Source organism: Polyergus mexicanus, unplaced genomic scaffold, assembly GCF_030449975.1.
Source record: "Polyergus mexicanus isolate NDT 795.1 unplaced genomic scaffold, iyPolMexi1.0 SCAF_12, whole genome shotgun sequence".
Lineage (NCBI taxonomy): Eukaryota > Metazoa > Arthropoda > Insecta > Hymenoptera > Formicidae > Polyergus > Polyergus mexicanus.
The window spans coordinates 3,646,259-3,709,189 of NW_027223332.1; the positions used below are offsets into that span (position 1 = coordinate 3,646,259).

The 62,931-nt window shown below is 37.6% G+C and overlaps 2 protein-coding genes and 2 pseudogenes across 2 annotated transcripts; 2 read left to right on the top strand and 2 right to left on the bottom strand.

Moving 5' to 3' along the window:
- Window positions 1–16,973: 16,973 nt before the first annotated feature.
- On the top strand, window positions 16,974–20,209 carry LOC138938358 (uncharacterized). The gene is made up of 2 exons (XM_070305275.1): window positions 16,974–17,226; window positions 18,187–20,209. Exons 1-2 carry the CDS (start codon window positions 16,974–16,976, stop codon window positions 20,157–20,159), a joined length of 2,226 nt encoding a protein of 741 aa, XP_070161376.1. The 3' UTR covers window positions 20,160–20,209.
- A 9-nt stretch (window positions 20,210–20,218) lies between these two features.
- LOC138938165 (uncharacterized) lies at window positions 20,219–23,147 on the top strand (annotated as a pseudogene).
- Window positions 23,148–36,641: 13,494 nt separating this feature from the next.
- LOC138938359 (uncharacterized) lies at window positions 36,642–37,160 on the bottom strand. Its single transcript, XM_070305276.1, has one exon. It carries the CDS (start codon window positions 37,158–37,160, stop codon window positions 36,642–36,644), a length of 519 nt encoding a protein of 172 aa, XP_070161377.1.
- A 16,582-nt stretch (window positions 37,161–53,742) lies between these two features.
- Window positions 53,743–55,467, bottom strand: LOC138938360 (uncharacterized; annotated as a pseudogene).
- Window positions 55,468–62,931: the final 7,464 nt, after the last annotated feature.

A 62,931-nucleotide genomic window follows, 5' to 3' on the forward strand; every position in this document is an offset into this window, starting at 1 on the left:
AAGCAGTGGTATCAACGCAGAGTACTTTATCAAATCTCATGAGTATATTATATTATTATATTATATTATAGTATACGTACGTACAGTTTATTAAATAGCAGATTACCCTAAGGCTATGAAAACAGGAACTTGTATTGTAAATGACTTCTTTCACAACACTGATGGAGATATCGATATTTTGATAACATTTCACAAGATTCTAATAGCGGAGAAAATTTTAATAAACTCTCGCTTAAAAGAATCTCGTATTTTGTTAATGAATTCTTTTTTAGTGCTCGATGACAGATCTGCTGTGCAAATTACTATGGATGTATAGCATACATGGCTCTTAGTTCTCTTATATCTGAAATAAGTGTTAAAAAATGTTAATAAATAGCATAATATATTAGACTTTCATACACAGAATTCTTTCACGGAACTGATGGAGATATTGCACAAAATACCATGATATGCTTATCTATAACAAAGATATGATTCATCACTGAAAATAAGAAAGATCTATTACTTCTTGGACTATTGCTAGGAATATCATTAAACTGCATTCTTGTCTTATTTCGAAGTATTTGAATACACAATACTTACTGAAATTGTGATGTATCTAATTGAAGCTCAAAGAAGAATTTATCTCAGATGAAAATTACAATTAATTTAATTTTATATTTAACTGATATGTTTTCTTACTTCCTAATTACATTACGTTGTGTCTGTTACGTGTGCAATGACACCGACCGGAAAATGAGATTTGGAGAATTTACAGTCAAGTTTGACTCTTTAAAAATAAAAAATTAATTATTACGCTGTGTCATTACGAGAGGTTAGGAAATCTGTCATAATAACTATGTCCAAGGCAGATACAAAATGGTATAATAAAATTATTAATTATTATTTATGGACAGCACGTACCATATAAAAAGTAGAAATATGTTTATAATTATAAGCTTTTTCATCTTCTTTTTCTAATTATAAGCGATTACAGCAAATCTGACAGCAAGAAATCACAGTTGTAACAGCCTTTTCTTAAATATATCAACAGTCAGAATGTATGAATATTCAGATGCGACACGCTTGATCGAAATGTGCGCAAAAGAAATGTGCGCGAAAGAAATGTACGCGAAGAAATGTGCGCGAAAGAACTGCGCTCGAAAGAAATGTGCGCGAAAGAAATGTACGCGAAAGAAATGTGCGCGAAAGAAATGTGCGCGAAAGAAATGTGCGCGAAAGAACTGTGCGCGAAAGAACTGTGCGCGAAAGAAATGTGCGCGAAAGAAATGTGCGCGAAAGAACTGTGCATAAAAGAACTGTGCGCAAAAGAAATGTGCGCAAAAGAACTGTGCGCGAAAGAAATGTGCGCAAAAGAAATGTGTGCAAAAGAACTGTGCGCAAAAGAACTGTGTGCAAACGAACTGTGTGTAAACGAACAGTAACAAACGTTTATTTACCAAATGAAATTAATAATAAATATCAAAAAATTTCAAAATTATACATGCATACATGCGTGTGTATGTATTCTAAATTATACAAAAATATGTGTTGTGTCCAAAAGCAACGTGTCCAATTGAACGGTGCGCAACTTTATGTGTCTAATATCACAGTGTGCGATTGCAACGTGTCTAATTGTACTGTGCGCAAGTGAGCCTCTCCCGTATGATAATTATCAAAATTTGTTAGACCGAGTTCGTAGTCACCGTCGTTTAAATCTACGGCTGGATGGTAATGTACCGCGAGGATCAGGTCAGCGTGAATGTGAATCATAGATATGTCAGCAAAACTGTTTAACGAATACTGAGTCTTAACGGTGCATCGTCAGGCTTTTAAGTCACATCGATCGTTATCGACCGTTCGGAGAAACTATAGGCACAGTTGTCCACAGATGCTCTGATCGTAAGTTTGAAAGGACGTGCAATTATACTCGATCTTCGTCACGTTCCTTCCAAAATATTGGACCAATTCATTCGATGGTCGAAGATTATCAAAACCGTCGAAATATTATTATATATAGCGCGATTTCCCCTCTTTGTGTACGCTATCCAATGAGTACCGTGACCCGCTGGATCGTCCAGATTTATGATACCGCTCTCGTTTCGATATATATTGTACCACCGATCGGTAACGAATCACGCATGAAAACACCTCTAAAGTACGGTATACGCATACGTTTTGTCAGTTGTTCTAATTGTATGTTCGTTGTCACACTCATGGTTATATTTAACACCTCTTTGACGTTTTTTTTTTCTTCATTGTCACTCCCTGTCCACGTTTGTACGGGCCGAGATACAGTCCCTGTCCGTATTTATACGGAGCGAGATAAAGTCCGCGACCTTCCATCGCGCGATCGTGACGTAGCAGCTCCTCCAGCTGGCGGCGCGCGGCTTTGCTGTCGTTCACCGCCTTGGCCACGCCAGCCCAGCCGCTCCACCGATCAAGGATCCGAGCGCGCCCAACATCGGTAAAATCGGCAATACACCGCCTCGTTTTGCTGTCGGAAGTATCCGTTTTTTCGTTGGCCTTTTCCGCGTAGTCCTCGTCTTCACATTCGTCTTCGTCGTCGTCTTTGTCTTTATACCCATACCGATTTTTGTTTTGGCTTTCATCGCTGCCCAGACAGTGCTGCGGCTGTGGCTGCGGCTCTCTCACCGAGAGTCGAATCTTTCGCAACGATGCGTCTTCGCGCTCTCTTGGCGAGTATCTTGTCAGCCGCGTGTCTCTCGGTGAGATCGTTGCTCCGAGAGTATGCTATATTGTGCTTGCAGCACGCCGCGTCCAATGGATTTATATCCCGATCACCCCTCGCCAATCGTTTTTCCAAATGAGTGCCCGGACCGCAAAACTGATAGCCGGGGATATGTAACTCGAAAGGAAGTGCGTTTATCGCATGATTTAAGAAACCACCACTTATAATTTTTGCTGGCATTTGCCGCAATTTTTTATTAACAATATTGGACCGTCAAAATGTGTTTGCTGCCACGGCAAATTATAATGTTGCATGCATCGACAATATTGTTGAACCTCTGAGTCAGCTTTTATACGTTCGGGAAGTTTGTCTCACACGTAGTGAACGTGATTGTCGCACATTTGCAGCAGAACGACTTTCGGCACAAATTGTAACTGTTCGGCGCTCAAATTGCAAATATCGGAAGGTCTCGACAGCAGGACAAACATTTTTGTTACTGAGCGATTTGCGGTTCCGCGCATCTATAAATAGGCGTTCGATCTAGCATTCCTCAGTCGACAGCGTGAAAATGAGATTCGTGCGACAACCTTTGGCGATACGCGTGACGAATTGCGACGACAGATTACGATCGATGGGGGACAACGCGGAGATGCGCAAGCATGGTACGATGCTACCGACTACTATACGCGCGATTGTTTGTGGCCCCTCGAATTGCGGTAAAACCAACGTTCTAATAAGCCTGCTGGAAAGTCCGCACGGTGTACGTTTCGAAAACATGTACGTGTACTTGAAATCGTTGCAACAACCGAAATATCGATATCTGGAGAATTTGTTGACATCGATCGACGAAATCGGCTACTTCACATTCTCCAACAACAGTGACGTCATTCCGCCGAGCGAGGCGCGTCCAAACTCGATCTTCGTGTTCGATGACGTGGCATGCGATAAGCAAAATGCGGTGAGAGAATACTTTTCAATTGGTCGGCACTCGAGCGTCGACTGCTTTTATCTCTGTCAGACGTACGCGAGAATACCTAAATATTTGATACGCGACAACGCAAACCTGCTGATCCTGTTCAAACAGGATGGTACCAACCTGAAACACGTGTACAACGATCACGTGAATACCGACATGCCGTACAATAAATTTTGCGCGTTGTGTCGCGATTGTTGTCAGCGCAAGTACGGATTCATTGTGATAGACAAGGACAGCTCAACGATGGTCGATACAGAAAAGGATTTAACGTATTCGCGATACCGCAAAACGATTAGTAGTTGTCGATGAAACGTAAGAGAGAGAGATTGACATTTTTGCTTTTCCGCGATGACTGCGATCGATAAGAGCGAGGATATTCGCGAGCGCGAGAAGATTGCGAGGGCAATTGTGAAAACTAGCGAATCGATTCGCAAGAAACATCACGCTTTGAAGACCGGTAAGATCGAGGAGGATATCGTGTTGGACACGTGCTTTAAACCTCTCATCGAGCCGCTACAAAAGATCGTCGACAACTCTAGCTCGATCGCGGTGAAGAACAAGCCTGGGAGTAACATCGACGCGGAGATTGAAGCGTTGTCCATCCCGAAGCGCGAGAAGGATGATGCGACACCGCAAAAGAGATCCAACGTCAGGTCGAATCGCTCACCGACACCGCATAAATCGAAACGATCAGACTCTCCACTGGATGTACCGCCGATATCCTCTACACGTCCGCGTCAATGAGAACTATACAACCTACGATGCCCGAATTATTCACGAGCCAGGATATTTTTGAAACCACGGACGACTCGCTCGTGACATCCGTTCGAAAGCAGTTGCATACGCCGGAAGGTCAAGAAACATTGCGAGATCAATTAGGTCCACTGGGTCAAAGGTACATCTGGCTTATCTTGAGCGGCGATCAAGAGAGCGGTATAGACAACGTGTACGGTGTTTATCTCGGCAAGAATGGAATGATGTTCGGTAATAAACGTTTTGACGTGGATAACGCGGATAGCATAATTATCGACGGCATACGATACGTCGTCACACCTGGTCTTTAGTTGATCTTCAAGTTTCCCGATGACATCATCTATACGGAGGATGATAAGCAAACGTGCAAGGGCATGCTGTTGACGACGAGCGCGCATAAACGCAATCACGATGCGCACGGTCGATTACTGAAAACTTGTGAGTAACAGGGGATACAAGTACAAATAATTAATCGCAAAGTTGATACCGATCGAACCCAAGAGAAAAAAATCTGGAAAAGGATTATTCGTGCCTCGCGAAATGACGCTAACCGACAACAAGATTGACTACGTGCACTGGGACGATCCCAACCAACTGGTGGATCGTCTACGATTGCTCGATGCTTTGCACCAAGCGGATCACAAAGATCACGACTATCTTGTCGATCATCGAAGAACTTTCCCAAGCCGGCATTATTATAAATTAAACGGTTTTTCGACAAAACTAATCAATCGATCAACCGACATTGCTCGCATCGATGATGCATATCAACAAATTTGGGATATCCGAGCAGAGCAGAGACGTGACGAACGTCATTTTGTATCGTTGATGGAGTGGGTTAATGAAAAATTTCGTGCGCGATAACGCTCTGTGTCGCACCATTACGGACTTTGATGCGAGGTCGTGCAAGATTCGTCGTGTAGCGCAACCTGAGGCTGATACCGACGCCGTCAACAAACTATACGTGGATCAGTGCGTTAAAACGTTGAGGAATCAACAAAAAAAGTCAGACGAGAAGCTTGCTTCGTTCGAGAAAGACGTGCAAGCGTCACAGACTCTGATAAACAAGCTTCGGCGTGCGAATATCGCTAGATTAGAAACGTATAACAAAACGCCTACGAACGACAACGAAACATCAACGAACAACAATGGACAGCAACAAACTGGTCAAGAACGGCTACGAACGGCTGACGAACAACAATGAACGACAACGAACGGTTCAAGAACGGTTATCGAACAGCTCAGGAACGGGGTCAGGCGTTATTACATTTTTAATCATAAATATTAATTTTTGTTTATGCGACCTTTGTAAAGAGAAAATTAGTCTTCAAATGTATATCAATAGTATATATATATATATATATATATATATATATATATATATATATATATATATCAGATATATAGATCAGATCATATTCATCAGATATATATATATATATATATATACAATATATATAAAGACTGCGTGCTTCGTTACGAGTCAATGAGTCAGCATCAGTAAGAGAGGGAGCAAATGGGTTATATGCCCTCTGTTACACAATCTTCAGTGTGACGAAGAGAACATCTCTCTTGAACATCACCTCTGCCTCCTCTCTTGCTGATGCTGTCGCGCTGACTTGCGTACGGAAGCGCGCAGTCTATTATATGCTGTGTTCAATATATATATTATCCAGTATATGTGCGTATATCACATATAATGTATGCATGTCCAATGTACATTTGTAATAAATGTAGAATAAATTATTATAAATGTAACAACATTATAATAAATGTAACTTTTTGTCAATTATATTTATAGAATTTTATTTATTTTCTAATCCTAATCTAATCCTGATCTAATTTTAACCTAAATGTCCCAAAAATATTATCGTAAAATGAACTCATAGACCGCAATAAATACAAACATATATTGTTGTCATTTTCTAAACTTCATATAACGTACAATATGCAGTATCAGTTTGAACATCATTTATGTATTCATTGTGTCATTCTTATGTTAAATTTTATAGATATCATAACATGTTTGCGTTCTGAGCAGCATATGAGCCCGCATCTGTGTCTATTTTTGTCATCATGTTTGTAAGAAATATGAGTACAATATGAACTCAGAATGCATATATTTTGCTATCTGGGAACATATTGTAACCAATCTTTGTCTCGATACTAAACACAACAAAATTATAAATAATGTCAGTTTTAATACTAAATTTTATTTGCCAAATATATATACCAAATAGCATTCTGACAGATAGAAAAATACTATGTAACAGATCTATTATATTCATTAACGATATTAAAACATGTTTCATCTATTTTAAGCGATGCATTGAAACAAGAATTGATTACAATATGTTGGTTTGCAATAAACATGTTGCTACAGGCTTTGTCAAAATTTTATCAACAGCTTGGAAAATTCTTCTAGTTCCACTAAAAAATAAATGTATATTTATAAATTATTTAAAAAAATAAATAGAAATTTAACTTTACAGACTGCGTTTCGCCAATCATTCATACTTGTCTGTATGTATATGATGCATGACAAATAACGATATGACAAATTATATGACATTCCATTGACAAATGTACTCAAATATATATTCTTGATATACAGGGTGGTCCTCGTAACGGTCGCCACGATTTTTAAGGCACTTACAATAATCTGACATAAAAAAGTTTCAAACAAAAGTTATGTGGCTTCAAGGGGGCCATAAGATGGTGACAATTATTTGACCTTGGAAAATCATTTGAAGGTCATGTGAAGGTCAACTTTAAAATTTTAAATGAAAACCCCCATTTTTTATTTAGTATTCTTGTAGCTTGCCTCGAGAGCTTTCCAAAACACTATAACAAAGTATTTTTTTATTAAGTACTTTTTGAGTTATTTTATATTTTAATCTGACATTTTGATATAAAAAATTAAATATCTCGTAAAATATTTAGTTTTTGATAATCTTACCGTAATACTTCTATGTACAGAATAATGAGACAAATCAATTAGTATAAAAAAAAATTGTTTTTAAGAAAATTATTTACAATGTATTTTTTTAAACAATTATTTGTTTTTTTTGGCACTAATTAATTTGTCTTATTATTCTGTACATAGAAGTATTACGGTAAAATGATCGAAAACTGAATATTTTACGAAATATTTTATTTTTTATATCAAAATATGTCAGATGAAAATATAAAATAATTCAAAAAGTACTTAATAAAAAAATACTTTGTTATAGTGTTTTGGAAAGCTCTCGATGTCAGCTACAAGAATACTAAATAAAAAATGGGGGTTTCCATTTAAGATTTTAAAGTTGACCTTCACTTGACCTTCAAATGATTTTCCAAGGTCAAATCATTGTCACCATCTTATGGCCCCCTTGAAGCCACACAACTTTTGTTTGAAACTTTTTTATGTCAGATTATTGTAAGTGCCTTAAAAATCGTGGCGACCGTTACGAGGACCACCCTGTATATGTTTATATTAACTGATGTGTAAGTCTATATTTATATATCGATAACTGCTCGCAGTTATCCATAATGGCTTTAGACAGATATAAGCTAAATTTTCCAGAGTGCAACATTATATAGCGTAGCACTCTTTCATTTATAAAAAAGTGAAGCTGCAAAATTCTTCATAATACTTGGATAGTTGAATAAGGTATAGAATACAAACACACACATATCTTATAATAAACATATTGTAAAATACATATATCTCTTTCCTATCATAAATATAGAATATTTTTATATGTAATGATATTTGTTTTGTTTGATATTTTGTTTTGTTTTTACACATAGCATAAATTATTTTTGCATTATTTTATTTGTCTCTATAAATAAGATAAGAAAATATTCTATACATTTATGACAGGATGTTTATATTCTATTCTATATATGTTTATTATCAGATATGTGTGTGTGTATTTTATACCTGATCCAACTATCCGTAAGTATCACGAAGAATTTTGCAGTTTTACTTTTTTATAAATGATAGCGTACGCTATATAACACTGCACTCTTGCATTGGAAATTTAACCTATACCTGTCAAAAGCAAGTATGGATACGAGCGCAGTAACATCGCGAAGTGCCACTAGCGCTATCTTATGTCAAAGGCTCCAACCGTACAAGATTCGCGCATGCGCATTGGGGACTTGCGTGAATGATGACGACGTGGACGTTTCTTAAAAGAAAATTTTCACTGAGACTTTGCATTCATATACCTCCGTTCACGATACATATAGAAAAAAGATAAAGACACTTTTATTATATAATTTAAACCCAAGATATCGATTAAGTCTATTAAAAATACGATCAGTTCAGCCGTTATTGAGGTCCAATAAATCTAAAGTATCTCAACTAGCCGACTTGCGTATAAATACCCAGGGTGCCTCGCTGTTACTACGCGTGACTTGGCGCGAGACACCACCGTGTCTCTTGATACTTACGAATAACCGTGGAAAAGACACAAGAAAATCGATGATGGAAATCACGCCAGTCTCCTCGAGATAAATAAAAATAATATATGCCCTTTGCAGTAGAATTTTCCGACGGAAGAATAAGGAGATAACTTTTTAACGAAATATTTAATAAACACAGCTGCATCAACATCGACAAAAATAATTATAAAGAAATAAGATTCTTTTCTAATCAGATCACGTACGCGAGGGTTCGCCGGGAAAGCTAATGTTTACGGGACTTTTGAACTGATATCGAGCTTATCAACCGACGATCAGTACGGGTAAAAATATGAAAAATAGGAGACACTCCATGCCGAATGAGGATACTAGCACGATTTTAATTTGTTAAAGTTTTGAAGAATCCCTACTTTTAAAAATTAGAAGACGCCCTCAAAAAGAAATTATAAAAGAAGGAATTCGTAAGACACGAGCACTTATTATTCAACTTCAATCAGTTCCGGGTAATCAGTCTTGTGTGTGCAAATAATATAAAAAGTAAAAGTAAAAGTATCAGTTCAAAATCAGTGTCCTCGTCTTGGCGTTGTCTCCAAGGCAACCCAATAGCCGCACAACAATATCGCAGCACACCATTCAAGCGAAAGGTGTCTATTTTCTAGCAGCAATCTCAATTCACCAATCGCAATTCATCAGTAAAAGTAAGTCTCTTATTATTCAATTTTATTCATAAATTCTCGCAATAAATAACATTTTCTACTGATTCCGTAGTGAGAATTACATACACAAGTCGGGTAAAATTTACAACTTGCGACTCACCATCAAAGCAAATCCATTCCGGGAGTCAAAAGACTCAAACTTCTGCATATTTTAATTCGTCTGTAATTACTAATAGTAGTGATTATCTATTAAGCGCACACACAGAAACAAGTGCCACTGAACATATAACCCTCTCTCTCTTTCCACTATTACTTCTCCCTTAGCTACTCTCCAATATATCCTTCTGAACCCCCTTTCCCTGAACCGCCGCTTTCCCCGCGACATTCTCCTTTTCATACTCGTTCTTCATTCTCCTTCTTATCCATAATCATCCTTAGTATTTCACCCCCTCCTTCTCCCCTTTCCGAAATCGACGAGTTCAAGAAGGCATTGCAAGAATTCTGTAACGAACTCCCTGATTTGGAAACTGAGTTCTCCTATCAGTCTTCACCCCTCCCCCCTCCCCCTCTTTTTGCTCCTTCGAATCAGACGAGTTCGAGAAAGCACTGCAGGAGTTCTATAATAAACTCTCTGATTTTGAAGACGAATTATCTTATCAATCCTAAAATCATGAACTAAATTCCTAATATTCCCTCCCACTCTCACTTACACTAATTTTGTTTTTTTTTTATTTTTCTAACACATATTTTTGTAATAACCAATAAAAAGTTTAATGTTAACAATGGAATCTTGCCTTATTACTCTGATTGATGCCCCCGTATTAATGTAACATCCGCGAACAAATAAACACACACACATTTGCCTATATTAAATTAACTGTTAATGTTTACCATTTTTTATGTATACTAACGTAATTTAATTTAAAAAAAGACTAAAGTTATATTTTATTAAGTTAAATTAAATCAAATCTTTATTAACCTCCTCTCATTCCCAGTCCGAAGGTTGCACTTGGTCCCCGCGTAAAAAAGATTAAATTCTCTTACCAAAAAGACCGCCTGGACCGCCGAACAAACTTCTAAAAAATAGTGTAATAGCGACCCGAACGGTCGTTTACCTAATTTTCGGACCGTCAAGTTTGCTCGACCCGATTCTAACGCCTCGAGGTGTTTGATTTCGGGATCATGAAGATAGTGGTTGCGCCCTTCCATTGACTCATTCTTCCTCGAGTCTAGACGTAACACTATATTAACGTGAGAAAAAAAGCATGAAGATCAATGATGAAATGACATTGGTCTTCTCTAAGTAAATCGAAACGATAACGTCGTTCGAATTAAAGCGAACATAAACTACGCAGTGGCTCGAACGCGTACATCAAATTGTTTTTAATAAAAGATACCGGACAGAATATATCTTCGATAATTAATTAAAGAAATGGCAGAGAAAATTGCAAGCAAACAAGATCGATCGTCGACCCTTGCCTTAAGATTTACAACATCTATTTTCAAATTTCACCACGTGTTCGCCGGATGGCTCGCCACGACAATCTACCGCCGGCGTGGGCAATAGATCTCGGCATAAGTAGTTGGCGAGCGAAAAGCGCTGTGATAGACTAATAAAAGGGTAAAAATAGGACGATGCTCGACAAGCGTGGCAAGCGGGATTTTCTCTAAAAAAGGTGTCAGGCAGGCTCCGGTGTCAGCACGCTTAACATTTTTGACCATCTGTTACTTGTAATAGTACTGATAGCGTTTGATTTCTTCATTCAAAGTCGAAGTCGTTTGCTTCATTTTCCTGCAATAAAGGAATTGCTCGCTACTGCATACATTGTTCGCTTTCGAAAACTGCGTTATTTCTCATAAGTGTAAAGATTTCTTGTATTTTCTTATTTTTATTTATGTGTCGATTAAATATATGTCGATGTTTCCTTGTTACTATCAAGTGAGTAGTTTTTATTATATCCAGTCATGTCCTCTCCCGTTCGCATAGTTGCTATGACAACATAAAAAAATAATATAGTAGATTTCTACAGTAGATTTCTCCTATACAGTTAAAATGTAAATTTATTTTCAACGGAGAATAAGAAAATATCGGTAACTAAACGGAAATTAGCTACTGAAATAGCTGACAAATAAGCCGTATCAATATCAGTGATAAAAGATACTATTAGAAAATAATAATTTTACTGACATCACTCAAAGAATTAACAAAGTCATAAACTAATCAAAATCAGAAAGTTATAAAAGAGAATTCGCCAAAAAAGATAATTTGTGTAATCACAATTCAAGAAATCTTAAGCCGATATCAGATTCATCAATCGGCATTCGTTAAACATAAACCTATATAAAATAGCAGAAACATCTAATCGAATAAAGACACTGGGACAGTTTCAATACGCTAAAATTTTGGAGTATTTCCATCTCTAAAAATCTAAAACATATTTTCGAAAGTAGGAAAACTCGAGAGGAATACAGAATATTCTTTCATGTTTTTTTTTCCTCAGCATTGAACATGCAACTCTCGATCTCACAGTTCTCAATATGCAGCTCTTTCTCGCTTTCCATACTACTCTGTGCAATTCAGTGCTTATAGTATCAATATAATATCTCAACTGATCTTACATTTAAATATTTAAATATACAATTAATATAGAATTCATGCACGGAAAAGCGCACATTTAATCCTTGTTCTTAATACTTTAATTGTTAATAACTTACACTGTAGATGTTAATAACTTTTTTAATAAATAATTCGAAGTGAGAGGCTCTAATGATGAATATCTTGGTGTTAGAGGAATTGGCTAATTGAGAGCCAGGTGCTGTAGACGAGGCGCAGAAAATATCTTTTATTAAATTTTTTGTTTATTTAGAATGTTTCGATCCTAGGCTTAGACCTTCTTCAACAACCACAAAAAAAATTGTTTTTTAATAAAGAATGAGCGATGGCTAAATCTTTTTGAATGTCGTTTTTCTCTAAAATGCTTAGTTTTTGAAAGAAAAGGGGCTGATTACAGCGTTCAACGGCCGACGAACCGGAACAACTTTTGCTAAAGTGACGTTATTTTAAGAAACACATATTCCTGATGTAATTCTAAAACATTTTCTTCTTTATCATAATTTTATTTAAAGCATAATTTTATGTTATAAGATAAAATAGTTAGTGACTCATGCGGTGGTAATTGGACGGTCAGCCACGGCGCGCCGCGTCACTCCTGCCTGCCTTCTGTACTCTACGCGTGATTTGCTAATTATTTTTGCTTATAACTCAAAAATTACGCTTCAATTCAAATTATGGTAAAGAAAAAATCATCTTAGAATTGTATCAGAAATACGTCATTTTACGGATGGAAGATTGTTCTGGGACACCCTATATATATAAAGTCATATATATACATATATACAATATATATATATATATATATATATATATATATATATATATATATATGACTTAAATACTTTTAAATACTTAAATATTTTGATTTAAAAGATGGTAGTTAGTTGAAAGGAGCTAATTAATTTTTTTTTATTAGTGCGCATGGAAAGTGTTCCTTATTTTCTGTATTAGTATATAAGTAATTCTACTATGCTCGCGATTAGGAGAAATTGAAGGACTCAGAACCTGCATCAGATTCGATCTGTCTTTTTCGAAGATATTTCCCGAAGATCGTCTGCATCAGATGTTCAAACATAACATAAAAAATTGTTTGCCTGACTAATCTTCAATGAGAATTTTAACCGGGTCAAATAAGTGAGGATAATCTTTGTCGCGTGCTTCAATTTTGAGCAAGAAATCTAGATAAACGTTAATAAAATACATGTCGCACTCAGCGCGCAATCTAAATTCTGTTATCAATGATAACTTATTAGTCGTTTTCATTCAATGTACGTTGAGTTCGTGTAGTGATAATTATCTACTACAAAATGATGGCCCACACGTACGAACAAAACTCGTTCGAATAGAGAGATAATGGGTACTTCCAACAACGACACAATACGACACAGAGTATCATTCTATCTTTGTTCCTCACTGGTATTGAAAAAAGCACGAATGATAATTTCACTAGATTTGTGTCGACTTGAGTCACTAAATGGAAAGCACCCAGTATTAATCTAACAATCATCACAATAGACGACTTTATCGTTTAGATTTCGATAATCACCTTGGCGCAACGAACATACATGCGATGATATTTTTCTAGAAAAGGAAGAAAAGGATAAAAAACCGTAGTGGTAGTCTAAGAACGTCCGCGACGTTTGACAAACATTAAATATTTGTTTCTCATAACTAATTTGAATGTTCAAGTTGATTATTTATTATTATATAATTAATTAACTATTATCGAAACAAGATTAATTGAAATAAAACATCGAATAATACAAATAAAATAATGGTAAATAATATATAAAGAAAATGAATTTATTTAATAAAAATAATGTAACAATAATGTTAAATAAAATACATAGAATAGTGGATAATATATTAATTATAAAGTGAATAATAAATTTATCATTAACTATAATGTAGAGTAAAAAAAATAATTTATACGAAATATTCTTAAATAAATATTTTTAAAAATATTTTACTGTATCTAAAACGTAAGACTGCAAAAATGGTCATTGGAACTACGGTCCAGAGGCAATAAATGTGAAACTATCGGAAGCAATAAAAGTGAAACTGAGTTTTATTTTTATCCTATTGTATCTAACGTATATATTCCTATTGTGTCAGACATGAGGCTAAAATAAAAAGGTTTCTACTTACCTAGCGTTGCAATGGACTATTCTAGACAATTCTAAAATGTTCCAAACCATGTGCTGGCAAATATTACAAAATGGCGTAATTTCCTGGATGAGTGCTGCGTCGAAGGTCATTGGCAGAAATCTTGCATTTGCTTCCACGGATTTGCTTTTCGTATTTACCGAAACTAAACAATAAATTCACGGTCATCTGCGTATCGATCCTATTAGTACAGATTATGCAAGTCATTATTGGGCACGAGAGAAACTATACTATGCGGGAATAGTTTTTCGTAATCGTGTAACACTGGTAATCTGCTTTGATATACGCGAAATTATTAATAGAGACGAGATTATAATCCTGTGCGATCAGGCGATGGATTGTTCTTTTCAGCACGACGTGTTTCAAGCATTGCAAGATTTTTAATATTTACTAGCGTTAAATAACAATTCTTATGAAACGATCGAATGTTGTGTTATCGTATCAATAGATTGTCGTACGACGAATCTCACTGGCGAGATTCATTTTAACTGCTGCGATTGCGAGCGGATCGTTTTCTTATATAGTCACTACAAGATTAATTTTAGAAAATAATTTGTGTTACTGCGTGTACCAGCTAAGAATGATATTTAAGAAAAGATATTTAATAGAAGATAGAATGTATGTGTGGTGAGATTAATTTCATTGAAAACACTGAATTTAATGATAATAACCCTAACAGCACATGATATCATTCGAATATTCTATACTTGTACTGTGAACATACGTTACAGATATAATATACTGAGAATATTCTATAACATCACTTATAACTTATAGTATATTATTTCTCGTATATTCTCAGAATATATTTTTAATATCTCTTATAGTATATTATTTCTCGTATATTCTCAGAATAAACTTTTAATATCTCTTATAGTACATTATTTCTCGTATATTCTCAGAATATACCTTTACTATCTCTTACAGTATATTATTTCTCATATATTCTCAGAATATACTTTTGAATTACGCGAATTTATTTATTAGTGGATATATGTGTAGCATGTCATTTTAGATACGTAATTTCCGGTGTTGCCGGCATTTATCTCTTCTTGTACATCTGGTGACGACGTGCGATTATACACATTGTGATTAATCACAGGTAATTCTTTTCTTTTTAAACTACACTACTAAACATAAAAGATACTTCCGCATGAAAGATATTTTTCATATTTTTTATTCATACTTAATCATTTTCGATAAAATACTTTGCTACTGCAAAATAACCTCAAAATCGGATATTTTAAAATTTGTTTATTTATCGTAAGTTTATATTTCATAGATAAAAAATACTTTTATTATTATCTAACACTCTCGTTATATTTCAACATTGCCACAAAAAAAGCGCAATCTATTTCTATACAAAACTCTACGTATATGTATAGAAAGCACACATATACAGCTGTGATACAAAGCAAGAAATAAGTACAATAATCTTTAAAAAATTTACATTTTTATTTCCTTTACATCTTATGTCTTTCTACTTTTTTCTTGCTTATTTATGTACACTGCTCGTCAATGATTTGTTCCGTTGTTATAGTACACTGCATGAAGCAAGAAGCAACAGAATAGAACGAGTCATTGATGGACGTGTATACCTTCCATATATGTCTCTTATAATTTTTGAAATAACATTAGATCTAAATGTTTACAATCACATTTTTGAATTGATTTACATCATAAATATGTATAGAAATACTATTGTACAATGTTTTTAAATCAGTTTAAAAATATGATGGTAAACATTTAAGTTTAATATGTTATCACATTGATATCAAAGACATATATTTATATATGTTTTTTTATGTGAAATTCTCATTATATTCCAGCATTTCCACAAAAAGAAAATCGTATCTCTACTTCATAATCTGCTTTCTGGGATAAGAAAAATTGATCTTTATCTACGTAGAGATACAAAGAATACGTAGATATACACAAGTTGTACAATAAAGCAAGGAAATTAATAAACTAGATTCAACAATAAATCAAGTGAGTTTTCTAATGATATTTAATATAATACATTAATAATTTTGAACTCTCTCTGCTCTTCTATTGATAAATATATCCTACATACAATTTTTATTATTTTTCATGGAACAAAGTTATACATATATAAATGCATGTATTACTATATTATACATAATTACCCATAATTTCTTTATTCATATGCAATAATACTTTAAAGAGCATATGTACTAATAATTTATTTATTAAATTAGATTAATAATTTTGAACTATTTATATTAGTACACATTCTGTTTAATCGCTAGTGTGTATACAAGATAACTTGTATAATATAATAATATGTAACGCGGTCACCTCGCTCGACGCTCGGATCGGCTCGTCGGTGTCCGGGTTCGAGAGAAGGAGAGACTCAAACTTACGAGACACAGTAAAGGTTGAAACGATACTTTATTCAGTGAGAGAAAGATAGATACAGCGTGCAGGGCCTGGCGATGTCGTGCGTGGAGCGGTGTTGCTGGTAGCAGGATGCGGGGCGCAAAGCGGAGGCGCAAAGCGATGGTCGCAAAACGGCGAAAAGCGTAAGACAGGCTCGGCGGGTAATCGTTCCCGGTCTTATTTACAGGCGCTAACGGCGTGATTGGAACTAGAGGACTTATTACAAACAGGCCTTATAACTAACGGACTTAGTACTAGACAGGGCTTATTACTAACAGGTCTTATAACTAGCGGACTTAGTACTAGACGGGTCTTATTACTAGGATGCGGTTACAACTAGCGGACTTAGCACGAACAGGCCTTAAGACTAGCAGGTCTATGACTACGAGACTTAGAACTAGCGGACTTATCTCTATCGTGCGACTACTATTTACAACGCGGTCGGTACATGTACTTATACGCTACGATCGGGTTAGGTGGCGAGGTATTGCCGGCAGGCTCGAGTGTCACGTCGAGCACTGCCTTGGCAACGGAAGTCGGTTCAACCCGACGGGGCTGAGTACAACCTCGGCCCGAGGTAGGTAGGAGCCGGTGCAACCCGGCGGGGCTGAGTGCAACCTCAGCCCGTGGAGCGGTCGAGACAGGAGTCGGTTCAACCCGACGGGGCCAAGTACAACCTCGGCCCTAAGAGGTGTTAGGTACTGGTTAGATCGGTGTCAGGAGCTGGTTGGCAGGACGGGATCTGGTCTCGATTCTCGATTCCTCGGCCGGCCGGGCTTATATACCCGGCCGGGGCCTCCCACTATACTGTCGGCCCGGGAGTGGGGTTGATTCCGCGTGGGGACCGTGATAGAGATAGGGCGAGTCGAGAAGCGAGAGCGCATGCAGAGCGAGAGCGTGTGTATCGGTGAGCGAGAGCGCATGCTGAGAGAGGCGGCGGCGGGACAGGTAGGGCTGGGTGAGTAAGCAAGCCGTGTATAGATAGATATATATATTTGTTGGTCACAACAGGTCAGGCCCGTAGTAACGGTCCTATCGTTACAAATACATGCATTTAATTTGGCTTGTTGAAAAATAATAATGAAAAAACAATTACCTGGGAGTCACAAATAATTTTTATAAATAAAAATAGGTTATCAAGAGATATTATATATTCATATAATTTCATATTGTTATTTTATTTTGAAAATTGTCAGGTTTTCATGACTCATGACTCAGAGTTTTCGTCTTAGAATGTTCCACAGAATCTGTCAGCAAAATGGTGTGCGATGATTTTGGGACACTCTGTGTATGTGTGCATTATACTTTCTCTCTCTCTCTCTCTCTAAAAATAATATTCATAAATATTATAACAAAACTTATTTATATTTTTATTTGAATAGAAATATAACAATGAATCGAAAGCGATTCAGAAAAGACATTTCACATATATCAAAAAGGCACTTAAATCGACTAGCCGCACAAGAATCAAAACTTATATGTGATAGTTTGTTAAATACGAGTATATTGTCACATATTAATGATTATGAAAATGCAGAATATTTGAAAAATGATTCCACAATCAATTCACATAAGTGTTATGAGACACTTGCAATTGAAAATGACACTATTTCTGAACGAAATAATATATCTATAAAATGTGAAAATGATGAATATATAGAATTGATTGAATCGGATTCAGAACAATCTTCTGTGAGCATTTTCCAAGAATCAGTACCTTATATTGCAAATGCAAATACTGAAAATGCAAATACAACAGACGATTTTAAAAATAGTCTTGCTGTCTGGGCTACAGAGTATCAAATTTCACATACTGCTCTCAGAGCATTACTTCAAAGATTAAAACAACATTCTTATTTTTCAAAATTGTTGTTAGATGCACGCTCACTTCTACAAACACTAAGAAGACAAGAGATACGTATAGTAATACCGGGAACATACTACCATTTTGGATTACTGAATTCTGTATTAGATATATTGACATCCATAAAGGATAATATTGATTGTGTGAAAATAGCTATCAATATTGATGGATTACCACTGTCGAAATCATCCTCACAACAATTCTGGCCCATATTAGGTTCAGTTCTTTCATATGATAATGTTTTTCTAATTGGACTTTATCATGGAAATGAAAAACCGGCAAATGTCAATGATTTTTTAAAAGATTTTGTTCACGAGGTTAAAGATATATGTGAAAATGGCATTAACGTAAATGGTTGTAACATATCATGCAGACTTGCGGCTTTAATTTGTGATACACCAGCGAAAGCATTTGTTCTGTGTGCAAAGGGACATTCTGGATATTTCAGTTGTACCAAATGTCGAACAGAAGGAGAATATGTAGGAAATCGAATATGTTTCCCACAGGTCAATGCACCACTTCGAACAGATGACGATTTCAAACGAAAGATAGATGAAAATTATCACAAACCAGATATCACTTGTAGTTTATTACAAATACCTCATTTTAAGCCTGTTAATGATGTTCCATTAGATTATATGCATTTGATATGTCTGGGAATTATGCGTAAATTAATATACTTATGGCTTGATGGAGAGTTACATTATCGATTACAGTCTAGAGCTGTCCAAGAAATTTCTACACGTTTAGTAACACAATTGAAGCCTTCAATACCTGCAGAATTTGCAAGAAAGCCACGATCAATGAATTGTGTAAAATTATGGAAAGCTACGGAATATAGATTGATATTGTTATACACTGGTCCATTGGCTTTTAAATCTATATTAAAAAAGAATGTGTATATACACTTTCTAATATTACATGTGATTATTAGAATTCTATCTTCACCAGATTTAAACGAATATGTAACTTATGCACAAGATTTGGTACTTCTCTTTATTAAAAGATTTATGAAACTTTATGGAGTTTATAATATGTCACATAATATTCACAATTTAATACATCTTATTGATGACGTCAAGAAATTTGGACCGCTTGATAATTTCAGTGCATTCAAATTTGAAAACTATATGCAAATATTAAAGAAATACATAAGAAAAGCGGACAGACCTTTACAACAAGTTATACGAAGATATATTGAAAAAGAAATTAACTCAGATTCATCAACTATTTTATCACATTCTGTTGTGGGACATCCAAATTTAATATTATTGCATCATGATGGTCCACTTATATCCAATTGCAAGAATCCACAATATAAAATTGTAAAATACAACGGAATTATATTGAAGAGTAATACACTTGCGGATAGTTGTTGTGGCTTAAATTGTAGTAGCATTGTATCTATAAAAAATATAGCATACTGCACAAAACGAAATATTCCTGTCATTATAGGCCGCGAATTTTTGGAAAAAGAGGATTTATTTAATATGCCTTGTCCATCTTCATTTCTTGGAATTTATATTGTACATTCGTACTCAGATTTGAAATCGTGGCCATTAAAAAATGTTATTAGAAAATATGTGAAGTTACCATATGGAGACGACAAATATGCAGTGTTTCCATTGATACATAGTAAAATGTAATAAAAAACGGCTAAAACGGTAAAAAATATAAATAATTTTATATTTATCTAAATAACAGAATGACTGACACGAAGTTTTATGCAATCGTTGAGTTTGAAGATGGACTTTAAATTGTTCCATACAATTGGCTGAATGAGGATTCCAAGAAAGCCGTTTGGCCTAATTTCACGAATAATAAAAGGTACGACAAGGTGGTGAAATTAATGGAGGAACCGGAACCCACATGGTTGACACATAATATTCGAAAAGTATATGGAACATATTGTAAGTAACATTCTTTTCTTGAATATATATTATTATTATATTAATTTTCCGTATATAATATTAATATATGTTGATGTTTTTTAATAATTATAGGAAAATGATACATTTTTATTATGATTATATTATTTTGTTGCAGCAAATTATGGAGTGGCAAGGCAAAAATTGAAACAGGCCGAAGAAGAATCAGATCTTACTTCTACTACTGAAAAAGAAGAATATCTGAAAAAGTCCAGAAAAATCAGAGCTGCTAAAGTCGTAGACATATCAACGAGCAGCAGCGATGAACTTTCGGATGAATTTATAAGGGAATTTTCAAAAATCCCGAAGATTGATAACGTGGCTACATGTAGGAATAAATCAAAAAGTCAAAAAAATCCACAAAAAGGTAAAAGCACTATAAAGCATTAATCAATTAAAAAAGACTAAAATGTTTCAATAATATATTATTGCATGAATTTTAGATATTAATTACAGAAACATCAATAGAAAATGTGCCAAAAAAATTGAGAATAAAGTGGACAATAATAGAACTATTAATAGAATATTAATAAACAATCAGTGCATTGTAGAAATAGGGGAAAAAGATGATTTTCGTAAGTATAATTTTTGGCGAAATAAATTAAGATTTGTACAAGAGATTTATATATTTGAATATTGTAAAATATATATTATATATGCTTCTGATATCTCTCACACACTCACACACTCACACACACACACACACACACACACACACACACACACACACACACACACACACACACACACACACACACACACACACACACACACACACACACACACACACACACACACACACACACACACACACACACACACACACACACAACACACAAACACACACACACATTTGCACGCATTTATGTATACAGAGCTTCCCGGTATTATTGCACGAATAATTAATTTTTGGTATATATTCTTGGTACATTCTTTGGATTCCATCTTTTTTACAAAATAAATAATTTTAGTGTTATTAACAGTAAAAAATAAGCTGTTTTATCAAGTAAGCTTTACTATAGTATAAATACATAATAAAATCATATTCTTTAATTTCTATTATCTTCATAATTTCAGAAAATTAGAATGTATCTAAAGCAAAATAATAAAGATATAATATTACAGAAAGATAAAAAAATAACACACCTACAAAGAAAAATATTGGAACAAAGCATCAAAAATTCATGAATGCGGAGTAAATATATAAAGTATAAAAATATTGAACTTTTTTGTTTCAGAATTACAAGAGGATGAAAATATCGAACTTTGTGATGGAGAATTGAATGACTGTGTATGACTGTAATTATAATGTACAAGGTATATATAAATAAATATAAATAAATATATATATATATATATATATGCAGAACAATTAGTAATAAATATTTGATTCTAGTATATTTTATTTTTTATAATCTTGTGTTTATGACAAATGAGATAGATATTGTATATTTAGGATTTAATAAATCTATGTAAAAATTGTGTGTAAAAATAATATATATAATAATAACATTATTTTATTACTTTTAGAATCACAATATACTGAAAATGTGTCCAACCCTAAAGAGTGCTATGATAAAGATGATGTTAACTCAACTTTATTAGCAATCAACACATCAGGTTCGAAGTTGAATTATAAAAAAAGTTAGTATAAAAATAATTCCTAGTTTACTTATAATTATATATATGATATAGTTTGTGTCATAATGTTATTGAGTATGAAACAATTTATCGTCATATACTCTTACACTTTTTCTCATATTTTTAACTTCCCAAATTTTTAAAAAATTTTGTATTTTTTTTATACACCTAAATGTTTTTTATAATAGAAGATTTTCAGCAAAAGACGTGTTATATTGTTCTCTATGTCTTTTGTTGGAAAACACTCGACCTTGACGCTCTTATAATTATTAGAAAAACAAATTGATATGATTTAATAGGAGTATAAGTAATTTTAAAATAACATATATAACGAATGTCTAATATAGATCGGAAAAATAAAATGTATATTGACTTAGTTTACATCAATACTTAAATATGCGTACTAAGTATATTATGGCCAATAACAATCATTTCTCGGAAGAATGGGATGATTGTGATTGATCATTATAATATAATTTAGTACGCATATTAAAGTATCGGTGTAAACTAAATCTTTGTAATATGATTGGTTGATATTATATGTAATAATAAAGCCATTACATATTATATCTGATATGTAAAATTAGATCAATAACTAAATCAATGTTTAAATTGTATTGAAATAGTATGGTAATTTTATTTTATTACTTTTAGAGCCACAATGTACTGAAAATTTGCTCAACCCAGAAGAATGCTATAATGATGAGGATAATATTAATGATGATGTTAACTCAATGTTATCAACAAACAATATGCCAAATGTGAATTATGAACAAAGTTAGTATGCAAATAGTTTCTATTTTATTTATGATTATGATATATTTTCATAAGTCCTATATTTAATTATTTATTCGGAAACATTTTTGCATTATATTTCGTTTTTATTTTTCTTTTTTTTTATATTTTCAATCTAGAATTTTTCAAAAATTTCATCTTTTTCACACATACATGAATTAACTTTTTTCAATGTTTTATAGGAATGGAAAATTTTCAACGAGTTGTCGTTAGAAAATTAATAAATTTGGAATTAAAAGTTAATAATATGAGCCAAAAAATGAAATTAATGAATACAAATCAAAAGCTTATATTAGACAAACTTTCACTTACTTCAATTTTCGAAATGGAACAAAGAGAAATTGATATTTTTGAAGATTTACCACTCAAAGATGAGAATAGTCTTCAACTCATGGAAACAAAATTAAAAAATGACATCTTATCGGAATCAAATGGTAAATCGAATATCTATATTTCAATCTTAAAAATATTTCAGTATTATAAAATTTCTTTGAGAAAAGGAAGGATAATAGTTTAGGATCTGATGGACAATTTTGAAGAGAATATCAGTAGAAAAATTTTAAACAAATTTTATGTATTGAATATTATTTCTTGCATGATAAAATCATATCTATTTTCTAGATTATGTAATGTATTTGACCCGTGCAACATATGTAAATTTCTCAAAGTTAGCAGATGCATATGTATATAAATTATATATTTAGATGAAACAAGTTTTTTTATAGAAATTTTATAAAAAAGCATTTACAAACATATATTTTGTGGAATATTTTTATTCAGAATTGCAGATCCTAAGTTATTTATATTCTTTTTCTCGTTTCGAGATGTTTTATGCAAAGAATAGTTAATAAAATATAATACTATATCATTTTGCTCATACATATTTCGAAAATAACTATATTCATAATACTACTTTAAAATAATTTTAGATTAAACAATTGGTACGTTTAACTTGTGACAATATGAAAACCTCATGTTTACGAGTAATAAAATCCATATTATCTAATAATTTGGCGGAGAAATACAGTTGGTACGGAGCAAAAAAAAAAACAAAATTTTTCAAAACTGGATATATGCAAAATAATTATGAGTAAGTAAAATATTTAAAAGCAACCTATTTTTTTATTAATAAATTGTATAATTCCTTAACAAATTGAAAGACATTCGTAAATATTTGTAGCATTTATTAATTAATAAAACATATGTTAATATTAATATTTTTCAAGTATCTCTTATATATATTAGAAATAAGCATACTCATTTCTTACTTGATTAAAATTATATCATAGACATATTTGTTCTTATATTTATTGATGAAATAAAATTAAGTAATGAAAATGTTTCTTTTCCAGATATGATACGAAAATCACATACTAATGTGACGGACGAGCAGATTGCCGCGCCTATAAAAATATGACTAGCCCATGCTAAAGAGCGCATGGAGCGTTCTCGAAATATACAAGAATGAATCTTATGGATTCCCGAGTGTGCGAAGCAGCAACAATAGTAAAGCCTATTGCACAGTGCAAAGGAACAGGCAATAGGAACAGGGAATAACATAGACAATAGAAATAACCACATTTCAATTTACCAGAAACTGTGTATCAATGCACAATGGAATGTGGAATAGGCAATAGGAATAAAATTTCCGGCGCGTTGGATTTCCTATTACCTATTCCATATTCCATTGTGCGTTGATATACAGTTTCTGATAAGTTGAAATGTGATTATTTCTGTTGCCTGTGTTATTCCTTGTTCCTATTGCCTGTTCCTTTGCATTGTGTGATAGGCTTAACAGGAAGCAACCGTCCTTGATAGCCGTCCATTTATTATGACAATAAATCTCTGTGTCGCGTCTATTATATTTAATTTATATATAATAAAATAATAATAAGATAATAATAAGATATTAATAATAAGTTAATAAGATATTTATATAAGATAAAATAAAATACTAATAAGATATTAATTATATAATAAGTTAAGAAGATATTTTAATATAAATTATAAGATATTACAAAATATAAGATATTATAAAATATTAATAGAAAAGGATATTGCGGCGTTTATCAACAAAGTTCGATAATTAAAAGAAGGTATTGCAACGTGGCATTGTAAATGTATAATAATTCAATACACAATGTATGACATGAAAAAAAAATTTTAATTTATATAAATATATATATTTATCAAATATAAATAGAGTAAAAATTAATATAACATCACCTAACCTAATCCTAATCAATGCATGATATACCAATAACATACTTGGACAATGTTCTATAGATATACCAGTAATATACTAGGCGACGTTCTATAGATATACTAATAATATACTAGGCAACGTTCTATAAATATACCAATAACATGTACTGGGTAACATTCTATAGATATACTAAAGATATACTAAAGATATATTAAAAGATATTCACAGAATATTCTACGAACTATAATAAGTGGGACATAGGAACATTCTCAGTATGTACTCAGTATGTCATAGTACGTATATCGAATATTTTGAGAATGTACGCAATATACTTTTGCGATATCCTTCGAACATTCTCAGAATCTACATGTGCTGTTAGGGAAATTTATATTCTAGATAGTTATACAGAAATCGAATGAGCTTGCACTAAAGATGAAATATAGCAAGTTAACACTAGAAACTGAATTTTACACTAGAGCTAGGATGAGAAGCAATTGATCGGTTCGAAGTCGGAAGTTGGACTAACTCAGTTGGAACCAGTGATGCCGCAGCGCAGAGCGCACATGTACGCGGTTCGCGCTTGTGTGCATTATCCCTTCTATTGCTGACCCGTGAGCCGCGGGACCCGTTTCTGGCATCACTGGTTCGAACAAAGATGCCTAATTGTAGCCGCAACAGTATGCTTACAGTCTGTGGAGGGGATAAGCTGGCAACACACTAAAGCTCGTGTCACACTGCGGACTCGGATCGGATTTGGAATACGGACTGCAAATCGTCATCCATCCAATCATAGCGAATTAGCCAAGGATCTGATTGGATGATTGAGGATTCGCAGTCCGTAATCCAAATCCGATCTGCCTTCGCAATGCGTAGAGTGATACGGGCTTAAAGCATAAGCCTTCGTTCGTCTGCGCTTTGATCCCCTTTTTTCTGTAAGATGTCCCCACCAGAGGGGGGGGGGGCATGAGATGTAGTGGGTGAAGGTGATAGGACGGCAGCACTATCAACAATTAGTATATAAGAGGTGAGCAAATAGCTCCTTTATCATTATACCTTAGCTTAACTTCGAGTAAGCAGCTACAGTTTAGCCTAGCCGTGTGAGCTTTTGGGAGTTTCTTCACACGTTTGGAACGTATAAACATATTTAATAAAATAAAATAAAAAAACTTTTTGTGTTTAGTTTGTTTTACATTTTTAAAATCTCTTATTCCAAAATTTCCCATTTAAAAATGGGCGATCAAGGATCCGCTGCTAAGAAACTTACGTCTGTGTTAGTAAGTCCTGCGGTAAGTGGTGGGGGCTCCCATATCCCACGATTTGGCAGCTTTGCTTGATGCTCGGCCAGCTTTAGTGTGCGTTGCCAGACAATCTTTCCCACAGGCTGTAAGCATGCTGTTGCGGCTGCAATCTGGCATCTCTGATGTGTGGCAATGTTGGCAAATACTAGAGGAAGAAGTGTAGTATTAACTTTGAGAAATAGTAATATATCTATCAAACCAGTTTGATAAATAATAGTATAAATAGTCGTATTATACATTTTTTTTTCAAGAAATATGTTTTTAAATTATTATGCATTGCACATTGTAACAAGACAATAATTTATAACAACTTCTGGAAAACAACTTTTTATAATGCATGTACCACAAAAAAGTAAAATATTATAAAAAATATGCATTACTGATTATCTAAAATTAACTAAATTTTAATGCATGTAATCAAGCGACGCGGTAGCGTTGCGGTCGTTAAGTACTAAGTATATAAAAAATTTGTTGTAGTTTGTCAACGGTTTGCCTGTGTACAGGAGCCGCGGCACTATCAAGTAGCTTATTCGGAATTTTAGGTCTAGTAAACTTTCGATTAAGATATTTTAATAACTAAAGCTGTAATAAAAAATCTAACGGCACTTTTATTATATAACATGAATACAAGCTTTCGATTGTGACCGGTTCGAATAAGATTGGTGCAGTCAATTCCGAGAAATGATGATCGTATATCAGAATTGTGATATTTTTCGTTCTTCATCATTATCATTATAATCATAAGTTTCAGACTCTCACGTAGAGTCCTATATAATCAGAAAAGCGACAATGCCGTCGAAAAGCGACAATTCCGCTTGCTGATTGGCTGACCGCCACGGGCCCGTTACTTAACGATCGCAACGTTCACGGTATTATTTCATCTTTGTTGTTCACCGAAAGTTGAATAAAGACAGATAATGCACGCGAGCGTTGTGGTCGTTAAATGGAACGCGCCCTATGTTGATGGTTAGTTTACACATAGTGAATTCTACATGCAAACTAATAGTAACCGGCGTACTGTAAGTGAGAAAAAAGTATATTTGTAATGTTATTTAAAATAAAAATATTTTAAATATCTCTGTGTGCGCGAGTGAATGTGGGAGCGCGTTGATAGCGTTAAATGGACACGATAGTGTTCTTGTAGAAGAAGTTAACTTATTAAAACAATAAATAGTGCACAAGTCCTTTTGTCGATTAGATTTAAGCTAATCTTAACCGAGTGCTCGCTCTGGCGAGCGACCGGGAGCGCAACGATAATCTCCGCGAGTGACGAATCTATCGTGAATACCGCAAGCGACGGTATAAATCCACGAGCGACGGATAGAATTTCTTTACAAATATTCGCGAGCTACGAATACTCTCGAAGACGCGTGAATTCGCGAACCACAAGCGATGGTGAACAAAAGAAAAGCGAGCTACTTTAACTCTTGCAAGCGAACGTCTCCGTACTAAGAAATCACACACTGTCTCGGATAAATCTTGATCGAGTGTGCCCGGCAGTTCTCCGAGAGAGCTTTTATACAAACGTTCCTTTTTGTGTTCTAGAAGTTTCTAGACGCGTTTTGTCTCAAAATTCGCGTCGGTTATTATTTCAATTTGTTTGTCGGTTTAGGCTCTCCCGGGTGCTCGCTGCGTGGCCCGCATCGATTGGCACGATCGGGACCGCGGGTCTAGAGCGATTCGCGTAGCGCCGCTGTTAGAACGCGCTCCTATTTGTCGCGCGCCGTGCGACGCGCGAGATGGCTGCTAAAGCGCCAATTTTCGAGCGTGCTTAGCCGCTCTTGTTTTGTAGCGCTCATTATCTAATAACAATTGCTATGCTTATTTTCTATTCGCTCGGTTTTGAACACTGAGATATTTTTAAGATATTTTAGATTACAAATGGACAGCTGCGGGCTGTAGGAAACAGCTGATCGCAGCGAGCAGCCCACGTAATCACCAGTATCGGACGGTGAGTTGCGCCGCTCCTGCCTGCCTCGCGTACGCGTAATTCTTTAACTATTTTGGCTTATAATTTGAAAACTAAGCCTCGGAAAAAATTTTGGCAAAGAAAAAATCGTCTTAGAATTGAGTCAAGTATATGACATTGTAAGGACAGAAAGTTGTTTTGGATCACCTTGTATAGGACTCTACTCTTACGTACATATGCTCGCATGCACACGCGTAAAGCGATTTTGTCCTTTAAGGTGCGCTGCAAACCAGCGCTCATGTACGATTATTCGCTTGAGTATGCAAGTACGCCTTGAGAGACAATGTTGTGTATGTACGTGCATATGTATAAGATAATAATGTAAAGTTATAAGCCTATTGCACAATGCAAAAGAACAGGCAACAGCAACAAGGAATAGAAATTATCCACCAATAGAAACAGGGAATAAAATCTATTTATGAATTTGCGATGTGGTCTATCTTCCGGTTAATTTTAATTTAATGTGTTGCGCTGAAGATGGCTAAAAGATTAGCCGAAACGTCCGCTTTGCGTTTATTTATGTAATGTTGAGTTTCTACAATATACTTTTTTGCGCCTTTATAACTGCGCCTGGCTCTTATTGCCAATATATCCCTTTAATAAATTTTTAAAAATAAGTTATATATATTCTTGATTTATATTTTGCATGGAAAATTCAAATATGTATGTATATATATTATGTATATCGTAGGAACAATATTTAGATATAAAGGGGAAAATGCAAAAGCTTATTCAATTTCTTCCTCTCTCTCCACTGAATTCAAAAATTACATCCAGAAATGAAGATATTTATTATAGAATTAATGACCTTAAAGGATAAAATTGCTAAAGATGCAGAAAAAGATACGCACCTATATCACAAAATGTTAGGTGTAGTTGAAGATACTTGAAATCCATCAAAGGATATAGCAAATGATAAAAGTAAGTAATTAAGTAAATATAGATGCAAATAAAAGCAAATGATAGAAGTCAGTAATTAAGTAAAAATAGGTGCTTTTCTTTGTCTGGGTCTTTAGCAATTTTATCCTTTAAAGTCATTAATCCTGTAGTAAATATTTTCATTTCTGGATGTAATTTTTGGATTCAGTGGAGTGAGAGAAACAGAGAAATTGCATAAACTTTTACATATTCCCCTTTATGTTTCAATATTGTTCCTACGATATGCACAATATATATATACACATATATTTGAATTTTCCATATGTAAAATATAAATCAAGAATATATAAAACTTGTTTTAAAAAAGATTAAATATTGTAAATAAAAAAATTAGAATTTATACAATACCTTTCCTAAGTAATGTTTTAATATTTTGTAGTTGACATCTCACAACAGGTTTCATATTTTCTAGAACTGCATCATAGGCTTCTGTTTTAATCAACGCAGCTGCCAAATTACTATAAACTTTTATATTATCGTCTAATAAAATCTGCAATTTATATTTATATTGTATCACTAATCAATTCTTTCTCCTCATTTTGAACTACTTTTTATCGATGACAGATATACTAATGTTCTCCGATAAGATCAAATTGCAAAAGGCTTTCTTCAAATAAAGCAGCAATTTTTATGTTTCTCATGGTTTTAAAAAATAAGTTCAACCATTGAATCAAAAAAAGTTAAACAGATTAACAATAAGTCTTATCTTTAGAGAATTTAGTTCCTAAGAAAATAAATAACCTTTATTATATAATTTATAAACAAAATTATTATCTTATTTCTCTTCTTTGACTAATACTTAACATTTCTATTTTATGCTCTAACTCTGCTTTCAAATCAACTGTATATAATGTAATATTTTTGATAGAATTCCCAATATTTGTTTTGCTATATTAACATAAATACGCATCTCATTATTTAGCCATTTGTAAATGATCTAAAAATATTAATTACGAATTAAGTACATTTATATATAAAATATAAATAAACATTCACACATTTTCAAAACCAAAAGTAACGAGTAATTTTCAGATCCGCAAAATGTTTGTGTACCCTATAGAAGTGCTTCGATATGATTGTATCATTTTATTATTCAAAGCTAAATAATAAAAATATGTATTGAATGCTGTTGTTTTTATGATATTTCTGGTAGAATTCTTACAAGATTTATTTTGCTATTAACATAAATTCATTGCTCAGCCATATGTAAGTTAACTTAAAAATATTAATTATGCATTAATTACATTTAAATGTAAAATTAAATAAACATTATATACGAATGCGCGTTCGCGGATATAATTACTATTAATACTTTTTGTTTTCAAAAACATGGTTAGATATGGTCAGACATGGTAGATTTTCATGAAAATCTTCCATAATCATTTTTCAACAATGTATTTATGACAAATATGTTAATTGACAATGTACAGATTCATTTAAATGTAAATATTCACTTAGTTTCGATAATACAATCTAACTTTGCTCAATATGACATGGATTACAAGAAATCACTTTTCTTCCTTGCACTATTCCGCGATATTCTTAATAACTATTAACCACTTTATTACTTTTCTTCTTGTGTTACACTATTTCGCGATATATAAACATATTTAATAAATCAATAAATGCAAAAAATATTTGATCTCTTTTGGTTATATCATTTATTAAAATATATTTCAGAAGTAATAATATACTGTTAAAATATATGTGTGTGTGTTTATTCAATAGAATGGGTGGTAAATATGCATATTAGGTTACACCTCACCGATGACTTTGACCTTGACATTTGTTGTCAAGGACATGACCCTGAGTAACTTTTCCTTATAACTTAACCGGCGGTCTCTTATAGTTTCTGAGATATTTAAAGTTAACATTTGGGTAAATATAAGAGACAGAGACACCCCCGATTTCTATAATTTTGTAAATTATTAAATAAGTAGAGAAAAGTATTCTGAGTAACTCCCCGCAAGAACCTAATAATGGACGATATTGGTTTAGAAGATACAACAAATTCAAGTTTGACAATTTTAATGCTTTTATTTCTGTATTATAAACTGATATTAGGAGCACTCGTGTTTATGTACATTATACTAGTCTGTTTATAACCTAAGTAAAAAAGTTTTTATTTACATTATTTGAAACATAGCTACATAATTATTGATATTTTGTCAACAATCGAGTTCACTTCGTCGCAATTCGTTGAAAACTTTCAATATGCAACTACACGAATTTCTGAGTCTCGTTGAGAATAATAATAAATTAATAGATTTTTTGACACAGCGAAAAGCTATTCACGCACAAATTAATTGCAGCAAATAAATAATGTTAACTTTTTTTATTATTTGTTAATTGCTTGGAATAATTATGTAATAAACCGCTTTCGCGAGGCGGACGCGGATAACTCGGTCGGGATCCGGGGCTCGTGAAAGGGGTATCGAGAGATGAACGAAAGTAAAAGATAATTTGTTGTTAGGTAGAATATAATTTATTGCGTATAAATGTGTGTGTGTACAGCGTGTGTGTATGTGTATAAACGGTGTCTCTGTGTGGGTGTGTGTAGTTGTGTACGTGTGAGACGAGAGGCGAGTGAGTGCCTGCGCGAATGTATAATACAAATCTATAATAAATTATCAGAATATCGATAGTATATATATAATGCGATATATGGCGGTGTGTGGTTGACAAGAATGCAAACGTGTGTGTATAAGATGCGGATTCGGGTAGCGGTACGGTCGTTTCGGATGCGGTACATCCGAGTTAATGCACGTATGCGCGGTGCGGAGCGTGATTCCGGCGGTTCGATATACTATCGATTACGCTCGCGGGTCTTGATTTCGGCAGATGCCGCTAGTTATCGGGCGGTAATTTCGGTCGGGCCGGTGGGCGGTCCTTTGACGCGCCTGTATCGATTCGGGTACGTCGATCGGTGTCGCGGCAGGATATAGATCCTCCCCCTGAGCGGGACTTAGCGCGTCGTATTAATGGCGAGTCCGATTGCGTAAATGGCGGTCGCGGAATTACTGCCGGTTCACGGATAGCGCGTTATCGTTTCGTCCGGGATGGTCTTTCCCGTGGAATTCAGAAGTGCAACGGCCGACGGGAACACCCGTCAATGGCAGGGAACTCTCTACCATTGGATGATCGCCGTTGCACGTAGGTGGACGGATTTATTCGAGGTGTCGAGAACTCTCGACGGAGGTTGAGTACGCCCAACCCCGTTTTCCTCTTTCGTATAAGGTTGGATGGATCGCTCTCGGAGATGCCGCAAACTCTCGGCGGAGGCTGGGTACTCCCAATCCCGTTTTCTCTTTCTTTGAGCGTGTTTCAGGATCGTTCTGGATTTCCAGGCGTCTTACAGACTCTGGCGGTTGCGGAAGATCTGGTCTCGAGATGTCAAAACGTGCCTTATTTATACCGCTTTTTCGGCGGGCGCGCGTGCGTAATATGCCTTAATGTTTAAGGCATATTGTTTAACGGTGAACCGCGGCGCGCGACTCGGGTGGTTTCGGGAATGGTCGGTACACTCTCAGAAAGGATTTCTGATAACGAGACAAAAAATATTCTTGACATATTTAATCGTATCACAACCTTATGCAGTATAAAAATAAAACAATTTTAAAATTAAATCAATAATTCCTTTTCTTCTCTTTCGAATTAAATAAGATTGTCTTACTATCTTGAGGCAAGAGTAACATATACAAATCTAAGCTTATATATTCTTGCATTTAGAATAACTTGATGTTAGCGCCACAATAGTCGGCGCGAAACCGATATGCGGTGGCGTTACTAGGCATTTTATTCTAGATTTAAGAATTTTCCATTTAAGATTAAAATATTCCTTTTTCAATAATAAATATGATTGTCGCTATATCGATCCTACTTTATGATAGATTGAAGAGTAATAGCATTAGATCCGGAAATCTTTTCTGTGGGTGTACGGTTACCCGAGCGCAGCGACGGTTCCGGATAATCGCGCGTTTAAACGGCGGTTATAAATCGGCGCGTTTCTTATGCTTTAAAAATAGGCGCTCGGCGCCTCTGCATTATGCCCGACCGGTGTTTGTCGGGCGGCGAACTTCCGGCGGATCGACGACCGGGTAACGGTGGAGGGATGCATCGTTACAATTATTTATTAAATGCGTAAGTGAGAAAGGGTAATTTTTGGTAATTATGCAGAATAGGAGAGGCAGCAAAGTCCGCCCCACAATTGTTGCGTGGATGAGAAAGTATATGCGTGGATGCTGTGGGTTCTGCCCCCCCCCCCCCTATGGGGAGGCTCCACTTTCGGAACTAACCCAAACCTATTTTTGATTTAAAACTAAGATTTGGTTCGGGTTAGGTTATATCTTCCGGAAGTGAAGCCCCTCCGTAGGGGGGGGGGCGGGGGCGGAACCCACTGCACGCATATACTTTACAAAGCAAAGCGAAGTCCGCCTCACAATTGTTGTGTGGATAAGAAAGTATATGCGTGGACGCAATGGACTCCATTATAAAAAAACTAGACACATAGGTTTGCGTTGAACCTCGCTTTGCGTGGAAAGTAAAAGAACCCAAAGAGCTTCGTCTCTGGAAATTTAAAAAAACACTTTTTTCACGTCTGATCTACGTAAATACAATGTAAACAATCTTTATTTTTTTTAATTTTATAATAGAAAAATCATTAAAATTGTGAAATCATAACTTTAAATATCTCAGAAACTATAAGAGACCGCCGGTTAAGTTATAAGGAAGTTATTCAGAGTCATGTCCTTGACAACATATGTCAAGGTCAAAATCATCGATGAGGTGTAACCTAATATGCATATTTACCGATTGGGCTTATGTCATATTCATAATAAATGTATGAATAAGAAACAAGTCCATCTTCTTCGTAATAAAAACAATTTCCTTCCTATTGATTATACAGTTTGTATACAGTTTAACTTTTGTATTAAAATTACCTATTAAAATAAGATAGATAAATGATTGATACTTAAAAGATTAAGCATTAAAACATGAGATTGTGTCCGTTAAAATTCAATATGGTATAAGCTTTGTACATATATACTGTTTATATAATCCCTTCTAAAAAGAATTTCCTTTCTATTGACTAAGTTTTTAAAGAAAAATAGTAATACTAGGCGGGTTCTAACTCAGGTCCTCTGAGGGGGGGTGAGGGGCGAGGGGAAACCGGCGCGGGGGAATGACGTCACGCGGACGGAGGGGGATTTTGGCGGCGCGGGGGAATGACGTCACGCGGGGGGGGGGGCTTATCGCGGGAGCATAAACAGCGCGGTGTATTACAAAGGGTGAGTGTCGATGTCCGGCTGCTCGAGAATTTATAAACATTATAAACAAATATCATCTCACACTGCACTATTGCACGTGCGGCATTGTTGAATTTCGTAGAAAGATGATAAGGTTAGCGCCGATGTCTGGCTGCTATAATTTATTATAAACAAAATAAAACCATCGCGGTGGTCTCTTCATCTTTTTTTTCCAGGAAGAGCCGCTCACGCACTATTGCGCGTAACATTAAAATTAGATGATAAGGCGAGCGCCGATGTCCGGCTGCTATAATTCGCGTCGGGACATGTTTATCGGTGTACTTACAAAAGGCGGGTGTCGATATCTGAAAAATAAGACGAAGGATAAATAAGTTTTTATTTATTAAAAGTTTTTATTTTTTAATTATTTTTTATTTTTTATGAAAATTATTTTACAAGGAAAAATTTTTTTAATAGTTATTTTTTAGGGATAAATATTAAACTTTTTTGTGTATAAGTTGGGATTTTTTTATATACTTGGCGTATTTTTTTTAACCTGTGTGAGGTTCTTTTGTGAGATAGATATTATTTTAATAATATAGCGTATTTTTTATTTTAACTCAATAATCGTTTTATTAGTAATGCACAATCGCAAATTAATTAATATAGCATCTGTTAGAATTGGATAATAAAATTAAATAAAATGTTGGTATATTATTAAAATTAAAGAAATATTGCTTATTAGAAATATTTTTTAGTACCCAATATATAAAAGATACTAAATTGTTAATTTGTAACGCGGTCACCTCGCTCGACGCTCGGATCGGCTCGTCGGTGTCCGGGTTCGAGAGAAGGAGAGACTCAAACTTACGAGACACAGTAAAGGGTTGAAACGATACTTTATTCAGTGAGAGAAAGATAGATACAGCGTGCCGGGCCGGGCGGTGTCGTGCGTGGAGCGGTGCTGCTGGTAGCAGGATGCGGGATGCAAAGCGGAGGCGCAAAGCGATGGTTGCAAAGCGGTGAGAAGCGTAAGACAGGCTCGGCGGGTAATCGTTCCCGGTCTTATTTACAGGCGCTAACGGCGTGATTAAAACTAGAGGCCTTATAACTAACGGACTTAGTACTAGACAGGTCTTATTACTAGGATGCGGTTACAACTAGCGGACTTAGTACTAACAGGCCTTAGGACTAGCAGGTCTATAACTACGAGACTTAGAACTAGCGGACTTATCTCTATCGTGCGACTACTATCTCCAACGCGGTTGGTACATGCACTTATACGCTACGATCGGGTTAGGTGGCGAGGTATTGCCGGCAGGCTCGAGTGTCACGTCGAACACTGCCTTGGCAACGGAAGTCGGTTCAACCCGACGGGGCTGAGTACAACCTCGGCCCGTGGTAGGTAGGAGCCGGTGCAACCCGGCGGGGCTGAGTGCAACCTCAGCCCGTGGAGCGGTCGAGACAGGAGTCGGTTCAACCCGACGGGGCCAAGTACAACCTTGGCCCGAGGTATAGAGAGCCGGTTCAACCCGGCGGGGCTGAGTTCAACCTCTGCCCTAAAAGGTGTTAGGTATTGGTTAGATCGGTGTCAGGAGCTGGATGGCAGGACGGGATCTGGTCCTGATTCCTCGGCCGGCCGGGCTTATATACCCGGCCGGGGCCTCCCACTCCCTGTCGGCCCGGGAGTGGGGTCGATTCCGCGTGGGGACCGTGAGAGAGATAGGGCGAGTCGAGAAGCGAGAGCGCATGCAGAGCGAGAGCGTGTGTATCGGTGAGCGAGAGCGCATGCTGAGAGAGGCGGCGGCGGGACAGGTAGGGCTGGGTGAGTAAGCAAGCCGTGTATAAACATATATATATTTGTTGGATACAACAGGTCAGGCCCGTAGTAACGGTCCTACCGTTACATCACCCCCCCTCCATTAAGGGGGCGGGGGCGTAGGCGGCTGCTCCTTACCGTCCCGTTTCTCACGACCGGCAAGCGAGGTTTCCCCGATGCCCGTGGTTGCTTAACGGGGATTATCGGCGTTTGCGGTCGGTAATCGTTGGGCAACGGTAATCTTCCCGTTGGTAGTGGTTGTAGCGCGGGTTTTGGGTTGCCAGGCGTTAGACTTCGGTCTCCGGTGGGTCTGGGTGCGCCTTGATGTCCTGTATGTGGACGTGCCGGTGCCAGCGTCCTCGTTGATCCCGGAGGTCGACGATGACTGGGGAGATTATTTTCCGGACTTCCAGGGGCCCCACGAATTTCGGGGCCAGTTTGGCGTTAAACGCCTTTGCCTTGTCGGAGAGGGTGTGGTTCCGCTTCCACACGAGCTCCCCTATTTTCGGCCTCCAGTCCCGCCGTCGCAGGTTGTAATGCCGCTCTTGACGTTGGAAGGCCTGTGCTAAGCATATTCGCACTAGTTCGTACGCTTCTTGCAGCCGTCGGTGGGTCGTGTCTGGTGGTGCTGCGGTTCTCGATTGGCGTCGGTCTTCCGGATGCGGTCTGGCGAGTTCTCTCCCGTGGTTGAGGTAGGCAGGCGTGTGTCCCGTGGCCTCGCTCCATGCAGTGTTGAACGCGTATTGGAGGGCGGTAATGTGCTCGTCCCACGTTTTCTGGTTCCGCCCCACGTATTGTGCCACCATTGTTTTGATGGTCCGGTTGGCCCGTTCCACCGGGTTGCACTGTGGTATGTAGGGCGGCGAGGTGCGGTGGCGGATCCCGAACGCGCTTAGCAGCCTTTCCAACTGTTTGGACTTTAGCTGAGTCCCGTTGTCTGATATGACTCACTGCGGACATCCGTGTCGGTACACGACTTGATCAACGAAAGCTTTCGTGACGTTAGCTGCGGTGGCCTTCCGCAGAGGCGCGACCTCTAGCCATTTCGTAAACCGATCCTGCATCGTAAACAGCCACGTATGCCCTTGGTTGGAGCGGGGTAGTGGTCCCACCAGGTCGATCGAGACCTGCTGCCATGGTGCGGCGACCGGAGCGGTGTGTAGTGCGCCGGCAGGTCGCTGTTGAGATACCTTATGGGCTAGGCATGTTGTGCAGGAGCGGACGTATCGGGCGATTTCCTGGAGCATCCCTGGCCAGTAGTATTGTTGGGCGATGCGCGCCATGGTTTTGGCGGTCCCCAAGTGCCCGGCGGCTGGGTCGTCGTGCCAGCGTTGGAGTAAGGCGATGCGGTCGGGTGTCGGGACGCATTGTTTCCATTGTGCGTCCGCGGGTACTTCCCGGAAGTCTAAATCATGGAGTATATATCGGTACAAGGTTCCGCCGCGTATTTGGTAGTCCGGCCGGTCGGCTGGTCGGGTCAGGACGTCTTGTTTGATCCGGTGATACCAGGTGCACGGCGGCTTCTGCTGCGCTGTGGCGACCTCTGGTTGGCGAGAGAGCGCATCGGCCACCTGATTCTGCGAGCCCCGGCGATATCTTATCTCCATGTCATGCTGCTGGAGCTCAAACAGCCGTCGCGCAAGTCGGCCGGACGGGGCTTCCAGGCGCTGTAGCCACCGGAGAGATTGGTGGTCAGTTAGCACCGTGAAGCGATACCCTTCCAAATAGTCCCGCATCCGGCGTATTCCCCACACTACGGCGAGGCACTCCAACTCGGTTGCGCTGTAGTTCCGTTCGGCCGGATTTAGCGTCCGGCTGGCGTAGGCAATAACGCGTTCCCCCTCCGCGAGTTGTTGCGTTAGCACGGCGCCGAGTCCGTGTGCGCTGGCGTCAGTTTGCAGTGTAAACGGCTGCTCAAAATCGGGGCATGCCAATACTGGGGCGGAGGTTAGGGCCTTCTTGAGGCGCTGGAAGGCTTGGTTCTCGGTTTCGGTCCACGCCCAGCGGGCGTTCTTGCGCGTGAGGTGTGTTAACGGTGCGGTGACGGTGGAGAAGTCTCCTATGAATCGTCGGTACCAGGACGCTAGGCCGAGAAACTGGCGGACTTGTCGTAGATTGGTGGGTGTGGGCCAATCGGCGATGGCGCTTACTTTGGCCGGGTCGGTCCGGATTCCTTGTCGGTCGACGATATGTCCCAGATATCGGAGGCTGTCCCGGCAAAAATGGCACTTATCGGTGTTAAGGCGGAGTTTGGCGGCTCGTAGGCGTCGGAAGACTTCGGCCAGGTGTGTCAGGTGATCTTCAAAGGTTGGGCTGGCCACAACGATGTCGTCCAGGTATACCAGGACGTGTGGTTCGAGCTCGGGCCCCAGTATTGAGTCTAGTAGACGTTGGAACGTGGCGGGTGCCGAGTGCAGGCCGAACGGCATGGTCCGGAACTGCATGAGCCCTCTCCCTGGGACGGTGAACGCTGTTACTGGCCGGCTCTCGGGTACCAGCGGGACTTGCCAGTATCCGTTCTTGAGGTCGAGCGTGGTTAGGTATTTGGCTCCTCGGAGCTTATCCAGGGTGGCCGCGACGTGGGGCAACGGGTAGGCGTCCTTTTGAGTCACGCTATTTAGCTTTCGGAAATCGATGCAGAATCGATAGGTGCCGTCCTTTTTTCTTACGAGTACGACTGGGGAGCTCCATGCGCTTTGCGACGGCTCGATCACGCCGGCTTCTTCCATTTTACGAACCTCTTGGTCGATGACGGCCTGCATGGCCGGATTACGAGGTCGGTATCGCTGTTTGATCAGTTGGTCCGTGGTAAGGCGGATCCGATGTTCTATGCGGTCCGTGGGACCGCGTACAGCGTCGAAAGCGGCCAGTTCCCGGCTCAGAAACTCTCTCAGGCGGCGGTCTTCGTCCGCGGTTCGGGGTGTCAGCCCGGCCGAAATTTCCCCGACGGTGGGTACCGCTCTGGTGGGGATGTCTGGTGGCGCTGGTAGTGCTACCCCCATCTTAGTCCACAGATCTATGCCGATTAGTATCGGCCCGCTGAGGTTCGGCATGACCTGGAACCGATGGGTTATGGTGCGGTCGGTCGTGGCAACTGGTATGTCTACGGTCTGCTTGATGGCTACGGTGGTGCCGTCGGCCAAGTGGATCTGCTGGGTTACCCCCCGGGGGGGGGGTGGCCGCAGTATTTGGCTCGCTTTGCCGTAGCCGGGCTCACGAATGAGACTTCGGAGCCGGAGTCTAATAGTGCCCATATGTGTCGGTCGAGCACTCGTATCTTTATGTGCGGCCTAGGTGTGAACCTTATTCGGTTGGAGCGGGTCGGGCGGTGGCCGCTGGTTCCCCGGCCCGGAAGCCGTTTCCCGACAGTGGGTGGCAGTCGCGGGTGAGTACCCCGTCTCGGCCGCAGCGGGAGCAGAACTTGCGCGGCGGTCTCTTGCAGTCGAGCCGCGTGTGGCCTCTCTGCTTGCAGCGCCAGCAACATTCTTCCCGGCTGTATGTGGCGGCGGCGACCGGTGAGCTTGGCACGCTGTGGGCCGGTGGTTGTTCCTCCTTCTGCCGGCGCAGGACCCTCTCGTGCTCGGCCGCTCGGGCGCTTAATTCGGCGATACTGGTGGCTTCTGCCGCCCGAATGTATAGCTGGTAGCTGGAGTGTAGGTTGTTGTATAGTAGGCGGGCCTTTTCCCGAGGGGTGTAGCCCCCGGCGCGCCTCATCATCGTTAGCAGGTCCGTGGCGTATTGGTCGAAGGGCTCCCCCGGTCTTTGTCTTCGGGCTTGGGCATCTTGCCGCATTTGGTCCTGATAGTCGGGTGGGAGGTACTTTAGTCGGAAGGCAGCACAAAAGGCATCCCAGGTGGCCCACTCTTCGTGGTTGTTGCGATACCACAACAAGGGGTTCCCGCGTAGCATTTCGGGTAACCCGAGGAGGAGAAATTCGTCAGCGCAGCGGTAGGATCGTTTTAGTTCCTCAATTCGCTCGATAAACGCGAATGGGTCCTTGCCTTCGAAACATAGGCCCCACTTACGGATTGGATCTAGCATCGCGGTCGGGTCAGGTATGTTCGGTTCGGTATGGTCGGGGGTCGGCTCGGTATGGTCTGGGGTAGGCTCGGGTCGTCCCGGCGCCGTTTCTTCGTGGTTCGGCATGTCGGCGTGATTGTGTTCGGGGAACAGCCCGGGGTTTTTCGTTACGAATTGACGCAGGCGATGCCGTAAGCTGTCGATGTTTCCGGTACTGTCGATACCGTGGGAGACTAAAATGGTCGCGAGCTGGGCTTTCGTTAGCAAGTATATCCAGGAGATTTTCATCGGGACACGCACGTAAGCTGGAGTCTCTACTGGGCAGGTCCCTGTTCGGGCGCCATTTGTAACGCGGTCACCTCGCTCGACGCTCGGATCGGCTCGTCGGTGTCCGGGTTCGAGAGAAGGAGAGACTCAAACTTACGAGACACAGTAAAGGGTTGAAACGATACTTTATTCAGTGAGAGAAAGATAGATACAGCGTGCCGGGCCGGGCGGTGTCGTGCGTGGAGCGGTGCTGCTGGTAGCAGGATGCGGGATGCAAAGCGGAGGCGCAAAGCGATGGTTGCAAAGCGGTGAGAAGCGTAAGACAGGCTCGGCGGGTAATCGTTCCCGGTCTTATTTACAGGCGCTAACGGCGTGATTAAAACTAGAGGCCTTATAACTAACGGACTTAGTACTAGACAGGTCTTATTACTAGGATGCGGTTACAACTAGCGGACTTAGTACTAACAGGCCTTAGGACTAGCAGGTCTATAACTACGAGACTTAGAACTAGCGGACTTATCTCTATCGTGCGACTACTATCTCCAACGCGGTTGGTACATGCACTTATACGCTACGATCGGGTTAGGTGGCGAGGTATTGCCGGCAGGCTCGAGTGTCACGTCGAACACTGCCTTGGCAACGGAAGTCGGTTCAACCCGACGGGGCTGAGTACAACCTCGGCCCGTGGTAGGTAGGAGCCGGTGCAACCCGGCGGGGCTGAGTGCAACCTCAGCCCGTGGAGCGGTCGAGACAGGAGTCGGTTCAACCCGACGGGGCCAAGTACAACCTTGGCCCGAGGTATAGAGAGCCGGTTCAACCCGGCGGGGCTGAGTTCAACCTCTGCCCTAAAAGGTGTTAGGTATTGGTTAGATCGGTGTCAGGAGCTGGATGGCAGGACGGGATCTGGTCCTGATTCCTCGGCCGGCCGGGCTTATATACCCGGCCGGGGCCTCCCACTCCCTGTCGGCCCGGGAGTGGGGTCGATTCCGCGTGGGGACCGTGAGAGAGATAGGGCGAGTCGAGAAGCGAGAGCGCATGCAGAGCGAGAGCGTGTGTATCGGTGAGCGAGAGCGCATGCTGAGAGAGGCGGCGGCGGGACAGGTAGGGCTGGGTGAGTAAGCAAGCCGTGTATAAACATATATATATTTGTTGGATACAACAGGTCAGGCCCGTAGTAACGGTCCTACCGTTACAAATTTATATATTGTTAATTTCCAAGATATATTATATTATATTATTTATAATAAAATTCAATTAATTTCGAGTATATATATATATATATATATATATATATGTAGTTATTTTACAACTTAAGTCAGTAAAACTTTTGGAATAATGTAAGTGATTGCTATGAGTCATGGTTTCAGGAAAAATGCCAGAAGATAAATAAAGATTTCAGAAGTGATATTGAAGTGTGTCCATATCATTTTATTAACATTATTTTATTTTATATTTTTCTCCCGCATATTCGATAAAGCTATATAATCTTTGTGATATTTTATAGAAATATTAAAGATCGCCTTTATTGCGGGCTCATCCCAACATGAAAATATTTATCGAGTACCACTGGCCTGGAAGTGCATTGCAAACAACCACTTAACACATTTTAATGACATATTTTATATAAGATATGTTTGATTATTGCTGACATTGGACATTGTAATATATATACATTTGTTCTATGAATAATGTTGTATAGAAAGTGAAAGAGATATGCGAATGATCTTATAAAATTATAAATATATAAATAATGATTTAAGAATAATATTACAATGTGAGTATATTTTGTTATAATGATATCACATTATCATCTTATATGATCACGACATATTATTGTTACTATGTGTTTTTTTATTATGGTATATAACGATTAATTTTTTTGTAATATATCACGTTATATATATATATATATATATATATATATATATATATATATATATATACATAATATGAAATGTTCATATAATCTTATCTCTAAAATGTGCATTTTTTAAATAAGTTGAATACTTAGCATTTTTTAAATACAATATTTTAATAATTTTATATTTATAAAATTCTTTTACACAGACACATGAAGGGCGTTCCACCAAACCAAAAGTGGCCAACCTCTTTTATCTTTTAAAATAAGAGATAGACCGTAACAAATATACAATATATCAAACTAAATGATTCAAACTGAACTCTTGTGAACATAGTGATTGCTTTCAAAAGCGATCTGTATTAGTGAACGGAGAGATATGCATAATTTTTATAGTAATGTGTATATTTTGATATGATAAAAGTTATAGCGTTGTTTGAAATAAATACAACAATGTATGATATAATGTAAATATTTTATACAGGGTGTCTGATAATAATCGCCCCACCCGTAATGTGTAGGTAGAATGGGTTAAACTGAACAGAAAAGTCCAATAACATTTTTTTCTGTAACGCTTAATAAAAGTTATTATTGAGTAAAATCTGGTCAATCAGCGCCAATTTTTAGCCGTCGGTGAGCACGTTGGTAAGCCGCGCGTCTGATAATATGCTGCGGCGGATACTTCATGGCGCGGGGCTCACTGATGTGCGCCCGGCTAAAGGTTGGCGCTGATTGGCCAGACTTTATTCAATAATAATTCTTTTATTAAGCCACTCTACACTCTGCACATTACGAGTTGGGCGATTATTATCCGCCACCCTGTATAAAATATTTACATTATATCATATATTGTTGTATTTGTTTCAAACAACGCTACAATTTTTATCATATCAAAATATACACATTACTATAAAAATTATGCATATCTCTCCGTTCGTTAGGTTAACGTTCGTTAACATATAAAATATAAATCAAGAATATATAAATAAAACTTATTTAAAAAAAGAATAAACATAGGAAATAAAAAGAAGATTAAGATTTTTTGCGATACCTTTCCTAAGTATTGCTTTAACATTTTGTAGTTGGCACCTCCATGTTTCACATTTTCTAACACTGTACCATAAGCTTCTGTTTTAATCAATGCAGCTGCCAAATTATTATAAACTCTTATACCTTCCTATAATAAAATCTGCAATTTAGTATTTAACCAATTCTTCCTCCTCATTTTGATACAAATTTGAACAACTTTTTGTGAAAGACAGATATTCAAATGTTCTACGATAACATTACATTGCAAAAGGCAGTCCTATCCAAATAAATCACATCAATTATCACGTTTCTCGACTTATTTTAAAAAATAAGTTCGGCCATTTTTCGTGGAAAAATCTGGGTTACTTTCTCTCCAGCTCTTTGTACCTTTCTCTCTTTTATTTTCTCTAATATCGAGTAATTTGTTTCTCTCATCCTATTCTTATTATTTTTTTCCTCTATTCATATTTGTTCTTTTTTTCTTTTACATTTTATATTATTTTCTTTTACACTTTATATTATTTTCTGTCCTCTTTTATTTCTATTTTCTAATAATTTAAAAATATACTAAAATGTGTTCTTTACTTAATTACAAAATACATATAATAATCAATTATTTCTGCTATTTGTAATTTAATATCAAATTAATAAATATACAGCTTGTTTTCTAATAAGTAGGAAGTATTGCAGTGATGGAATCAGGATACAAAAATAAAAAAAGGTTCATATAAACATATGTCTGATATGATCTTATTTCCGAGTTACAACAGCTTATTTTATTTTTCTAAGAGTTAAGATGATATACTTGATTATCGGTTTGATATTTATCTGCAAAATTGAAAGATTTGAGACTTGCTAATCTATAAACATAAACACGTATTATTTGTTTTGTAAATGGTAGGGTTTGTATCTTGTGCCCATTGTCAGTAAAAGTAAAGTATTCGTATCGTACGTTAGTGCTATTAACAATGCAATAGTTTATGTTTAAAGTAAAAATTATGGCTTGGTCCAAAAATAAAATGACAGACATGCATCTTATATATGGATAGTAATGCAGTCAGAACTAGACTTTTGTATGCGGAAAAGTTGGAAATATTTGAAAATAAAACAGGCTGTAACTCGGAAACAAGATCATATCGAACATATGTTTATACGAATTTTTTTCTTATTTTTGTGTCATGAATCCACCACTGCAATACTTTCCATTTATTAGAAAATACCCTGTAAATAACTTCAATGGTATAAAATTAAAAGTCCTCAAAAAGAATGCAGTTATTATAAAGAAAATCTCAAACTTAAGCGCATGTTTCAGGGAGAAGGTAAATATTTTCACTGTATATATGAATTGTATAATTCAAGAATTCTCCCTGATGTATTCGTTTATTATACACATGTAATAGTTATTAAAGTATACATTGTATATGAAAAGTTATATAATTTTAATGTTTTTAAAAAAACAATTCTAAAAAAAGATAACAAACACACGCTAAGTACATAAAGAGATATCCAAACTTGTATGCAAAAAATATAAATTAAAAAAATTTTAAACACTGTTAACAAATTGTTAAACTATTTAAAAAAATATATGAGATCATGTAATTAGTCTTAAAAGTACTTATTTGTATGCTATAATATCAATTCATAATCGATGTTTAGTGCGATTAGGATTCCTTCGACTTGCAAAATATATCTTACAGGATATATAATTTGAAAGAAAATTTTTCATAAATTCTAAGTCGCATAAAACAAATTTCACCAAAGCAAAGTATAAAAATTTCGCGTTTCTGGGTCGCATTAAGACGTGTACATTTTATAAATATACAATTATTTTAATAATATTTCTTAATATATAATAGTTTCCAAATCTTAATTTTTAATATTTTATATATTATCTTGAATTATATATTTTCTATTATCTAATATGTTGATCAAGCAACGCGGTAGCGTCGCGACGTCAAATATATGAAAATTTCTGGCTTGTCAACGGTTTGCCTATGTACAGGGGCCGCCCCTTATCAAGTAGCTTATCCGGAATTTTAGGTCTAGTAAATTTTCGATTAAGATATTTTAATAACTAAAGCCGCAATAAAAAATCTAATGGCATTTTTATTATATAATATGGAATACAAGCTTTCGATTGCGGACCGGTTCGAATAAGATTGATGCAGTCAATCCTGAGAAATGATGATCGTATACCAGAATTGTGACATTTTTCGTTCTTCATCATTATCATCATAATCATAAGTTTCAGACTCTCACGTACATATGCTTGCACGCACACGCGCAAAGCGATTTTGTCTCTCAAGGCGCATGTGCAGCGCTTATGTACGATTATTCGCTTGAGTGTACGATTCGTCTTGAGAGACAATGTTGTGTATGTACGTGCATATGTATAAAATAATAATGTAAAATTATAAGAGTTTATACAGGGTGATCCAAAACAAGTGTAGTGTCTCTGAAGGATTGAATTCCTGAATCAATTCTAAGATGATTTTTCCTTTACGAAAATTTCACCTGAAGCTTAGTTTTTAAATTATAAAAGAAAATAATGAGCGAATTACGGGACGAGTACGCTGTAGCGCTCGATCAACTGTAGCGAGCGCTACATAAGTGTGTTGCGCCACCCCAGCCTACCTTCTATACTCGTCCCGTAATTCGCTCACTATTTTCTTTTATAATTTAAAAATTAAGCTACAGACAAAATTTTCGTAAAGGAGAAATGGTCTTAGAATTGATTCAGAAATTCAATCCTTCAGAAACACTATACTTGTTCCGGATTACTCTGTGTATACTCTTATAACCTTACATTATTATTTTATCGCGAGGACAAAATGAAAAATGTTAAGGATAATAGTATATATCGCGGAATAATGGAACGAAAAGACGAAAAGTGATAAGAGTATCGCGGAATAATGCAACAACGAAGAGAAGTGATAAAGTGAAAAGAAATTAGTAACGCGGAATAGTGTAAGGAAGAGAAGTGATTTCTTTTAATCGATGTCATATCGAGCAAAGTTAGGTTACATTAATAAAACTAAGCGCATGCTTACAGTGGGAGTGAATCTGTGCATTATCAATTATAACATATTTGTCATAAATACATTACTGGGAAATGATTATGAAGAAATCGAAGAAATATTTGGAGATTTTGGCTGGCCATGTTTTCGATAACGATAAGTTGGTAATTATACGCGCGAACGCGCATTCGTGTATATAATGTTTGATTGTATTTTATATATAAATGTAATTTATGCATAATTAACGTTTTTAGGTTAACTTACAAATGGCTAAAAGCAATGAGTTTATATTAATATAGCAAAATAAATCTTGTAAGAATTCTACCAAAAATATCATAAAAACAACAGCATTGAATACACATTTTTATTATTTGGCTCAGTGCTCGGATTTAGTTGCACATTTCGGCCCGATTCCGTGGCTCACGCCTATTGCCCCCCACTCACCGTTCGTGCGTTAGCGACGAGTCGCCAGATACACGTAACTAAGGAGCGCGACGCTTTGTCTCAGGAGCGTTCGTATGTAAGAATGCCCAAATATAATAAATAAGACAATATTTTTTTAAATGCACTGCGAAAATTATCAAAATTCTAAAAGTTTTTCTTCAATATTTTATATTTCATTGATATAAAATATTGAAGAAAAACTTTTAATTATAGAGAAGTATTGTCTTATTATTATATTTGGGCATTCTTATATACGGACGCTCCTGAAACAAAGCGTCGCGCTCCTTAGTTACGCATATCTGGCGACTCGTCGCTAACGTACGAACGGTGAGTGGGAGGCAATAGGCGTGAGCCACGGAATCGGGCCGAAATGTGCAACTAAATCCGAGCACTGATTTGGCTTTATATAGAATAACAAAATGATACAATCATATCGAAGCATTTCTATAGTATACACAAACATTTTGCGGATCTAAAAATTACTCGTTACTTTTGATTCTGAAAATGTAAATGTTTATTTATATTTTATATATAAATGTATTTAATGCGTAATTAATATTTTTAGGTCACTTATAAATGGTTAAACAATGAGTTGCATATTTATGTTTATATAGCAAAACAAATTTTGGAAATTTAATCTGTTCAGAATTGAAACATTAAATTCAGTCGATGGAATTAAACGGCAAATTCAACCGACAAATTCGAACAATAAAAGACTACATCAAAACACGAGCGAGGATAAACATCGTCGATCAGCCGATCAGCGCGTGATCGCGTGATATTCGAAATGAAAAACTGTGACAAACAGCTGGATCTCGAAGGTTCGACGTCGAAAAAAACCTTGTTATTCTCATCAGCAGAGCGAGTGTGACCAGAAACAGGTTCCGCGGCTCACGGCTCAGCAATGGAGGGGATAACGCACACAAGCGCGAACCGCGTACATGTGCGCTCTGCGCTTCGGTTAGTTTCGGAGAGTAGAGAAGAACAGACATATGTTTTCCGTCTTCTTCTCACTTTCTACCGAGCTGGCAACGAAGGCAATGTTGATCGCTTGGCTTACATACGACAGCGTTAAATGCTTTTCCGACTCGTGAACTTTTTATTATGTATATATATACATAGTTATATAAAACATTTTTTCGTTATACTATATTAAGTTTTATTATTTATTATGATATGGTAAAAGTGATATATTTACGTGTAAGGACATATGCGATTTCTTATTTCTTTACTTTAATAATTACTTTATTAATTATTTACATAAATATATATTTGTGTAAAATTATAAATATTACAATAATATAAGAACAAAGAGTGAATGGACTTCCACACCACCTATGAGGTTCCACTAATGGCGCGTTAGATTTTTTTATTATGTGGATCTTCGCCTGGAGCCCTATTGTACCACATTTTATTGATGTCTCTTGTAGACATAATATTTTTTTACATATTTACTTTATTATGTCTTTTGCAAACATAATGTCTATTACAGACATGAAAATTTGTAGACGCGTCTTTTACAAATATGGTGTCTTTTGGAGACATAATATCTATTACCGACATGATATTTTTACAAGAAAATAAGTAAAGCAACTTTTTTTATTATATTATATTATATGAATAATAATGGCCATAAAATATAAGTCATTATCTCCTGAACATTATTATTGCATATCGGTAGATGTTGAGGGACCAGCAATATCACAAACATCTGCAGCATATAATGTAAGACTGCTTTTTTGTTTTTTAGGAGGAGTGTTATATAATTTGTCCGACGACATGAGAGATAAATGCTTCTCATCAATCTCCATGTTTAGAATGGTTTCTTTTCTTGCTTTCAATGCTGATTTCAAAACACAAATAGCATTTATAGAGGAAGACGAAAGTTTATTTCGTTTTTTTGTTTTTAAATCTGTTAAAACAGAAAACATTCTTTCTGGATCGGCATTTGAATTTGGAAGTGATAACTGCATTCAAAAGACGTTTGAGATTGGGATATTTATTAATATTAGTGGAATACTGACTTTGTAAAATTTGTTTCCACATATCATCAAAGCTTAATTTTAATAGCTTTTCTTTTTCTGTTATTGTAAAATCTAGATGTAAAGTAAGCCATTCTTTCTTCAAACCGTTTTCGTCAAACCCGCCAAGAGTTTCAGCGATAAAAGAAACATCATTGAATGATGTTTCTCTATCAATATCTAATAATACTAGGTTATGTTCGAAAACTTTTAATTTTGATAAAAATTTATCATTAATTGGTAATCTTTTATAAATTTCTTCGGCGGCAGTTACATAAAATTGCAAACAATTCTTTCGAACATTTGCAACTATATCTGCATGTCCTTCCTTCATTAATTCATCGAGGTAATCTTCACATTCAGATCCTAAAGAAACTTCTTCTAACAATTTTTGATTCTCTTTTTCATCAAATTTAATATTATCACATAAATTATTCAAATGCTCTGACTTTAAAAAATGTTTGCAAACTGTGGTTAAAAGTTCTACTGACTTTGGCTGCAATAAATGTATTCTAGTTTCCACAGCTTGGAAAAATGCATTAAATGAATTAAAAAAATTTAAAATATGCTGTAAAAATAAGAAATAGGATTTTATATCTAGATTTTGCATCATAGATAATAAATATGTTCCAGACTTTGTTCTTTTGCTTATGGTAATTTCATTCAGAAATAACTTGATAGTATCCCAAGACTCAAGAAGTCTTTCAACACATGAATGATGAGAAAGCCACCGTGTATCAGACAACTTTAAAATTTTTAAGTTTGTTTGCTGAAAACATTCACAGAACTCTTGATAAATTGCCGAACGTTTTGGACTACCGTTAATAAAATTCACGATTTTTTTTAAAAATTCCTCGCAATAATCCGGTATTTTAGCGCATGTGGCATGCGCAACTAATGCAGTGGAATGACAAGGACATGGAAGTGTAATTAAATTTTTACACATCTCTTTCAGCTTTTTTTTAAATGAAAGATGTTTTCCCGTCATTACGGATGCATTGTCACATGATAAAGCAACAATATTTAAAAATGGAATATTCAATTTCCACATTTCAGCTTTAAAAGCATTAAACAATTTTTCTGCGCTGCAGTCTCTCGCATCAATATTAATTAATTAATTTTAACTAATTGCGAGCGAATGTTTAATGTTTTCGAATCAACATACCGAACAAGAAACGTCATCCATTTTTCATTTGAAATATCAGATGTTTCATCAATAAAAATTGAAAATTTAGTGTTTTGAATGCTGTTAACTATACGATCCGTCTCAATCGGACATAACACATTTGAAATTATACTCGTACATTTTGTTTGGCCCATACTCATATTTTTCAAAACATTAAAATCTTTTCCTATTTCTTGAAAAAGAGTAAGAATATCTTTTGCCGTTCGATGCGAAATATTTTTATCAGCAATTAACGCGGCATAGCGAATTTCTGCTGATTTCTTTCGCTCTTCAAATGACAAAAGTGATTCGTTCACATTCATATCTTCACTGGATTTGTTTGTTTCATTTTCTTTACATTTTATAATATGTTGCTTGGATTCTGCGTGACGATAGATTTGAGACAAACCACCAATAACAGATATATTACAAAACGCGCAGAAAAATGAATTAACGTCATCTGATACTTCGCGTAGCCATGGCTTAAACAAATCGATCTCTAACCATTGTTGTTTAAAACGTTTTCGTATTATTGTATTTGAACTTATATTGTTATTATTTAATAATGATGCATTTTCTTTATGACACGCAGAATCCGCATGTCTTATAACGTGCGATAAACCGCACGAAAAATTTTTATTACATATAATACAATGGGAAAGGCTATCGTCAAATGATACTTTGCGTATCCAAAATTTAAATCGATCATCACTAAGCCAAGCTTCTGAAAAGCTTCGCTTAGGTTTCTTTTTTAATGTATCACACATTTCTATATAGAATTGTCAACAACAAAGACTCTAAGAATGAAATATATATATATATATATATATATATATATATATATAATGAATAAATATAATGAATAAATACAATGAAGAATGTAATATAAATATATAAATATAACAGATAAAAATATAAATAAATTTGAGACTTACAATTGGAATAGTTCCATAAATTTTATCATCCGCGAATCTTGTCCGTAAAAGATATCACATAAGGTATAAGATAAAGTAGATATGTAAAATATATTATGTCTATAAAGGACATGAATAAACTTTCTGAACATTAAGATTTCATATAAGAGCACTGTTTAGAGAAAATTATTAAAACGAAAGGTAGCAGCGTAAAGAATTCCAGATAAGTTTGAATTGATATAATCTATTGAAATGAAATTTGAATTGATATAATTTATATTGATTCTGTGCCCGCGTACTACTTATCTAGTCGACGTTTCGGCGAGAAAAGAGACGAGAGCCTATTCTACATGTTTAAAAACAACGAAATTGTTCTGAGACAATAACAAGAAAAAAATACTTTGTTAGCTGATTTGGGCATATCGAGACGAGCGGACACGACAGGCTGTGCGTTTATTTGTAAACACAAGCAGAAATCTGCTCGAGAAAAACAATGAACATATTGGACAATATTTCAGGTAAATATCATTAAAAATAATATCGGTAGTCTAAAGGAAAAATTTATTTTAATTGATAAAAGATTTATTTTTTGAATTTTATCATCCATGTATTTTGTCCGTAAAAGATATCACATAAGATATAAGATAAAATAGATATGTAAAATATATTATTTCTATATAAAACATGAATAAAATGTGGTACAATAGGGCTCCAGGCAAAGATCCATGTAATAAAAAAATCTAACGCGCCATTAGTGGAACCTCATGGGTGGTATGGAAGTCCATTCACTCTTTGTTCTTATATTATTGTAATATTTATAATCTTACACAAACACATATTTGTGTAAATAATTAATAAAGTAATTATTAAAGTAATATAAAGTAATTAAAAAATTGCATATGTCCTTATATGTAAATATATTACTTTTACTATATCACAATAAAACTTATAAACTATAGCTAATGCTATACTAATATAGCATAACAAAAAAATATTTTATATATATATATATATATATATATATATATATATATATATATATATACATATATGCATAATAAAAAGTTCACGAGTCAGAGAAACATTTAACGCTATCGTATGTAATAAGCCAAGCAATCAACATTGCTTTCGGCTGCGTTCCAATATTCACTGCCAGTACTGAAAATCTATAGTGCACGTGACATGGACTATAGATTTTCAGTACTGGCAGTGAATATCGGAACGCAACCATCGTTGCCAGCTCGGTAGAAAGTGAGAAGAAGACGGAAACATATGTCTGTTCTTCTCTACTCTCCGAAACTACCGAAGCGCAGAGCGCACATGTACGCGGTTCGCGCTTGTGTGCGTTATCCCCTCCATTGCTGAGCCGTGAGCCGCGGGACCTGTTTCTGGTCACACTCGAGAGCGCGAGTTTCCGCGGTCGGTTGATTTAGTCTGCCTGTAACGACGTTTCGAGGTTTCGAGCCGGTCGACGTTCATCGAGCTCGATCAACTTTCTTTCTCTATTCTCGCTCGTATCGGAGTTACAGTGGCTTACTCGTCTCAAAATCGAATTGTCTCACATCCGATCGCGCACATATTCTCACGGCGGTCAATTCGGGAAAATCTCACGCTGTATTATTTTCTCTTTTCGTGCTAAGACATTGTGAAAATTAATTGTTTGGAGTCCGAGAGTCGACGCTCGTTATCCGCATCGCGAATGTCCTCTGCCTCGCGCTAAATTCCATCCAGCGGTCAAGATTTCCGTTATCGCGAGAGTTTCTAGCAAGAAGCTCTAAATCAAGATTTCCGAACCGCGCAAAAGGACAGTAATTAACAGGACAATCAAGATATCCGTCGGAACTGCGGAATACGTGCCGTCGCTCGCTCCTATTCTTCTAAATAAAACGAAATCAAAATAATCTGCATTCGAATCTTGTCTATCAACACCTTATCCTCCAGCGAATCTACGGATTCGCGTTACACATCGCTTCTCGCTCATCTCTGAGCGTTTCTTTCAGTTTCGGGCGATCTCGTCGAGGTCGACTCCCGAACAATATGTAAAGACTTATGTCTTTACATATAAATATTATTATAAAAATAAGTACGGTCGATGAAAAATACCGAAAGAAAAAAGCTAAGATATTACAATCAAACGCTAAGCTTTGAAAAATGAGACGAAATATTTTTATATTATTACTTTGTGACTTGCATTATTTTCATTTTATTATACACCAAATATATCATCCTTTTATAATTAAAAAAGTTTTTTTTTCTCATTTAGAATTAATGTATTACCACAATATTTCTTTTCTTTATTACTACATTTTCTATCTTGATATCTTTCGAATGTGACATATTTAATAATGTCAAGTAAGACAATAAAAAGTAATAGATAATTGATGTACATTAATCTCTCTTTGGCTCTCATTGTTGTATGAAATAAATAGTCGCATATAAGAGAAAGACAAAAAGAGAGAGAGAAAGAAAGAGAAAGAGAGAGAGAGAGAGAGAGAGAGAGAGAGAGAGAAATGGAATTAGATTAGAAATATAAGAAAGCGATGGAATTAAGGAGCATCGTGAAAAAAAAGATAAAAGAAGACGAGTAGAATTATCTACGGGGCCAAATTTTGATCATATAAAAAGAATACATATTTTGTTTTATACAACTGACCTAATTTTCTTTTGATTGGACCATTTCATCGTGTTCGTTGCTCCACGTTCTCTTTTTTTTGAATGGCCTCCTTCCGGACGATCCGAATTGTTGCGACTCTTATTTCGATGTCTTTGTTTGGCCGTCCGCACAGCATCCCGCATATATGTTTGAAATGCAGCCCACATTGATTTCTCAAAATTTTTGTTTTCGCAGATGGCATCTGCAAAACATTATAATTAAAATAGTGATATCATTTATATATAAATTTAATATTATGTATAATAGTATCATACTGTAAATAGCTTTTACTAAGCAAGTATTATATAATGACCGTTGGTTTTCCTCACGGCCAAACCAAGTGTAGGAGATCATCAGGGAATCTTGAAAAACTTCCTTCACACATAAACCAATACTTTCCTTGGCATTGAAACCGCCAATAAATATCAAATAATTCACCTGTAAAAAATATTGCATTTACATGCAAAATTACACACAAAAATATTTTTATTTACATGTATTTGCATCAAGTTTATTAAAATTATATATAAGATGAAATTATGTTTTGCATACCAATTTCATATATTCTTCGTCATTGACAGTTTCAAATTCTTCCACATTTGCCACTGACGATATTGGTAAAATAGCTGGCTCTTCGGGCACATGCCTTCGGCTATTGCTTTGCTGCATTAATATTTTGTCTAGCTTTTGATGGATTTTTCTGTAAAGAGCATATAATATGTATAAATAATATATATAATAATGTTAAGATATAAAATGACTGATATTTAAGCCGGAAGTACAGATGCTTAGGTGCATAATCATAATCATAAGCATAAGGAAATTGGTCCATTTTTTATGCATATACTTATGGATCAATCAATTTCCTTATACTTATGGTTGTGTTTATGCATAAGGCTGTGCTCTCGTCCTTAGTATATTTATGTATCTAATATGTTTAAAACTTACTGCATTTCCAAAGCTAGGTGATCTATTCTTCCATGTATTGCTCTGTAAACATTTATTAACATGTATATGAATATAACATACATATATTTCGATTATAAAAATTTCTTTGTTTAATCAATGTATACTCACTGAATGTCTGGTCTCATATCATAAAATTCTCCTGTTCCTGGAGCTCGTGATGATAATGGTGCAGGGCTTGGCAGGCGACGAATTTCAATCGGGCAGTTTGAAGTCTGTAACTGAGTATTATATGGTGTATTTAATCTGTTATCAATGTATTGTGGTTGTGTGTATGAGTAACGGACGCATGTGGTTCGTGTGTGAATGTTTGCGTTGTATGATGAAAGTTTTGTGCGTAGGATAATGATTGTGATTTATCATACATGAAAGGTGCTTGTGTTGTATGATTAGTAGTTAATGGTTGTGTGTAAGCTAATGAATGTGTTGTATCATTGGGACAGAATGCTTGTGTTGTATGATTGACAATTGATTGTGTATAAGTCAATAAATGTGTTGTGTCACTAGTGTGTTGTGTATTATTGGCACGTTTGGTGTGATCAATTAAAGGTGTGTAAGTAAGTGAATGATTAGAGTGAGCATGCATATCAATATCGGGGGAGAATTATTTTCTAATACTCCCCGTAACTCAGCAATATCGTCTTCTAATTGGCTGCTCTGTGGCTCCACGAATGTTCTTCTTTCTGAATCCGCCTCGTCCGAAGATGTCGTCTGATATTGTCGCGGTTTGATGACAGTCCGTTTGGGACGTTTCTCCATCTCTATATCCTTTCTTTCTGTAAATATATATCTATATATATATCTATATATACAGGGTGATTCAAAACAACCTTCTGTAAGATGGAAGTTACATTAAGAGCACCCGTTAACAAACATGCGGTTAGAACACCCGTTAGGTCTAAGATCCGTTCGAGTTCGAGATATGTCGGGCCGACAAGAGCGAATAGGGTCACGCCACGAGGCATATCGATAGATATCGAACTATGAGGGAGACGAGAAGTTGAGTATAAAACGGCGTAGCTCAGCGAACACAGGGAGAGATCTGGGAGAATCTGAAAGTAGTTGTCGAGTTAGTAAAACGTTAATAGCAAACTCTTATCGGTTCGGACTGTATTCTCTTACCAATAAATAAAGTATATTAATTAATCTTACACTTCTGTCCTTACAATGTCCAACCATATACTTGACACTATTCTAAGACGATTTTTTCTTTGCCAAAATTTTTTCCGAGGCTTAGTTTTTAAATTATAAGCCAAAATAGTTAACGAATTACGGGCCGCGTAACACAAGGCAGGCAGGAGCGGAGCAATTCACCGTCCCATACTGGTGATTACGTGAGGCGCTCGCTGCGATTAACTGTTTGCTACATGGGGTGTATGTGTGAGAGAGAACGTATACGCGTATACACACAAATACACATTCTCTCTTTCTCACTCACTGACTCTTACCTTGTATGTAGAGATTCGTTGCCCTTATACGATCAATAAGTAATATTTCCGTGTGATACAACGAGTAACTAGCAAACTTTTTTTCACTCACAAATTGTACCACTTATCGAACTTTTACGTATTAATCCACGCACTTTATCGATAAACTGAATTTATTAAAAAAAAAACGATGTTATTATACGTCATTATATTATCATATTTTATAGTTTTATGTTTTCGAAACTATCGAATTTACAATGTCGGAGGCTTTAGCCGATCACGGGATACATGATAGCGTCCGCGTCGATCACGCGTAATGTGATACATTCAGTTGTTCGGCAGCCGGCAGCCGGCATGCCGGCAACGCTAGTACCGATATAACTTGCTTGTGTCGTCGCGCAGTTTCCGCATCGAATAACGCGTTTCTTTCTTCGAGATATTTTAATAATTAATCGGTAGTAATCGGTAGATTGTGATTAACCGTTATAATAGTTAATAAATTCAATTTATCGATAAAGTGCGTAGATTAATTCGTAAAAGTTCGATAAGTGGTACAATTTATGAGTGAAAAAAGTTTGCTTGTTACTCGTTTTATCGTACGGAAGTATTACTTATTGAGTCGTATGAGGGCAACGAATTACTACATAAAACAGTGCTGGGATTTACTTGCACATTTCGGCCCGATTCCGTGACTCACGCCTATTGCCCCCCACTCACCGCTCGTGCGTTAGCAACGAGTCGCCAGATACGCGTAACTAAGGAACGCGACGCTTTGTCTCAGGAGCGTCCGTATATAAGAATGCCCAAATATAATAATAAGACAATACTTTTAATTCTAAGAATTTTCGCGCTGTATTTAGAAAAGTATTGTCTTATTATTATATTTGGGCATTCTTGCATATAAACGCTCCTGAGACGAAGCGTCGCGGTCCTTAGTTACGCATATCTGGCGACTCGTTGCTAACGCACGAGCGGTGAGTGGGGGGCAATAGGCGTGAGCTACGGAATCGGGTCGAAATGTGCAAGTAAATCCCAGCACTGACATAAAAGGTAAGAATCAGTGTGAGAGAGAGAGAGAGAGAGAGAGAGAGAGAGAGAGAGAGAAAGAGAGTGCGTGTGTGCGATCAGCTGTTTGCTATACGCGATGGATATAAAAGAGAAAGATAAAGAAGAGAGAAAGAGAGTGCGTGTGTGCGATCAGCTGTTTGCTACATACGATGGGTGTAAAAGAGACAGAGAGGGAGAAAGAGAGAGAGAGAGAGAGAGAGAGAGAGAGAGAGAGAGAGAGAGAGAGAGAGAGAGAGAGAGAATGTGTATGTGTGTGTATACGCGTATACGTTCTCTCTCACACATACACTCCATCGTATGTAGCAAACAGTTGATCGCAGCGAGCGCCTCACGTAATCACCAGCATCGGACGGTGAGTTGCGCCACCCCTGCCTGCCTCGCGTACGCGGCCCGTAATTCCTTAACTATTTTGGCTTATAATTTAAAAACTAAGCCTCGAAAAAAATTTTGGCAAAGGAAAAATCGTCTTAGAATAGTGTCAAGTATATGACATTGTAAGGGCAGAAGGTTGTTTTGAATCACCCTGTATACTGGGTGGCCCATTTTAATCCATCCAGTCGAATATCTCAAAAACCAAGCCCGGAAGAGAAAAATGTTTCAAACAAAAGTTGTTTGGTTTCGAGGGGGCCATAAGATGGTACCATTGGTTTGACCTTGGAGAATCATTTGAAGGTCATGTGAAGGTCAACTTTAAAATCTTAAATAGAAACCCCCATTTTGTATTTAGTATTCTTGTAGCTGACATCGAGAGCTTTCCAAAACACTATAATAAAGTATTTTTTTATTAAGTACTTTTTGAGTTATTTTATATTTTAATCTGACATATTTTGATATAAAAAATAAAATATTTCGTAAAATATTCAGTTTTTGATAATTTTACCGTAATACTTCTATGTACAGAATAATAAGACAAATTAATTAGTGCCAAAAAAACAAATAATTATTAAAAAAATACATTGAAATAATTTTCTTAAAAACAATTTTTTTTTATACTAATTGATTTGTCTCATTATTCTGTACATAGAAGTATTACGGTAAGATTATCAAAAACTAAATATTTTATGAGATATTTAATTTTTTATATCAAAATATGTCAGATTAAAATATAAAATAACTCAAAAAGTACTTAATAAAAAAATACTTTAGTATAGTGTTTTGGAAAGCTCTCGATGTCAGCTATAAGAATACTAAATAAAAAATGGGAGTTTCCATTTAAGATTTTAAAGTTGACCTTTACATGACCTTCAAATGATTTTCCAAGGTCAACCAATGGTATCATCTTATGGCCCCCTCGAAACCAAGCAACTTTTGTCTGAAACATTTTTCTCTTCCGGGCTTGGTTTTTGAGATATTCGACTGAATGGATTAAAATGGGCCACCCAGTATATGATATTAATTATAAAGTAAAATAAAAAAAGTATAGATTCAAATGAGTAGGATATTTAGGTTGGTTTCAAGCCTATTTAGTTCCATGAGTGCGAGAGAGAAGTCCGTGAGAGAGAAAAGGACAGAGATATGCCTAGAAAGAGATAGAATGACGACCACTGGGAGTTGGTGGGGCCGGGGGGGGGGGACAGGGGAGTACGTAGGGCGTGACGGGAAGCGTGGCCGGGGGGAAGGCGGGGCGAGAGGAGAGGGAGATCGGAGGGGCGCGTGACGTCACGGGGGAGCGGGTACGAGTCGACGAGATTGCCCGGGAGATGGCGCTCGAATCGATCGGGGGTCGCGGTTTCTCCCCGACTCGACCTTGACGCGACTCGTTCTTTAGGGACGCGCGCCGCTTCTAGCGCGCGATCCGCGAGCGGTCGCCGGGTGTCCGGCGTCGAGGGAGACGGAGGATCGTCGGAGGGCGGTCGAACGGAGAGAGGAGCGTTTTTTATCGCTTTTCTCTTTTCGCGGCGCGCGTTAACGGCGATACGAGCGTTTTTTATCGCTCGAGCGAGACGGTGGATCTTCGAAAGGTCGTGGAATAAAGAGATATCGTCGTTCTAGCGAGAGAGGAGGAGCGTTTTTATTGTTTCCTTTTACGATATTTTTAATATATTAATAATACAATATTTTATATATTAATAATGTGATAATACGAGTACGCGGATAAGCGTATCACGATTCCCCGAAGAGCAGAGCCTGCAGCTCGCAATCGATCAGATCGTTGCGGTCGAAGTTATCGCTCTCGCGTATCATCGTGGAATAAGCGTCGTATCGCGAGCGCCTGCCGCGATGTCGAGGAAACGAGTCAGCTTGTTATTCACATGCGCGGTTAAACGCATTGCTTAAAGATGCAACGATGCGGTTGACGCAAAGTTCCAGATTTAATATAGTTACGACGGTGCTCTTCGTTACGGCCAGACGAACCTTGGACGTTTCGAGATGGAGTATTCGGAGATTGTTGAGTTTGCCGAATCGTAGCGTCAACTGTCCGATGTATATCGGCGCCGGAGGGCGCGCCTCGTCGCGGTCGTCGGAGCGACAGAAGCGTGGATCGTAGATCGAGCAGTTTCTTCCACGTATCCGGCGTCAGCAAGATCTCCTTGCCGTGACAATCTCCGAGGACGATTTCCACGAAAGAGGGTCGGCTGACGTTAACGCTGACCTCTAGATGTTTGTACGCGGTTTTGGTCAAAGGATAGCGTCTTCCTAAGATTCTGAGCGGTCGCGCGATCGAGACGTCCGCGTCGCGTCTCGGCGTCCGATCGCGATCTCGTCTGAAAATAGACGCGGGGGCGATGAGAGAAACGGTGCTAGTGGATTATTAGTTCGAATAAACGGTTAATAGTCTTACCCCATGTCCTTTTTAGCTTTTTTAGCGTATTCCGCGCTATCTTCGCGATTTCGCTCGGTTAGCCTCGATCGATCGTCGAACGACTGTTGCTGCTGCGGTTGCCCCCCCATTGTCGCGTACATCGTCGCTCCTTCTTTCTCGCTCGTTGGCTTCGGCGTTCTCTGTCAATAATGAAACGCTTAACGGATGGACGGTCTTTATATACTCGCGTAGAGATCGCTTCTTCCTCTCTTATATTCTATTTTTAAAAAATGACGGAGGGGTCGTTCTGGTCGTTCTCTTCGTCGATCTTCTCTCTCTCGGTCACGTCGCCGAGACGATAGACGCGACTGAGGAGATCGCGCAATTGCCTTACCAGTCCGTCCGCAGGACACTCGATGCCGAGCGCGTGTAGATCGAAAGGACTCGCCAAGGTTACAATATTCGTGAATTGGTTGAAGGCGTAGAACTGACGTTTGGCGAAGAAATATAGATTACCGTCGATGTATCGGAAGGCCGACGTTATCGCGGACGGAATTCCGGGAAATATATCTTTTAACGGAGCGTGTCTAACGAATATTATGAGACACTCGTCGATCTCCGCGATGTTATCATCGTCGTAGATAGCGTAGGTTCGTCCCGTGTGCGTGTTTATCGATGCGTTGATCTTAACGTTTCGGGGAAGTCCGATATCGTGGAGATATCTCGGCCAACCCGATTTTAGCTTAAGGCTGGGATATTCCGCGAGGTAGATCGAATCGTCCGCGAATAGCACGAGATCGCCCGAGAGTCTTCGATACGCGGCGGATAGGCGCGTGAAATTCGCCGGAAGAAACGTCGCGTAATCCGTGAGCGTCATGGGTCTACCGTAGCGTCTCTCGATCACGTCGACCGACCACACGTTGCGGCGATTAGCTATGTACAATCGGCGATTCATTATCAGCGCGGCATCCACGCGCCGCAACGCTCAGAGATCCGTGCGCACTGGGTCAGTCGGCGCGACGCTCGTCGTCGAGGGCGCCGCGGTGGTCGCGGGAGTCGCCGTCGGATAGTTTTCATGGTCGTGAGATCCGTACAGATTCTGTATAGCGAGAACGTCCTCTATGCTTAGCTTAACCGGAAATTGATTCTCGATGTCGGGTATATACGGGAACATTATCGAGTCATTGCGCATGCTGTGCTGTAGACCCAACGCGTGGCCGATCTCGTGCGTTAGCGTTTGCAGCAGGTGATGCGTGTCGGGAGGATTCTTGTTTAGATATACGTGCCACGGTTCCGAATCGTCGACGTGTATCTCCGACGTGAAGTCGGTCGCTCCAGAAGGAAAGAACGCGTGAGCTAGAAGATCGCCGGGCAAACGCCGACGTTCCGACGATTCGCGTAAGTGTACGCGCCCGTTCGATACGATATCAGTATATCGGGGCGTAGCGGGTCGCGCGCGAAGGTTAGCGACGAGCGCCTCGATCTTCTTCGAGTCGAAGGGCGCGGCGGCCGTGGCGGCGATGAGCGTCGTCGCTAGAACGAGAAGAGCCGTCCTCGCGTTAGTCATCGCGCGGAGCGAGAAAAGACGCGGGAAACTATCGAGAGACGCCAGGCGCGATTGATTCGCGCGTTCCGCGAGACGCCTATTTTTATCGTCGACGAATTTGATGTATGTGGCGGGAGGGGGACATGCGTCGATGATTCGTTCGAGGGAGAGTCGCGATCCGCCTCGATTAGAGAAACGCGCTCCTTTCGACGAGCGAACATCGGTCGAGCGTTCGGAATGCGCGTTATCTAGCGGACGCTCGAGTTCCTCTCGCGGTTTTACTTTTTTATTATTTCTATTTTCATTATTCGTTTGTCCCCTAAGAAAGACACTCGACGAGCGATTAGAGAAACGTACCCGTTCCGGTGACGATAAACGTTCGCCGAATATCCGGGATGCGCGTTATCTAGCGCTCGAGTTCCTCTTATCGCGTAATTTTTTTATTATTTTTCTCTAAAACCTATTTTTATTATTTTCCTCTATAATCTATCTTTATTACTCGTTCGTCTCCGCTCGAGTCGAGCGATTAGAGGTGCAGTCGCGGAAAGAAGACGCGGCGCGATTGATAACTCGTACCGCGGCATCCGCGCGTCGATCCTTATAAACGCGAGATTGTTTCGAAAAGCGTCAAAGTATTCTCGCTCGCGAGATAGCGAAGTGACGAGACGACGAAACGCGAAACGGCGGGGTGCGAAGCAGCGAGAGTTAAAATCGGTCGCGAACTGTTCGATATGGAACGAATCGAGTAGATAATTAACGCGGCCGATTACATTAATGTAAACGATAAAGTCCTACGTTCTGGGAGACCTCGCCTCGGATCTGCGCGTGGAAGCGCAAGGTGTTATCGAGAACAGTCCGGATTCGTTTAGACTCGCCTTTCAGTTGGACGGAGACATAGATATCACGCGTTTAATGTAAGTATTCGATCGGGATTTTTTATAATACTTTTAATAATAAATTATAATCTTTTATTAGCGCGGGGGCTCGCCGACGCGACGTCGCGCGAGCCCCCGAGCGGTTTGAGTTTCGCGAGCGCGATTTCGTCGTCCCTGAATTAATCGGCCGGCTTCACGAGCGCGAGCGCGACTTCGCCATCTCTGAGTTAATCGACCGGCTTCACGAGCGCGAGCGCGACTTCGCCATCTCTGAGTTAATCGACCGGCTTCGCGAGCGCGACGCCGACGTTAGGCGAGTCGTCGCATTGCTGATCGACGAGGAGCCCGAATCGCGGTCGATCGGCAAGGAGCCCAAATCGCGACCGATCGGCGAGGAGCCCGAATCGCGGCCGATCGACGAGAAGCTCGAATCGCAGCCGATGGAGGACGAGGACGAACCGGCGACGGTCGACGAGGGTGAATCGCAGGCGGGTGTACGATTGGTGGGTTACGAGCCCGAATCGCAGCCGTTCGATGTAGTACTCTGCGTTGATACCACTGCTT

What these genes read in the sequence shown, in the direction of transcription:
- LOC138938359 (XM_070305276.1), bottom strand. Translation starts at nt 37,160, where the DNA reads ATGGTGGCACAATACGTGGGGCGGAACCAGAAAACGTGGGACGAGCAC.
- LOC138938358 (XM_070305275.1), top strand. Translation starts at nt 16,974, where the DNA reads ATGCGGTTACAACTAGCGGACTTAGCACGAACAGGCCTTAAGACTAGC. An exon ending in GAGTACAACCTCGGCCCGAG is followed by an intron (nt 17,227 to 18,186) that starts GTAGGTAGGAGC and finishes ATGAAAATGCAG; the next exon opens with AATATTTGAAAAATGATTCC.